The sequence below is a fragment of the Lycium barbarum genome, chromosome 11 (genome assembly GCF_019175385.1).
Source record: "Lycium barbarum isolate Lr01 chromosome 11, ASM1917538v2, whole genome shotgun sequence".
NCBI classification, from domain to species: Eukaryota; Viridiplantae; Streptophyta; class Magnoliopsida; order Solanales; family Solanaceae; genus Lycium; species Lycium barbarum.
This window is the reverse complement of record NC_083347.1, coordinates 16,835,376-16,907,464: the sequence shown is the minus strand read 5'-3', so window position 1 is coordinate 16,907,464 and position 72,089 is coordinate 16,835,376. Positions and strand designations below refer to the sequence as shown.

Here is a 72,089-nt window from a genome sequence, read left to right as displayed (position 1 = left end):
TTTTGTTTTGAATATCTCAAGTGAAGTAATGTTTTGCTCATAATAGTCCAACTTTTTCTGAAATTCATGTCAAACACAATTTAACTTCTTTACAGCATCAACTTATCTCCAAACATTAATTTTTCAAATTTTCAACCAATTGTTGTCCAAACAAAATCATTTGAAATAGATATCTAATATCGACATTGTAATTAACAATAATAAAAAATAAAATTTTCCTAATTTGTTGGGTAGTACGGAAAAAAGGGAACCGACTCAATGATGACAACAGTTAACTCCAAATTCTCCTAAACTTCGCATTTGTTTCCCATTTTTCCATCTCTCTCTCTCCTTTTTTTTTTTTTTTTTTTTTTTTTTTTTTGGCTTTGTGATTTTGATAGCTATGAGCAAAATATTACTCCCAATAATTCACCAATCTTGGAAAGGAAATAAGAGAACTTTTTAAAATTTGAACCTTTCAGTATCATACAATAACAAAAAAATAAAAAAGAACTCATGAAATTATGCATAAAATTGTCAAGAAATGAATTATTCAAAAAATTTGTGCCTAAGGACTAAGAACTTAGTTTTCAAGACTAAAATATTGTCAATTCAAAATCAAACTACCTCACTCTCCCTTCGAATTGTAACACATAATACTTGCATAATTCTTCAAGAGAACCTTTAAAGTTATTTATCAAATTGGTAAATGTATTCTACCTTGAATTGTACTTCCTCTTGCAAACCAAAATAGTAGTGATCAGTTGATAATCTTATCAATATGCTATTGTTAAACAGAATTCATATTTTCACCACTACTTGCATATACACCGTTATTGAATAGGTTGTTTTAAAAAAATTAGGCAATGAATTTTAAATAAATTATATCTTGAAGATAGTAATTTCCCCTCATTATGCAAATGGTTTACTGAAATTTGATAGACACATAAACAAGACGCAGCCTCTTGTTTATAAATGTGGTGCGCTTCACACCCATAAACAAGACTCTACTGGACACGGCTCGTAGACACACCCTAGGACGGAACTGTTCTGATACCACTTTTGTCACGACCCAGCTAGGGGCCATGACGGGTACCCGGAGCTACCCCACCGAGCACCACTTATCATGCTAACTATCATTCTCAACCTGTACACACATAATCCCCAAAATAACACTTCCTATGAACTGATCATAAAATATCTCCCAAAGCATGCATATACGCACAAGCCCTCACAACTACAAAAATGATATACAGAATATACACTGAGAGGTAACATGACATCTACTACCCACATATATATATCTACGAGCCTCTAACTGGAGTACTGAACACAAGGACGGGACAAGACCCCGTCATAACCAAATATATACAAAAAAGAATATATCAAAAGGTGGCACCTCCGTAGTAATAGGGTGCTCCCGTAAGCTACTGACAAGACTCCTAAGAATCCGGTCCGTCTCATTGTCTACCTGTGGGCATGAACACAGCGTCCATAAAAGAAAGGACGTCAGTACGAGCGATGTACTGAGTATGTAAGGCATGTATACCAACATAATGAAAAAAAACATAGGAAATATAAGATAAAGGGAAAACCTGTGACATATGGCCTCTTCAGGAGGAATCATGCATATTAACTTTCCTTTAGCATCTATCGTACATGCACTTATATATATATATATATATCATAAATCAACATATATATATATATACATACATATGTCCATATATAGCCACGGAACGTGCGACACGATCTATTTATCCACAAATCCCGCGTCCGGGATGGTATTATCATATCAGATACCAACTGATCAGGTGGTTATGCGTCTATAGCGCTCTGGCCCTTTTCCCCTTTATCCCCTGTATTCATGCTCACATATCCATATACATCATAGAAATATAATCAATTAGCAAATGATCATGCGTCTATAGCGCCTTCCCTTTCCCCGTATCTCATATATATATATACATATATGTACTCATATGTCCCTTTATATATATATATGTACACATATCCTGTACTATAGAAACATGTATGAGTATTCTAGCAAGAGTTATAACTTTATCGGAGTGACATAAGGTCGGTAGCCTCCGATTCCATTATGGAGTAGTCTAGATCATCATGTCTCGCCTTGAAGGAACTATCATCATAAGGTGAGACTTGCAACAAAGAACATCGTCGAGGAATCGTGTAAGACTCATTAGCTTCACAACAATATCATATCAAAAGCTTTAGGTTCTTGAGAAATGAAATCATCACTATTGTCATCATTATCATAAAACATGTCTATCTCTTTCTCATAAGAACTATCAAGAATCTTTATCTTTCAACATTTTGGAATACAAGAAGACCATGGAAACATATATAGGAAAACATTCTATAGGAGTCATGCCTTTGAAAGAAAGGGACTAGCCTTACATACCTTTACGACTCTCCAACTTTATCAATTAAACGCTTTTCTCCAAGGTTCACGATTCTACCTTCAAGAGAATTCGTACTAAGATTAGATAAATTGGAACATACTTAGGCTTAAGCTAAAGCTAACGAAAATTGGGCAGCGTTTTCTTTTGTTTCTACAACTTCCTCCATATAATCAACAACTCCCAAATACCATTATCGACACCCATGACATCATAATCAATAACTTTTTCAAGTTAAACATTGCTCACTTCTCAAAATCCCCTTCCAAAGTCATCCATAACCATAATTATGACACAACATCATACTCAATCACATATAATGCTTTTACAATATCTCTAATACCATTCTTAGCAAGATTATATTCATAGCATCTCAGGAACCATGATTCAAATCAAGTTACCCTTCAAGAATTTCACTAGTTCTATATTTATACTTCCTACTTTACTTTTTTTCCATAATCCAAGTCTTTCAACCATTCAATATTCTTAATAACATGAAATGAACATAAAACTCACCTTTGTTTGTGTAGGAACAATCTTTGGATGAAGATACTTCACTTGGGGAAAATCCAACTTCAATTCCAAAGAGATTCTTGGCTGCTAACAACCCTAATGGGCACCCATATACTGGATTTCCTTTGGTTATTGGTGTTTGATCTTTGATATACCTTGGATTTATATTGATCTAGTGTGGAGAAAGTTATAGAGGCGTGGAGAGGGTTTTTGGGAGTGTTTGGGGTCTGTTGTTGAAGAAAAATGGGAAAAAACGAAGTGGGCCAAATATATGTAACTTGAAACTTTTTCCACCGACAGCAACTTACGGTGGACATACGGTTCGTATGTCATATTTACGGTCTGTATGTCCGACTTACGGTTCATATGTCTGACCGTCTGTTGGCCAAAATTCTGCACAACTCTCTGATGTTGTTTTACGCCTCTCAGACATGACAAACGGTTTGTATGTCATATTTACGGTTCGTATGTTGGGCCATATCACTGCCCAGCCAACAAACTTTCACGAAAAGTACTTTCTTCGATTATCTTAGCCTCGAAACCTTTAGGGTACTTGCTTAATGAGTGTCAAAAGTCTTTCTTTAGCCTGATAGGGGTATCATAGCCTCTCTGGACTTACATTAGTTTGTTTACGACGTAATCGACGCGAAAATTTTCAAGGTGTAACATTTCTCCCCCCTTAAGAACATTTGTCCCTGAATGTTAAACTCTTGAGGATTCTACAGAAATTTTTCCAGAGTTTTCCCTGTAATATCGCATTACCATCTTGTCACAGCAGCCTAAAATATATCGCCTCACAGGGCTACAACAACAAATACGATATTGGCCACACACGACCAAGAAATTATCAAAATAAAGCATTGCATACCTGGGAACAACAGTGGCTCTGTCTGAACCTTCTCTGGGAGTGGGATAATGTGGGTACCTGGACTTCGCATCTTCCTCTACTTCTCAGGTCATCTCTTTTACTTTTGCATTCTTTCATAATACCTTCATCAAGCTAACACTTCTAATACTTAATTCACCACCTCGAAGTTATTGAGAGGGCAGTAGAAATTTCTCATACGATAACTGTTCTATAGTTCGAATTTCATTACTTGGTACAACTATGGAGGGCTTTATCGGGATAACCTATATTCTTCAAGTCTCTCTGAATGCGTTGATCCTCAGGCGCTAGTAGGGAACTGAATATCTTAACCGGAGAATTTCATAGATATTTTATATGATCCTTTACTCTGGTCCATCTTACTCCATTTACTTGTAGCACGACCTTAATTCCTTTTACATCTTAACTATTCTATGTCCGAAATTCTCATATCATCTATAAGCTTCCTCTTCTAGGTAATCTTACACATTTATTCTTTTTCACAGTAGGTTGACACTATCAAGTACCCGCATGCTTTCAAATAATCCATTTCCATTTCAATATTTTTCTATTGTTAACTCTGCATCCCTTCTTTAGCAAAGACATTACAAAATTTCGACTCAAGCATTTGCTTTTAAGGCTCTCCCTGTACAATGCTTCCCCAACCGGTATGCGACATTGGAGCTCCGCATTCATCCAACTAGCTCGCGGCGGTTGTTTCACCTGACTTCTTATCTTAGCCCATTATTTACTTCTTCACTTAATATTAATCTTAGCATCATTTCCGGTATACCTCCATTACGAAATCATTTGTATGAACCCTTTGTTGTATGGGAATACCGTCTCACCCTTATTCATCTTACGTCTGAACAGAAGCCATTGTTGACACCCAATTTTGTCCCGCATCTCCTCCGAAATACCTATTTATACTTCTGGTATTTCGAGAAAAGAAAAAATTAGTCTTTTATTAATACCCACATTTTATTTATTCTTCTGCAGTTTATTATTATCATTATTATTATTATTGTTATTATTATTCTTAAATTATCATTTTTTATTAATTGTCCTTTATTATTATTATTATTCTTGTTATTTCCATTATTATTATTATTATTATTATTATTATTATTATTATTATTATTATTAATTACTAGTCATTATTATCAGCGTTATTTTATTCGCTACTATTATTTAGTATTATTGAAATTTGCAACTTTCGCACACACATCGCATTTATTTAGCACATTTAAATGATAACGTTTGTTATTAAATATTATTGCACGGTCATTTGCGACATCATATAATTTTTACCCGGGTCTTTTTATAATTACATATTTCCGTAGGTGATATTCTGGCACCCTTAGTACATCGTTAATCAAAATGTGTCTCTTATTCAAATTTAGAAGCCAAATTATTTCTTGCACTCAGTCCGTATTTTGACTTACCGGACCCCAAATCAAAGTCCGATTAATTCCTAATATTTTTGGACTAGACCATATTTTTTATCTCAATTTTTAGATCAGTCCATATTTAGTTTACCAGTCCATTCTTTTAAATACCCAGTCTAAAATTTGACCCGGTCCAATTCATTTTTTCAGCAAAATGAGGGAAACCCTACCCTTCATCTCCTCATTTCACACTGCCGCACCCCTTCCTTCCTCTCTCCTTCCCGCTTCTCTCTTCCCCACTCAACGCCGACTCACCCCACCACCGCCGCTCCTCTTCCCTTTTCCCCACCACGCCGTTCCTTTTCCCCCTTTCCTCCGCCTCACCTCCTCGTCCCCACCTCGCCGACGACTCCAACACCGCCGCCTACCCTACACCGCTACCCCACTCCACGCTCCTCCTCTACCCTACCTCTCTTTCTTTTCTCCTTTTTATCATCACCGCCGCTACCCCACTCTCCACTCACCGCTACTCTTCCTCCGCTCCACTACGCTCCTCCATTTTTTCCATAAAAAGGGGAATCGAGAACAGAGTTAGGGGGGATTTTTTTCGGTATCTTGAAGGATTTTCAGATTCTGGGAATTGTTTTCAGTATTTTTTGAGAGACTCACACCATTTTCCACACTTGATTTTTTTTTTCCCGGTGAACTTTAGCCGTGGGGGAACAATTACTCTATTTCTATTTCTTCGTTTTGAAACTTTAATTATTCTAATCGAGTTCGGGTTCGTTCGAGTTCGAGCATAGATTCGAGACGTCGATACCCACTTCACTGCACCTGCAAAAGGTCGTTAATCTTTCTTCTTTTATTTGTTTATTGGTAATTTAAGTACTCTCCTGTTTGTTTCATATATTCATGTGTTTTTATATGTTTGATAGTTAGCTGCTAGATTGGTCTGATGTGTGTTAGTGTTGATAGGTGATTGCGCCAGTTTCTGCTTAGATCAGGCTTGTATAGGTTCATATACATTCAACATATAAATTAGTTGGTTAGTTTAGCCTTAATGTGTGTTAGCATATAATTCAGTTCTGTCTTAGTTTATTCATGTTAGCGTGTAGTAGTTAAAGTTTAAGTTGGCCAATCAGATTTAGCTTGATCGCAATTATTTTGTAGAGTCCAGCACGTGTTGTGTATGTCGCAAATATCCCCTGTTCAGGCCCTGTATGCGTTTGTATGCCCCCCAAATATACATTATTTGAATTCTTCACATGTTATTCATGCAATAATTCCTTATCTCAATTCTGTAAAATGATTGAATATTGCAAGATATATCTAATCCAGACCATGTGCATCTCTGTGCGAGTGAAGTATGTGTTATTCAGTCCTGCATGTATTCTATGTCATCAGTGCACATTCTGTTTAAGGTCTGCATGTGTTGCAAGCATATCTTGTTGCATATTTTGTTTGAAATACGTATATGGGTGTGTTGCTCCTTTACTCCCTGATGCCTAGCTCAAATTTCTTTCCCTTTCACCTTTGGTTTCAGTTCTGTTCCATGAGAAATGTATAAATAGGTCAGTTCTTGGGTTTAGTTTCAATATCATACATTGGAGCGTAGGGCGAGACATTCAATCTGGTTTGGTTCACCAAAATAGGGCCTAAACTGCATTTATTAGAATTAGAATGACATTGACCCAATACTTTAAGTAAAAGACTATTTGTGTTTTACCCGAATGACTCATGCTCAAACTATGAAGCCTCCGCCATTAATGTGTTGTTAGTATCAATACTACAGATTTAGGACATGTTAATAAGGTTGAACAACATCTTAGACTCGGCTTCAGTGTCTTCAAACATATGCTAAGGACTCTGCTGAATTCTGAAAACATATTTGAGAGTCCCTGTTGATAAAATATGCTAAGTATATGCTATATGATCACTCCCTGTTCAGTTAATCTGTTTAAGTTATTTATAAGCATTGTATGAATCATATGAGTATACATCTTTAGGGTATATTCGTTTGAGCCTGTACGAATTCTGCCTCTATTATTTGCATATTTGTGTATATATAGAAGGATGATGCCTGCCTTCTGTGTCTCAACTGTTTGGGATATTATCTTTTTTTTTTCTACACATGTCGTTTGTTGTATTTTGAGAATTAGATTTAGCGAAAAATCTAGTTTCGATTTGTTGTTTGTTTGAAGCAGGCATAAGTATCTGTTTTCCATATCTAAAACTATGTGATCAGTGTCTTGACAATTTGGAAATTAAAGGACAAACTTGGGCTGACCATCCAGCCCTTTCAAGTTTTACAACAGACTGGGAAAGATGCAATCTCTACTTAACAAGAGCATCTTCAAACTAAGACCATCTGCCTGCAGTCATTTTTCGTGTAAAAAAATTCATCAGAACATGAAAGCCCTTTAAAAGAGTCTTAAATCAGTTTTAATATCTACAAATGTTCGTCCACAATCATGCTAAATTTAATAAAGTCATAGGATGTTTTCCAGGACAGCGAACATACTAACTGCACTCCATATGACTGTTTCTTAGGTAAACTCGAACCCATTTAGGCGCTGTGGGCATTACATGAGTCAGTTATATTAGAGATTGAGTTTGCCCTTGCTCTATTTATTTCTTCAGTTGCTGGAAACATGATTAAAGGCCTGGATTTATTTTTCTCTAATTGTTTTGTCGGTGTGAGCTTTATTGCCCATTTTAATTAAGTTCTATATGTCATCAGATTAGGCAAGTGAGCCTTGTCTGGACAATCATCATTTATGTGATGTTTTCCCTGTTCTTTCTTGTTCGGACGCTACCCTTTCTTTGTTCTCATGTCTGAAGTATAATCATTATAAATCCTCACCGTACTAATCATTTTCTTTCATTTTTCTTGTGCATGACCATTTCGCATACGAGTTCGAGAGACTCGTCCTTCTCCGCATTCAATGTTGGACTAAAAGCCCAACAATATATTCTTCTAGTGTCCAGCCCATTTGAAACAGTTCCTGAAAAATGTTGGGCCGAAGCCCAATAGCCACAGTGGCGGACAGCAGCAATACATAAAATCTGGGCCAAATCTCACTAGCAAAATAGACGCAGCAGTAGTCCATGAAAAAAAAAATGGATTAAACCCATTTAATTTTATTTTGTGCTTCAGCTTTATTTTATGCTTAACTTGTATTGTTTTGACTAACACTTTATCTTACTCTTGTTTATATTCAGCTTAGATGAATTATAAGAGAATTAGCATAGATAGTTTGGGGAATAACGGGTAGTTAATTTAAAGAATACCAATAGTTAATTCCTTAAGATTTCACTCTCTTTTTGTTAGATTATTCATAATATCTACAATATCTACTTTATTAGAATAATAGATTTTCAAATAACATGACTACATATTTGAGTTAGAAGAATCAAGATTCACCCTTACTACTTTAGGAATTTAAAACATTACATATTTGACACTAATGCTAACTCGTGTAAGAAATAAAAAAGGTAAACTAACTCGACGAATGACTCTTTCAATTTAGTTTCCTTCCAACACTTGAAATGCATATTCATTTGAAACAGCCTTAACACAATATATACATTACTATTAGTCTTTATATGAAACCTTTAAAATTTATTTAACATTAATTTCACAATAATTCTTTTAATTTGTGATCGGCATAATTCACTTTTTCTCCAAATACATATAAACATTATACATCTCGTTTTCTTTTAGTTTATTTGTAATTAAACTCTTTATGCAATTATCACTTTTCAACAATTATTATTTTAAATAATACATTTATCCTCTCGTTTAAAATCTTAACAACATTTATAAGTCGTATTTCGAAATAGTATTAAAAGTACTCTTTTATACAAATTATTATTATTATTATTATTATTTTTTACAAGTTCTATTTTAAATAGCATTCGTACATATTTTTCTATAACTTTAGCCATACTTACAAAATTATTTTCCTTTTTCTATAATACTATATTTACACTTAGCCTAATTAATTATAAGTCCGGTCGGTTAACCATTGTTAATGGGTCTTAAAGGATGCCTAATACCTTCCCTTTAGACTAACTGAACCCTTACCTAGAATCTTAAGTTTCGCAGACCTTAAACAGAGTTCACTTTAGAAAATAACTTTAATAAACTTTAGGTGTCCTAATTCACCATAAAATAATTAGGTGGCGACTCCTTAACAAACCAACAAAAAACAGGAATCTCCAATACGTCATACTTCTAACTTTAACTCTACGAGGTTAAAATGGGGTGTGACAGCTTGGCGACTCTGCTGGGGACACTTAGGTTCTAACCATAACGGACTTAGTTCAAATAGGCTTTGTGTGCTTATTTTAATTACTTTATTTATTTGTTAACTGTTTTTACATGCTATTAATTGTGTGTTTGATACAAACTGTTTGTTTGATATAAACTGTTTATGTGTTACTTGTTTTGATAAAACTGTCATTCCGTTCATACTTCTTCCACTCCTGGAAAATTCACACAAATTCACACACTTAAAACGGCTTCGCGGTTCGCGCCCGTTCACTATCAAATTACCTTTTAGTTGGATCGATCTTGTGGATTTAGTCGATCAGCGGTGCAGTCGACGGCCACGGACTTTCCACTCCCAAGTTGTCCGCTTGGGGGAACCTTGTGTCATAGGAAGCCAACTCTTAGTCAGCCTAAGATAGAGCTAAACCAACACCTTTTATTAAGAGCATACATTTTATGACCTAGGAGGTTTAATACCCTCGGTGTATTAAACCCATTAGACGACTTTACCCAAACGTCCAAGCGGGTTCACGACCCCGAGTGACACCAATCATACTTTATGTGCACGTTTGAAGGATAACTGTCCCTAAATATTGACTATTTGCTCTAATTAATTAAACTTTAGGAAGGAGAGAGTTACTAACATTTCTATGACAGGTATGCATCGGAATACAATAAATGACGAAGATCAAGGGCATCACCAATGGAGCTAGAAGTTAGACATAGGAATTTTATTCACTTTATTTAGATTAGGAAACACTTTATGTTGTATTCATTTGACATGTAATAAATATTACATTATCTTGTACTTTATTTGAGAAATAGAATCTGCTTAATTAATCAAAGCAACGAGATGACATATTATGGCACACTTTACCCTTCAAACAAACGTTAGGCCTACCTCTGGCACAAAGAGGCCACATCACATGCATGTTAGGACACGTTATTGCTTGATATGCTTGTTTGACAACTTGTTTGACTCTATTTGATGAATTATTTGCTACATGACTTACTTGACTTTACGTGATAATGACTTTACCCAGATATGTTCATGAGACTAACATCGTTTATACTTTATGTTTCTTTTATCTTATTCCCAAAAAGAGAGTTGATTCGTGTTGACACTCGATGGCTGACCATCCTTACGTCACGAGATCAAAGACATCATCGTTACCTGAACGTAGTTGGGTTGTCCATGGAAATGAAATTACTATGTCTGATCCGGCCATATCCATTCCAACTGGTGTAGAAAACATCGTGATCTCAAGCGATCCGCCCGAGATTTCCGAACACGGAACTGCTATTCAACGGGATGAACATATCGCCCGCCTGACTCAAGAAATTGAGAATCTACGTGGAGAACTAAATCGGGTTAGGGACTTGACCAATTTATCCATCACACTCCAAAATTCACCTTCTGAACCTAGCAATACTGCACCAGAACCACCTCGTTTCCCATCACTCGAATCCCCAGTTCCTGAGCATTTTCCTCCCCAAAACAATGCACCTACTAACAACAACTTGCCTCCGATCACCCCCGCAAATCCACCAAATCCAACATCCGTCTATACTCCCCCACAAAGTCAACCAACCACTTACACTAGCTATACTCCTCCACAAAATCAACCACCCACCTACACTACCTATGCCACTCATAATCCACCACCCGTCAACCCACCAAGTCAATCGCTAGTTCATACTCCCTATGTTCCTTTACCCACCAACACTAATCCACTACCCACGACCACTCCTCTAAACCCACCAAATCAACCACCTATAAACACCAATTATAACACACCACCTCTTGTCCAAAACACCCCCATCGTCCAGACTTATCCAACCCAGCATATGCACGGGGCACACTTTGTCACCCCAAATGCACAATATGTTCCTCCGGTATATGCCACAGAAACACAAACCTTTACCAACCCAGTAACGGTCAGGTTCCAACCCGAGGTAGATCAATACGAAGAAATGGAAAGGGATGCAAAGGCAGGGGCAGATAACATACTGCTAAAAGAAATCCACAGTCTCAAAGAAGCAATGAGGAACCTTCAAGTTGCTAGAGGAACTAAGAGTGTAGAATATGAGGATCTCTGTGTCCAACCTGACGTCGATTTACCCGTAGGCTACAAACCGCCAAGATTTGATACATTCAATGGAACAGGCGACCCTCATACACACTTAAGGGCTTATTGTGACAAACTGGTTGGAGTGGGCAGAGACCAGAGCATAAGGATGAAGCTCTTCATAAGAAGCTTGTCTGGCGAAGCACTTACTTGGTATACACAACAGGATGTCCGTAAATGGCGTGGTTGGAGTGACATGGCGCAAGACTTTATGGACAGGTTCAGTTTTAACACCGATATCACACCAGATAGAGTTTACATGACTAAGTTAACCAGGAAGTCAACTGAGACGTTTCGCGAATATGCGTTACGTTGGAGGTCAGAAGCAGCCAGGGTTCAACCTCCGATGAATGATAGGGAAATGACTGCTACCTTCATTGAATGCCAGGCTGGCATATTTTACGAGAAAATGATAGGTATGATGGGACAAAAATTCACAGAAGTTGTTCGAATGGGAGAAGCACTGGAAGAAGGAATCAAATCGGGGAAAATTCAGGATCTTATTGCTTTACAAGCAATGAACAAAGCTATACAATCTGGTTCTATCAACGGGATTAAAAAGAAGAAGGAAGATGTCGCTGCAGTCAGGAACGCTCAAGGACATGAGCCGAGCCAAGCCATTCCATACTTTAACCACCCACAACAAACTTTCCACCCTTACCACTACCCTGAACCCTACCAAGCTCCACTACCTCCTTACCCCGTTTACAACACCCAAGCAAACTACTACCAACCCCGAGCGCCTCCGCATCAAAACCCACGCCCGTATCAACCCAACCAAGCTCCAACTTACCAAAATCGACCACATACTATACCTAGAGCCCGTCCAAACCCTGACACCAAAAACACCCGTAATTACACTCAGATCGCTGAACCCTTGGCTCAATTGTTCGAAAGAATGAAAGCAGCAGGCATAATACAACCGATTGAAGGAAAAATTCCCGAGCCTATCCCAAAATGGTTTGATGGTTCCAAAAGCTGTGCATACCACTCTGGAGTTGTTGGGCACGCCACTGAAGATTGCTATGGGCTTAAAAACAAAATCGAAGCCCTGATTAAGGAAGGAGTAATTCAGCTCGCTGAAGCTAAGCCCAATGTGGTTAACAATCCTTTGCCTGCTGACGGAAATGCCAAGATTTAGAGGAGTCCAGTGCAGAAAGAGTCAGATCAACAACTTTGTCGCTCTCGTGGGAACAATCCAATACAACTACTCGCAACACCAAGGCACTGACAATATGGGGCGCCGAACCAGGAAAGACTCTGAAGAATTGGACTTGTACTCCGTCCTCGATCCGTCGGGAGCCTTGGTAGCATGAACATGTAGTGAACTTGTTTTCTTTTATTGATGCTTGAACCGTAAATTTTGTTTGTTTTGCTTCACCTTGTGGAAGCTTGAATTGCAAAACTATGAATGCATTTCTGATTTTTCTTAATCATCTATTTTCTACTTTATTTATCAAAACTGTCAACTCTACGATTGTGACATGAAATGTACGAATAGACAACACACATTCCGAGAGAGTAACAAAGAAACTAGGGGGACAAGACAAGATTCCACTCACAAGAATTGAAATAGCCGATAGGTGATAACATAAGCCTAAAAGCTAGCAATTCAAGAAGAAATCAAAGTACGACATTAGGTTAGACAACCTAGTTTGCAACCTTTCCTTTACGTGCGAACTACGCTTGACCTGATTCCTCAGTGGATACGTAGGCAGCCCATATAGGGACTCGGTCATACTAGGTTAGAATTTTTCCCATTTGCATGCGTGCGAACTACGCTTGACCTGATTCCTCGGTGGATACGTAGGCAGCCCACATAGGGACTCGGTCATACTAGGTTAGAATTTTTCCCATTGGCATGCATACGAACTACGCTGACCTGATTCTTTTGGTGGGATACGTAGGCAGCCCACAAAGGGTTCGTTTGCTTTACAACAAAAAAAAAAAAAAAAAAAAAAAACCAAAAAATATCTTATCCGTACGAACTACGTTCTGACCTGATTCCCTTGGGGGATACGTAGGCAACCCACATAGGGTTCGGTTGCGCTATAACAGAAAATCCAAAGTCCTTACACAAAGAAAACCACACAGAGCTTGATTCCCTCGGCGGGATTCGTAGACTATTAACATATAGATCCGTCACACCTAGATAAAATCCAACAAATCTTTTACCATTTATATAGCAGAACTACGCCGACCTGATTCCCTTGGTGGGATACGTAGGCAATCCACATCGGGTTCGGTCCTTTTATTAGAAAACTTCAGACCATTTTTTGTTATGAACCTACGAACTACGTTCTGACCTGATTCCTTGGCGGATACGTAGGCAACCTATTTAAGGTTCGGTCACACCACAACATAAATTTAGCACACCCTTCTGAACCCAAAACTGGGGCATATTTTGGAAAAGATATAGACGAAAGAACGGTTGGACATCGACAAGATTAAGGCTATCAGACAGGAAGTATTATAGACCAATTACTTTAGAAGCGTCACAATCTAAAGTTGGCAGAATATTTTACAACTTACATATGTATACGTTTACATATATATCTTTCCTTACATACATACATTTACATATACATATTTCACAACCTATATACATATAGTCACATTTCCTTATACATATACCTACATATCTACCTTTCAAATCAAATACTTTCTTGCAATTGATTCACTATTGTTCACCTACCGAGGCTTGAACGGAGATCATAAGATCCAAACAAACAAGACGAATGGAGCGCCAACCACGTCAAGCTTCGAGTCAACACGAATCAACTTCCCCCCTCCCAAACTAAGAATTTTTCTTTGAGTGCAGGAATTAAAAGACCGCGAGATCAACAGTCAAGTCTATCACGACCGAAAAGCATCATCTGGCTCAATATGGCCTCGCCTCAAAAGCCAAACGACTTTATTTCTAAACTCTATCTTTAATTTTATTTTATCAGAACAACTTTATGACTTCATTAACGAATATACCTGTTTTGTAGGTTAAAGACGAATCAAATCAGGATTACGCGTCATTGATTCAGCCTGTTGCGATAGCGTCGACTTCATCAGCCAAACGACTATGCTATCACTTTACTACATACTTTATTACCTTCTTTATCTGTTTTAACCATTTTGCCTGAACTTTACAGGAATCAACATTAAGTCTCCGAAGACAACCGGAGGGATTTATCATCAAATCTCCGAAGACAACCGGAGACATCATTCGGCTATACAGCCTCACATACACAAGCCGGACGGCTACACTATGACTTTACCCTCTATTTTATCCTGAACTTTACAGGAATTAGCATCAAGTCCCCGAAAACAACCGGAGACACAACATCAAGTCCCCGAAAACAACCGGAGACACAGCATCAAGTCCCCGAAGACAACCGGAGACACATCATCAAGTCCCCGAAGACAACCGGAGACATCACATGGCTATACGGCCTCATACGCATAAGCCAGACGGCTACACTTTGACTTTACTCCCTACTTTGTCATTCACTTTACCAACTTTAACAACTTTACCCTGAACTTTACAGGAATTATCATTGAGCCTCCGAAGACAACCGGAGACATCGTCCACTTTACAACTTTATCCTGGACTTTACGGGAGTCATCATCAAATCTCTGAAGACAACCGGAGAGATACCATCAAGTCCCCGAAGACAACCGGAGACATTATTCGGCTATACAGCCTCATATGAATTATCATTGAGCCTCCGAAGACAACCGGAGACATCATACACTTTACGACTTTACCCCGGACTGTACAAGAGTCTGCATTAAATCTCCGAAGACAACCGGAGACATCGCATGGCTACACGGCCTCACCTGCATAAAGCCAAATGGCTATACACTTATTTTTACTCCCTACTTCATTCCTTTATTTCATCATCTACCTTACCACTTTAATAAATTTACCTTAAAATTCGCAGATATCATTTATCATCGAGTCCCGGAAGACAGCCGGAGACCTTATCACTATCATCTTCCAATGCAACGGGAGATATTATTACATCCCTAGCATGCGCATCACACATTCATTCAAGTCCCTGAAGACAACCAGAGAGAACATTGGCCACACGGCTTCATTTTTCATTCCCCCAATCATATTTACGATCATTTACACTCTTTATAGTTTTACATTTTTAACTTTATTACTAATTTTGACATGAATTTCAGTTTTGGCAGAAAATACAACCGGCAGCGACACAGCACAACGTGGAACTTTATCTTACGCAGTGAACTGGGGCAAATTTGCTAAAGAGGAATACCAAACTCACAAGCAAAGGTCACGAATCTACTCTCGAACTCAATCCGCCTACGTCCACAAACATGTGATACGTAGGTTAATTTCTCTTTCACATCCTCCGCTAAACTCTACTAAATCTACTCTTCTCACAATCTCATATTCCTTTCTACACCCAGTGTCCCCATAACTCGACACTGGGGCATCTTTGAAGAATTTACATCGTGCCCATTTGAGTCCTACTTAAAAATGTGTTGCGCACCACATTTATAATTAGGAGGCTATAAACACGCGTTCCATTCTTGAACGTCTCGTCACTTGTCTACAACCCCCTGCGAGATTGTGAATCCACAAAAACTTTCGAACTACACGTGGCCTGATTCTCGTGCAACCCGAGATATGTTGGCAACTCGAAACTGAGATTCGGCCATAATTTTCCATAATTCCTTCGACCCTCATAATATTTTCAATCAATTTTTCCTAAATCATACTTTCTTACAAACTCATACTCGTCGGTCCAAACAAAATCGGCTACTACGTCAACTTCTTCGCCCGAAGATTCTTACATCACCTCCGGTCGAAGAGGGGCATCTGTTGACACCCAATTTTGTCCCGCATCTCCTCCGAAATACCTATTTATACTTCTGGTATTTCGAGAAAAGAAAAAATTAGTCTTTTATTAATACCCACATTTTATTTATTCTTCTGCAGTTTATTATTATCATTATTATTATTATTGTTATTATTATTCTTAAATTATCATTTTTTATTAATTGTCCTTTATTATTATTATTATTCTTGTTATTTCCATTATTATTATTATTATTATTATTATTATTATTATTATTATTATTATTATTATTATTATTATTATTATTAATTACTAGTCATTATTATCAGCGTTATTTTATTCGCTACTATTATTTAGTATTATTGAAATTTGCAACTTTCGCACACACATCGCATTTATTTAGCACATTTAAATGATAACGTTTGTTATTAAATATTATTGCACGGTCATTTGCGACATCATATAATTTTTACCCGGGTCTTTTTATAATTACATATTTCCGTAGGTGATATTCTGGCACCCTTAGTACATCGTTAATCAAAATGTGTCTCTTATTCAAATTTAGAAGCCAAATTATTTCTTGCACTCAGTCCGTATTTTGACTTACCGGACCCCAAATCAAAGTCCGATTAATTCCTAATATTTTTGGACTAGACCATATTTTTTATCTCAATTTTTAGATCAGTCCATATTTAGTTTACCAGTCCATTCTTTTAAATACCCAGTCTAAAATTTGACCCGGTCCACAAATGGACCGGGTCCAATTCATTTTTTCAGCAAAATGAGGGAAACCCTACCCTTCATCTCCTCATTTCACACTGCCGCACCCCTTCCTTCCTCTCTCCTTCCCGCTTCTCTCTTCCCCACTCAACGCCGACTCACCCCACCACCGCCGCTCCTCTTCCCTTTTCCCCACCACGCCGTTCCTTTTCCCCCTTTCCTCCGCCTCACCTCCTCGTCCCCACCTCGCCGACGACTCCAACACCGCCGCCTACCCTACACCGCTACCCCACTCCACGCTCCTCCTCTACCCTACCTCTCTTTCTTTTCTCCTTTTTATCATCACCGCCGCTACCCCACTCTCCACTCACCGCTACTCTTCCTCCGCTCCACTACGCTCCTCCATTTTTTCCATAAAAAGGGGAATCGAGAACAGAGTTAGGGGGGATTTTTTTCGGTATCTTGAAGGATTTTCAGATTCTGGGAATTGTTTTCAGTATTTTTTGAGAGACTCACACCATTTTCCACACTTGATTTTTTTTTTCCCGGTGAACTTTAGCCGTGGGGGAACAATTACTCTATTTCTATTTCTTCGTTTTGAAACTTTAATTATTCTAATCGAGTTCGGGTTCGTTCGAGTTCGAGCATAGATTCGAGACGTCGATACCCACTTCACTACACCTGCAAAAGGTCGGTAATCTTTCTTCTTTTATTTGTTTATTGGTAATTTAAGTACTCTCCTGTTTGTTTCATATATTCATGTGTTTTTATATGTTTGATAGTTAGCTGCTAGATTGGTCTGATGTGTGTTAGTGTTGATAGGTGATTGCGCCAGTTTCTGCTTAGATCAGGCTTGTATAGGTTCATATACATTCAACATATAAATTAGTTGGTTAGTTTAGCCTTAATGTGTGTTAGCATATAATTCAGTTCTGTCTTAGTTTATTCATGTTAGCGTGTAGTAGTTAAAGTTTAAGTTGGCCAATCAGATTTAGCTTGATCGCAATTATTTTGTAGAGTCCAGCACGTGTTGTGTATGTCGCAAATATCCCCTGTTCAGGCCCTGTATGCGTTTGTATGCCCCCCAAATATACATTATTTGAATTCTTCACATGTTATTCATGCAATAATTCCTTATCTCAATTCTGTAAAATGATTGAATATTGCAAGATATATCTAATCCAGACCATGTGCATCTCTGTGCGAGTGAAGTATGTGTTATTCAGTCCTGCATGTATTCTATGTCATCAGTGCACATTCTGTTTAAGGTCTGCATGTGTTGCAAGCATATCTTGTTGCATATTTTGTTTGAAATACGTATATGGGTGTGTTGCTCCTTTACTCCCTGATGCCTAGCTCAAATTTCTTTCCCTTTCACCTTTGGTTTCAGTTCTGTTCCATGAGAAATGTATAAATAGGTCAGTTCTTGGGTTTAGTTTCAATATCATACATTGGAGCGTAGGGCGAGACATTCAATCTGGTTTGGTTCACCAAAATAGGGCCTAAACTGCATTTATTAGAATTAGAATGACATTGACCCAATACTTTAAGTAAAAGACTATTTGTGTTTTACCCGAATGACTCATGCTCAAACTATGAAGCCTCCGCCATTAATGTGTTGTTAGTATCAATACTACAGATTTAGGACATGTTAATAAGGTTGAACAACATCTTAGACTCGGCTTCAGTGTCTTCAAACATATGCTAAGGACTCTGCTGAATTCTGAAAACATATTTGAGAGTCCCTGTTGATAAAATATGCTAAGTATATGCTATATGATCACTCCCTGTTCAGTTAATCTGTTTAAGTTATTTATAAGCATTGTATGAATCATATGAGTATACATCTTTAGGGTATATTCGTTTGAGCCTGTACGAATTCTGCCTCTATTATTTGCATATTTGTGTATATATAGAAGGATGATGCCTGCCTTCTGTGTCTCAACTGTTTGGGATATTATCTTTTTTTTTTTTTCTACACATGTCGTTTGTTGTATTTTGAGAATTAGATTTAGCGAAAAATCTAGTTTCGATTTGTTGTTTGTTTGAAGCAGGCATAAGTATCTGTTTTCCATATCTAAAACTATGTGATCAGTGTCTTGACAATTTGGAAATTAAAGGACAAACTTGGGCTGACCATCCAGCCCTTTCAAGTTTTACAACAGACTGGGAAAGATGCAATCTCTACTTAACAAGAGCATCTTCAAACTAAGACCATCTGCCTGCAGTCATTTTTCGTGTAAAAAAATTCATCAGAACATGAAAGCCCTTTAAAAGAGTCTTAAATCAGTTTTAATATCTACAAATGTTCGTCCACAATCATGCTAAATTTAATAAAGTCATAGGATGTTTTCCAGGACAGCGAACATACTAACTGCACTCCATATGACTGTTTCTTGGGTAAACTCGAACCCATTTAGGCGCTGTGGGCATTACATGAGTCAGTTATATTAGAGATTGAGTTTGCCCTTGCTCTATTTATTTCTTCAGTTGCTGGAAACATGATTAAAGGCCTGGATTTATTTTTCTCTAATTGTTTTGTCGGTGTGAGCTTTATTGCCCATTTTAATTAAGTTCTATATGTCATCAGATTAGGCAAGTGAGCCTTGTCTGGACAATCATCATTTATGTGATGTTTTCCCTGTTCTTTCTTGTTCGGACGCTACCCTTTCTTTGTTCTCATGTCTGAAGTATAATCATTATAAATCCTCACCGTACTAATCATTTTCTTTCATTTTTCTTGTGCATGACCATTTCGCATACGAGTTCGAGAGACTCGTCCTTCTCCGCATTCAATGTTGGACTAAAAGCCCAACAATATATTCTTCTAGTGTCCAGCCCATTTGAAACAGTTCCTGAAAAATGTTGGGCCGAAGCCCAATAGCCACAGTGGCGGACAGCAGCAATACATAAAATCTGGGCCAAATCTCACTAGCAAAATAGACGCAGCAGTAGTCCATGAAAAAAAAAATGGATTAAACCCATTTAATTTTATTTTGTGCTTCAGCTTTATTTTATGCTTAACTTGTATTGTTTTGACTAACACTTTATCTTACTCTTGTTTATATTCAGCTTAGATGAATTATAAGAGAATTAGCATAGATAGTTTGGGGAATAACGGGTAGTTAATTTAAAGAATACCAATAGTTAATTCCTTAAGATTTCACTCTCTTTTTGTTAGATTATTCATAATATCTACAATATCTACTTTATTAGAATAATAGATTTTCAAATAACATGACTACATATTTGAGTTAGAAGAATCAAGATTCACCCTTACTACTTTAGGAATTTAAAACATTACATATTTGACACTAATGCTAACTCGTGTAAGAAATAAAAAAGGTAAACTAACTCGACGAATGACTCTTTCAATTTAGTTTCCTTCCAACACTTGAAATGCATATTCATTTGAAACAGCCTTAACACAATATATACATTACTATTAGTCTTTATATGAAACCTTTAAAATTTATTTAACATTAATTTCACAATAATTCTTTTAATTTGTGATCGGCATAATTCACTTTTTCTCCAAATACATATAAACATTATACATCTCGTTTTCTTTTAGTTTATTTGTAATTAAACTCTTTATGCAATTATCACTTTTCAACAATTATTATTTTAAATAATACATTTATCCTCTCGTTTAAAATCTTAACAACATTTATAAGTCGTATTTCGAAATAGTATTAAAAGTACTCTTTTATACAAATTATTATTATTATTATTATTATTTTTTACAAGTTCTATTTTAAATAGCATTCGTACATATTTTTCTATAACTTTAGCCATACTTACAAAATTATTTTCCTTTTTCTATAATACTATATTTACACTTAGCCTAATTAATTATAAGTCCGGTCGGTTAACCATTGTTAATGGGTCTTAAAGGATGCCTAATACCTTCCCTTTAGACTAACTGAACCCTTACCTAGAATCTTAAGTTTCGCAGACCTTAAACAGAGTTCACTTTAGAAAATAACTTTAATAAACTTTAGGTGTCCTAATTCACCATAAAATAATTAGGTGGCGACTCCTTAACAAACCAACAAAAAACAGGAATCTCCAATACGTCATACTTCTAACTTTAACTCTACGAGGTTAAAATGGGGTGTGACAGCTTGGCGACTCTGCTGGGGACACTTAGGTTCTAACCATAACGGACTTAGTTCAAATAGGCTTTGTGTGCTTATTTTAATTACTTTATTTATTTGTTAACTGTTTTTACATGCTATTAATTGTGTGTTTGATACAAACTGTTTGTTTGATATAAACTGTTTATGTGTTACTTGTTTTGATAAAACTGTCATTCCGTTCATACTTCTTCCACTCCTGGAAAATTCACACAAATTCACACACTTAAAACGGCTTCGCGGTTCGCGCCCGTTCACTATCAAATTACCTTTTAGTTGGATCGATCTTGTGGATTTAGTCGATCAGCGGTGCAGTCGACGGCCACGGACTTTCCACTCCCAAGTTGTCCGCTTGGGGGAACCTTGTGTCATAGGAAGCCAACTCTTAGTCAGCCTAAGATAGAGCTAAACCAACACCTTTTATTAAGAGCATACATTTTATGACCTAGGAGGTTTAATACCCTCGGTGTATTAAACCCATTAGACGACTTTACCCAAACGTCCAAGCGGGTTCACGACCCCGAGTGACACCAATCATACTTTATGTGCACGTTTGAAGGATAACTGTCCCTAAATATTGACTATTTGCTCTAATTAATTAAACTTTAGGAAGGAGAGAATTACTAACATTTCTATGACAGGTATGCATCGGAATACAATAAATGACGAAGATCAAGGGCATCACCAATGGAGCTAGAAGTTAGACATAGGAATTTTATTCACTTTATTTAGATTAGGAAACACTTTATGTTGTATTCATTTGACATGTAATAAATATTACATTATCTTGTACTTTATTTGAGAAATAGAATCTGCTTAATTAATCAAAGCAACGGGATGACATATTATGGCACACTTTACCCTTCAAACAAACGTTAGGCCTACCTCTGGCACAAAGAGGCCACATCACATGCATGTTAGGACACGTTATTGCTTGATATGCTTGTTTGACAACTTGTTTGACTCTATTTGATGAATTATTTGCTACATGACTTACTTGACTTTACGTGATAATGACTTTACCCAGATATGTTCATGAGACTAACATCGTTTATACTTTATGTTTCTTTTATCTTATTCCCAAAAAGAGAGTTGATTCGTGTTGACACTCGATGGCTGACCATCCTTACGTCACGAGATCAAAGACATCATCGTTACCTGAACGTAGTTGGGTTGTCCATGGAAATGAAATTACTATGTCTGATCCGGCCACATCCATTCCAACTGGTGTAGAAAACATCGTGATCTCAAGCGATCCGCCCGAGATTTCCGAACACGGAACTGCTATTCAACGGGATGAACATATCGCCCGCCTGACTCAAGAAATTGAGAATCTACGTGGAGAACTAAATCGGGTTAGGGACTTGACCAATTTATCCATCACACTCCAAAATTCACCTTCTGAACCTAGCAATACTGCACCAGAACCACCTCGTTTCCCATCACTCGAATCCCCAGTTCCTGAGCATTTTCCTCCCCAAAACAATGCACCTACTAACAACAACTTGCCTCCGATCACCCCCGCAAATCCACCAAATCCAACATCCGTCTATACTCCCCCACAAAGTCAACCAACCACTTACACTAGCTATACTCCTCCACAAAATCAACCACCCACCTACACTACCTATGCCACTCATAATCCACCACCCGTCAACCCACCAAGTCAATCGCTAGTTCATACTCCCTATGTTCCTTTACCCACCAACACTAATCCACTACCCACGACCACTCCTCTAAACCCACCAAATCAACCACCTATAAACACCAATTATAACACACCACCTCTTGTCCAAAACACCCCCATCGTCCAGACTTATCCAACCCAGCATATGCACGGGGCACACTTTGTCACCCCAAATGCACAATATGTTCCTCCGGTATATGCCACAGAAACACAAACCTTTACCAACCCAGTAACGGTCAGGTTCCAACCCGAGGTAGATCAATACGAAGAAATGGAAAGGGATGCAAAGGCAGGGGCAGATAACATACTGCTAAAAGAAATCCACAGTCTCAAAGAAGCAATGAGGAACCTTCAAGTTGCTAGAGGAACTAAGAGTGTAGAATATGAGGATCTCTGTGTCCAACCTGACGTCGATTTACCCGTAGGCTACAAACCGCCAAGATTTGATACATTCAATGGAACAGGCGACCCTCATACACACTTAAGGGCTTATTGTGACAAACTGGTTGGAGTGGGCAGAGACCAGAGCATAAGGATGAAGCTCTTCATAAGAAGCTTGTCTGGCGAAGCACTTACTTGGTATACACAACAGGATGTCCGTAAATGGCGTGGTTGGAGTGACATGGCGCAAGACTTTATGGACAGGTTCAGTTTTAACACCGATATCACACCAGATAGAGTTTACATGACTAAGTTAACCAGGAAGTCAACTGAGACGTTTCGCGAATATGCGTTACGTTGGAGGTCAGAAGCAGCCAGGGTTCAACCTCCGATGAATGATAGGGAAATGACTGCTACCTTCATTGAATGCCAGGCTGGCATATTTTACGAGAAAATGATAGGTATGATGGGACAAAAATTCACAGAAGTTGTTCGAATGGGAGAAGCACTGGAAGAAGGAATCAAATCGGGGAAAATTCAGGATCTTATTGCTTTACAAGCAATGAACAAAGCTATACAATCTGGTTCTATCAACGGGATTAAAAAGAAGAAGGAAGATGTCGCTGCAGTCAGGAACGCTCAAGGACATGAGCCGAGCCAAGCCATTCCATACTTTAACCACCCACAACAAACTTTCCACCCTTACCACTACCCTGAACCCTACCAAGCTCCACTACCTCCTTACCCCGTTTACAACACCCAAGCAAACTACTACCAACCCCGAGCGCCTCCGCATCAAAACCCACGCCCGTATCAACCCAACCAAGCTCCAACTTACCAAAATCGACCACATACTATACCTAGAGCCCGTCCAAACCCTGACACCAAAAACACCCGTAATTACACTCAGATCGCTGAACCCTTGGCTCAATTGTTCGAAAGAATGAAAGCAGCAGGCATAATACAACCGATTGAAGGAAAAATTCCCGAGCCTATCCCAAAATGGTTTGATGGTTCCAAAAGCTGTGCATACCACTCTGGAGTTGTTGGGCACGCCACTGAAGATTGCTATGGGCTTAAAAACAAAATCGAAGCCCTGATTAAGGAAGGAGTAATTCAGCTCGCTGAAGCTAAGCCCAATGTGGTTAACAATCCTTTGCCTGCTGACGGAAATGCCAAGATTTAGAGGAGTCCAGTGCAGAAAGAGTCAGATCAACAACTTTGTCGCTCTCGTGGGAACAATCCAATACAACTACTCGCAACACCAAGGCACTGACAATATGGGGCGCCGAACCAGGAAAGACTCTGAAGAATTGGACTTGTACTCCGTCCTCGATCCGTCGGGAGCCTTGGTAGCATGAACATGTAGTGAACTTGTTTTCTTTTATTGATGCTTGAACCGTAAATTTTGTTTGTTTTGCTTCACCTTGTGGAAGCTTGAATTGCAAAACTATGAATGCATTTCTGATTTTTCTTAATCATCTATTTTCTACTTTATTTATCAAAACTGTCAACTCTACGATTGTGACATGAAATGTACGAATAGACAACACACATTCCGAGAGAGTAACAAAGAAACTAGGGGGACAAGACAAGATTCCACTCACAAGAATTGAAATAGCCGATAGGTGATAACATAAGCCTAAAAGCTAGCAATTCAAGAAGAAATCAAAGTACGACATTAGGTTAGACAACCTAGTTTGCAACCTTTCCTTTACGTGCGAACTACGCTTGACCTGATTCCTCAGTGGATACGTAGGCAGCCCATATAGGGACTCGGTCATACTAGGTTAGAATTTTTCCCATTTGCATGCGTGCGAACTACGCTTGACCTGATTCCTCGGTGGATACGTAGGCAGCCCACATAGGGACTCGGTCATACTAGGTTAGAATTTTTCCCATTGGCATGCATACGAACTACGCTGACCTGATTCTTTTGGTGGGATACGTAGGCAGCCCACAAAGGGTTCGTTTGCTTTACAACAAAAAAAAAAAAAAAAAAAAAAACCAAAAAATATCTTATCCGTACGAACTACGTTCTGACCTGATTCCCTTGGGGGATACGTAGGCAACCCACATAGGGTTCGGTTGCGCTATAACAGAAAATCCAAAGTCCTTACACAAAGAAAACCACACAGAGCTTGATTCCCTCGGCGGGATTCGTAGACTATTAACATATAGATCCGTCACACCTAGATAAAATCCAACAAATCTTTTACCATTTATATAGCAGAACTACGCCGACCTGATTCCCTTGGTGGGATACGTAGGCAATCCACATCGGGTTCGGTCCTTTTATTAGAAAACTTCAGACCATTTTTTGTTATGAACCTACGAACTACGTTCTGACCTGATTCCTTGGCGGATACGTAGGCAACCTATTTAAGGTTCGGTCACACCACAACATAAATTTAGCACACCCTTCTGAACCCAAAACTGGGGCATATTTTGGAAAAGATATAGACGAAAGAACGGTTGGACATCGACAAGATTAAGGCTATCAGACAGGAAGTATTATAGACCAATTACTTTAGAAGCGTCACAATCTAAAGTTGGCAGAATATTTTACAACTTACATATGTATACGTTTACATATATATCTTTCCTTACATACATACATTTACATATACATATTTCACAACCTATATACATATAGTCACATTTCCTTATACATATACCTACATATCTACCTTTCAAATCAAATACTTTCTTGCAATTGATTCACTATTGTTCACCTACCGAGGCTTGAACGGAGATCATAAGATCCAAACAAACAAGACGAATGGAGCGCCAACCACGTCAAGCTTCGAGTCAACACGAATCAACTTCCCCCCTCCCAAACTAAGAATTTTTCTTTGAGTGCAGGAATTAAAAGACCGCGAGATCAACAGTCAAGTCTATCACGACCGAAAAGCATCATCTGGCTCAATATGGCCTCGCCTCAAAAGCCAAACGACTTTATTTCTAAACTCTATCTTTAATTTTATTTTATCAGAACAACTTTATGACTTCATTAACGAATATACCTGTTTTGTAGGTTAAAGACGAATCAAATCAGGATTACGCGTCATTGATTCAGCCTGTTGCGATAGCGTCGACTTCATCAGCCAAACGACTATGCTATCACTTTACTACATACTTTATTACCTTCTTTATCTGTTTTAACCATTTTGCCTGAACTTTACAGGAATCAACATTAAGTCTCCGAAGACAACCGGAGGGATTTATCATTAAATCTCCGAAGACAACCGGAGACATCATTCGGCTATACAGCCTCACATACATAAGCCGGACGGCTACACTATGACTTTACCCTCTATTTTATCCTGAACTTTACAGGAATTAGCATCAAGTCCCCGAAAACAACCGGAGACACAACATCAAGTCCCCGAAAACAACCGGAGACACAGCATCAAGTCCCCGAAGACAACCGGAGACACATCATCAAGTCCCCGAAGACAACCGGAGACATCACATGGCTATACGGCCTCATACGCATAAGCCAGACGGCTACACTTTGACTTTACTCCCTACTTTGTCATTCACTTTACCAACTTTAACAACTTTACCCTGAACTTTACAGGAATTATCATTGAGCCTCCGAAGACAACCGGAGACATCGTCCACTTTACAACTTTATCCTGGACTTTACGGGAGTCATCATCAAATCTCTGAAGACAACCGGAGAGATACCATCAAGTCCCCGAAGACAACCGGAGACATTATTCGGCTATACAGCCTCATATGAATTATCATTGAGCCTCCGAAGACAACCGGAGACATCATACACTTTACGACTTTACCCCGGACTGTACAAGAGTCTGCATTAAATCTCCGAAGACAACCGGAGACATCGCATGGCTACACGGCCTCACCTGCATAAAGCCAAACGGCTATACACTTATTTTTACTCCCTACTTCATTCCTTTATTTCATCATCTACCTTACCACTTTAATAAATTTACCTTAAAATTCGCAGATATCATTTATCATCGAGTCCCGGAAGACAGCCGGAGACCTTATCACTATCATCTTCCAATGCAACGGGAGATATTATTACATCCCTAGCATGCGCATCACACATTCATTCAAGTCCCTGAAGACAACCAGAGAGAACATTGGCCACACGGCTTCATTTTTCATTCCCCCAATCATATTTACGATCATTTACACTCTTTATAGTTTTACATTTTTAACTTTATTACTAATTTTGACATGAATTTCAGTTTTGGCAGAAAATACAACCGGCAGCGACACAGCACAACGTGGAACTTTATCTTACGCAGTGAACTGGGGCAAATTTGCTAAAGAGGAATACCAAACTCACAAGCAAAGGTCACGAATCTACTCTCGAACTCAATCCGCCTACGTCCACAAACATGTGATACGTAGGTTAATTTCTCTTTCACATCCTCCGCTAAACTCTACTAAATCTACTCTTCTCACAATCTCATATTCCTTTCTACACCCAGTGTCCCCATAACTCGACACTGGGGCATCTTTGAAGAATTTACATCGTGCCCATTTGAGTCCTACTTAAAAATGTGTTGCGCACCACATTTATAATTAGGAGGCTATAAACACGCGTTCCATTCTTGAACGTCTCGTCACTTGTCTACAACCCCCTGCGAGATTGTGAATCCACAAAAACTTTCGAACTACACGTGGCCTGATTCTCGTGCAACCCGAGATATGTAGGCAACTCGAAACTGAGATTCGGCCATAATTTTCCATAATTCCTTCGGCCCTCATAATATTTTCAATCAATTTTTCCTAAATCATACTTTCTTACAAACTCATACTCGTCGGTCCAAACAAAATCGGCTACTACGTCAACTTCTTCGCCCGAAGATTCTTACATCACCTCCGGTCGAAGAGGGGCATCTGTTGACACCCAATTTTGTCCCGCATCTCCTCCGAAATACCTATTTATACTTCTGGTATTTCGAGAAAAGAAAAAATTAGTCTTTTATTAATACCCACATTTTATTTATTCTTCTGCAGTTTATTATTATCATTATTATTATTATTGTTATTATTATTCTTAAATTATCATTTTTTATTAATTGTCCTTTATTATTATTATTATTCTTGTTATTTCCATTATTATTATTATTATTATTATTATTATTATTATTATTATTATTATTATTATTATTATTATTATTAATTACTAGTCATTATTATCAGCGTTATTTTATTCGCTACTATTATTTAGTATTATTGAAATTTGCAACTTTCGCACACACATCGCATTTATTTAGCACATTTAAATGATAACGTTTGTTATTAAATATTATTGCACGGTCATTTGCGACATCATATAATTTTTACCCGGGTCTTTTTATAATTACATATTTCCGTAGGTGATATTCTGGCACCCTTAGTACATCGTTAATCAAAATGTGTCTCTTATTCAAATTTAGAAGCCAAATTATTTCTTGCACTCAGTCCGTATTTTGACTTACCGGACCCCAAATCAAAGTCCGATTAATTCCTAATATTTTTGGACTAGACCATATTTTTTATCTCAATTTTTAGATCAGTCCATATTTAGTTTACCAGTCCATTCTTTTAAATACCCAGTCTAAAATTTGACCCGGTCCACAAATGGACCGGGTCCAATTCATTTTTTCAGCAAAATGAGGGAAACCCTACCCTTCATCTCCTCATTTCACACTGCCGCACCCCTTCCTTCCTCTCTCCTTCCCGCTTCTCTCTTCCCCACTCAACGCCGACTCACCCCACCACCGCCGCTCCTCTTCCCTTTTCCCCACCACGCCGTTCCTTTTCCCCCTTTCCTCCGCCTCACCTCCTCGTCCCCACCTCGCCGACGACTCCAACACCGCCGCCTACCCTACACCGCTACCCCACTCCACGCTCCTCCTCTACCCTACCTCTCTTTCTTTTCTCCTTTTTATCATCACCGCCGCTACCCCACTCTCCACTCACCGCTACTCTTCCTCCGCTCCACTACGCTCCTCCATTTTTTCCATAAAAAGGGGAATCGAGAACAGAGTTAGGGGGGATTTTTTTCGGTATCTTGAAGGATTTTCAGATTCTGGGAATTGTTTTCAGTATTTTTTGAGAGACTCACACCATTTTCCACACTTGATTTTTTTTTTCCCGGTGAACTTTAGCCGTGGGGGAACAATTACTCTATTTCTATTTCTTCGTTTTGAAACTTTAATTATTCTAATCGAGTTCGGGTTCGTTCGAGTTCGAGCATAGATTCGAGACGTCGATACCCACTTCACTACACCTGCAAAAGGTCGGTAATCTTTCTTCTTTTATTTGTTTATTGGTAATTTAAGTACTCTCCTGTTTGTTTCATATATTCATGTGTTTTTATATGTTTGATAGTTAGCTGCTAGATTGGTCTGATGTGTGTTAGTGTTGATAGGTGATTGCGCCAGTTTCTGCTTAGATCAGGCTTGTATAGGTTCATATACATTCAACATATAAATTAGTTGGTTAGTTTAGCCTTAATGTGTGTTAGCATATAATTCAGTTCTGTCTTAGTTTATTCATGTTAGCGTGTAGTAGTTAAAGTTTAAGTTGGCCAATCAGATTTAGCTTGATCGCAATTATTTTGTAGAGTCCAGCACGTGTTGTGTATGTCGCAAATATCCCCTGTTCAGGCCCTGTATGCGTTTGTATGCCCCCCAAATATACATTATTTGAATTCTTCACATGTTATTCATGCAATAATTCCTTATCTCAATTCTGTAAAATGATTGAATATTGCAAGATATATCTAATCCAGACCATGTGCATCTCTGTGCGAGTGAAGTATGTGTTATTCAGTCCTGCATGTATTCTATGTCATCAGTGCACATTCTGTTTAAGGTCTGCATGTGTTGCAAGCATATCTTGTTGCATATTTTGTTTGAAATACGTATATGGGTGTGTTGCTCCTTTACTCCCTGATGCCTAGCTCAAATTTCTTTCCCTTTCACCTTTGGTTTCAGTTCTGTTCCATGAGAAATGTATAAATAGGTCAGTTCTTGGGTTTAGTTTCAATATCATACATTGGAGCGTAGGGCGAGACATTCAATCTGGTTTGGTTCACCAAAATAGGGCCTAAACTGCATTTATTAGAATTAGAATGACATTGACCCAATACTTTAAGTAAAAGACTATTTGTGTTTTACCCGAATGACTCATGCTCAAACTATGAAGCCTCCGCCATTAATGTGTTGTTAGTATCAATACTACAGATTTAGGACATGTTAATAAGGTTGAACAACATCTTAGACTCGGCTTCAGTGTCTTCAAACATATGCTAAGGACTCTGCTGAATTCTGAAAACATATTTGAGAGTCCCTGTTGATAAAATATGCTAAGTATATGCTATATGATCACTCCCTGTTCAGTTAATCTGTTTAAGTTATTTATAAGCATTGTATGAATCATATGAGTATACATCTTTAGGGTATATTCGTTTGAGCCTGTACGAATTCTGCCTCTATTATTTGCATATTTGTGTATATATAGAAGGATGATGCCTGCCTTCTGTGTCTCAACTGTTTGGGATATTATCTTTTTTTTTTTTTCTACACATGTCGTTTGTTGTATTTTGAGAATTAGATTTAGCGAAAAATCTAGTTTCGATTTGTTGTTTGTTTGAAGCAGGCATAAGTATCTGTTTTCCATATCTAAAACTATGTGATCAGTGTCTTGACAATTTGGAAATTAAAGGACAAACTTGGGCTGACCATCCAGCCCTTTCAAGTTTTACAACAGACTGGGAAAGATGCAATCTCTACTTAACAAGAGCATCTTCAAACTAAGACCATCTGCCTGCAGTCATTTTTCGTGTAAAAAAATTCATCAGAACATGAAAGCCCTTTAAAAGAGTCTTAAATCAGTTTTAATATCTACAAATGTTCGTCCACAATCATGCTAAATTTAATAAAGTCATAGGATGTTTTCCAGGACAGCGAACATACTAACTGCACTCCATATGACTGTTTCTTGGGTAAACTCGAACCCATTTAGGCGCTGTGGGCATTACATGAGTCAGTTATATTAGAGATTGAGTTTGCCCTTGCTCTATTTATTTCTTCAGTTGCTGGAAACATGATTAAAGGCCTGGATTTATTTTTCTCTAATTGTTTTGTCGGTGTGAGCTTTATTGCCCATTTTAATTAAGTTCTATATGTCATCAGATTAGGCAAGTGAGCCTTGTCTGGACAATCATCATTTATGTGATGTTTTCCCTGTTCTTTCTTGTTCGGACGCTACCCTTTCTTTGTTCTCATGTCTGAAGTATAATCATTATAAATCCTCACCGTACTAATCATTTTCTTTCATTTTTCTTGTGCATGACCATTTCGCATACGAGTTCGAGAGACTCGTCCTTCTCCGCATTCAATGTTGGACTAAAAGCCCAACAATATATTCTTCTAGTGTCCAGCCCATTTGAAACAGTTCCTGAAAAATGTTGGGCCGAAGCCCAATAGCCACAGTGGCGGACAGCAGCAATACATAAAATCTGGGCCAAATCTCACTAGCAAAATAGACGCAGCAGTAGTCCATGAAAAAAAAAATGGATTAAACCCATTTAATTTTATTTTGTGCTTCAGCTTTATTTTATGCTTAACTTGTATTGTTTTGACTAACACTTTATCTTACTCTTGTTTATATTCAGCTTAGATGAATTATAAGAGAATTAGCATAGATAGTTTGGGGAATAACGGGTAGTTAATTTAAAGAATACCAATAGTTAATTCCTTAAGATTTCACTCTCTTTTTGTTAGATTATTCATAATATCTACAATATCTACTTTATTAGAATAATAGATTTTCAAATAACATGACTACATATTTGAGTTAGAAGAATCAAGATTCACCCTTACTACTTTAGGAATTTAAAACATTACATATTTGACACTAATGCTAACTCGTGTAAGAAATAAAAAAGGTAAACTAACTCGACGAATGACTCTTTCAATTTAGTTTCCTTCCAACACTTGAAATGCATATTCATTTGAAACAGCCTTAACACAATATATACATTACTATTAGTCTTTATATGAAACCTTTAAAATTTATTTAACATTAATTTCACAATAATTCTTTTAATTTGTGATCGGCATAATTCACTTTTTCTCCAAATACATATAAACATTATACATCTCGTTTTCTTTTAGTTTATTTGTAATTAAACTCTTTATGCAATTATCACTTTTCAACAATTATTATTTTAAATAATACATTTATCCTCTCGTTTAAAATCTTAACAACATTTATAAGTCGTATTTCGAAATAGTATTAAAAGTACTCTTTTATACAAATTATTATTATTATTATTATTATTTTTTACAAGTTCTATTTTAAATAGCATTCGTACATATTTTTCTATAACTTTAGCCATACTTACAAAATTATTTTCCTTTTTCTATAATACTATATTTACACTTAGCCTAATTAATTATAAGTCCGGTCGGTTAACCATTGTTAATGGGTCTTAAAGGATGCCTAATACCTTCCCTTTAGACTAACTGAACCCTTACCTAGAATCTTAAGTTTCGCAGACCTTAAACAGAGTTCACTTTAGAAAATAACTTTAATAAACTTTAGGTGTCCTAATTCACCATAAAATAATTAGGTGGCGACTCCTTAACAAACCAACAAAAAAACAGGAATCTCCAATACGTCATACTTCTAACTTTAACTCTACGAGGTTAAAATGGGGTGTGACAGCCATAATACTCACATGAGGTATTTTTTTTTTTTAGAGTTAATACTGCTCTTCCGTTTTTATGCCTATCCTTTAACTCTACCTCATAATCCACCTTATTGTTGTACGATTGCCATGTTGGATCCTCCGTCCGTCTTACATTCTATGGCCTATATCTTGTATTATCTCATCGTTACGCCACCGATGGCCACGCTGCCTCGGAAAGTCGAAGACTACTTCTTTGATTGTCTCTTTTGATTACCATTTAACTGCCACAACTAACTAACCATAATGGATTGTCTTTACCCCAGTGGTTCTTTCATTTATTCTGTCAAGACCCATAGATCGTCTTGTATGTTCACCACTTCCATCAATGTATCTCATAACCACCCTATACTCCTATACTAAATCGTCCACAAACTCGCCCTCTCTTGGCTCACCTTTCCTCAATAGTCACTCCCTACTACCTTTACCGTGTCACTCACCGGGGGTGCAATTCCATTTGTTACTGTCTGAAGATACATATGAAGTCAGTCCATTGATCGTTCACAATCAAACCTTGTTTCTTCTTCCGTCTTACCTCTCATCCCGTTCCTTAGATGATTCCATCCACAGGACAATTGTTCTAAGCATATTTCAGAGTACCATTGACTACCCCTCCTCTTCTCAGATCAGTTCACACTGCTATAGGAGCATTGTCCCTTGCCATCTCAACATTTTAATAACAGGGTAACGCTTGGCCCCTTTAAAATTCTTTATATGGATGTTGCGTAAACTCGCTCCTCACCCATAAGATATTTTGCTCAACAAATGGTTCTATAGTCATAAAATAATTAGCCACACCATTCCCACGGTAAGATCCAAAATCTCAATCACTCCATGACACTTATTACCATTCCTACTTAATGTTAGGATATCCACAGAGTTTGATCTTCTTCCACCCTCTGTTTATCGGGCTCCATTTACTAGTAGACCTTTCTTCTATTTGCCTCACTTATGCCCTTCCTTCTCAGTTTCCAGCATGTCTATCTTTCTTGTCTTTCTCCCTACTATACACACATCACACATACTGGCATTCGTCATTTATAGTTCTTTTATTTCATTGATCAACCTTATTTTGGTTTCGCTTCCCTTCATATCAGTAATAACAAACTTCTACCATGTAACCATTCGAGTAAATTCTTGGAGAAATAACCCGAACTATAATACAGAACACAACTGTTGTCACAAGGTTAACCAATTTCCAGGCAAGGAGCTTTTGTGAACACATCTCTGTTGATCTCTTTCTTCGAGGTATCACCGAGGTCGACAAGGCTGGCTCATAGTGACATGGAAGTTTTCTCCCACTATAACCATCAGGTGAAATCTATCTTAACAATCTGAATCGGTGTTACATGCATAGGCCTATACGTATATACATATCAAGTTTATTTCATATCTTCATCCTTTATAACCCTAAAAAGGCTAGTCAACTTCTTCTAACCTGCAAACTTCTTCTAGAATGCTTGTCTCTTTACTTCTTCCTAGCATATAACCTCGTTTTCCTTTCTCACGTTTCTTATCCTATCCTGGGAAATTCATCATTCCTTTCAGCTTAATGCATACTTGCTACATTCACCCCATAATTAACTACTAACTTCATCATTAATCCTTCACTACTAGACCCCACTTTTTTTTCCTCGGCATAATTTTACCTAGAATTTTCCACTATTTCTCTTAAATTTTCCAAAAAATTCAGCAGAGTTTCCTCTGTAAACGTAACTATCACAAACCTGCACACAGCCCAGAAAACACATCTCATGCCTTAGAAGGCCACATATCAAAGCGCATATAATACACAACCTAACCACATAGAGTCGATCACTATAAAAGAATACAAAGTCATGAAAATAAACCTTGTCTCATAAATTGTACCTAAATATTCCCTCTAGAATTCATCTTTTCCTTCTAAACATTTCATCAATCAACTCCTTTTACAGGGGTTACGTACTCATAAAACATACTCGGGTAACTATCACTGGGTCATCAACAGGTATAAACACTTCAAAACGCTTGATTGATTCTGGTTTTATTTTCCTCAATACGATTGGCAACATTAAGAAATATATATACAAAAAGTAGACCCTGGATCAATCAATATGTATGCATCAATAAGGAATACTGGTAATATACATGGGACAACATCAGGGGAAGACTCAAAATCCCATGGTCTTGCTAATACATAGAGGCGATGCCGAAGACCACTAGAACTGGATGTTCCCCTTCTACCTCTGCCACGGCCTCCTAGTGTCTGTGAGCTTTGCCTCGGAGGGCATACCAATGATGAAGAGCCAACAGCTATTCCCGTGGGCCGAACCCTACCTCTGCCACCTCGAAATGGACACTCATGCAGAAAATGGCCTGGCTGAGCACAGGCATAACAAACCTCCGAACCCAAGCGGCACGACCCCGTGTGTAGTCTACGACACTGAGGGCATCGTGGTACAGGTGGTCTCATCTGCCTGAATTCACCTCCATACTGGGAATCCAAAACTCCAGTGCTCTGACCTGATCCGAGATAAGTGGGTCTATCAAACCTGGGTCCAGAAAACTATAGAGGTGCACTAATTGTTGAACAAGCTGGATGCCTACAGAACTCCTGCCTTGAGGCACCTCTGAACCCACGGTCAAACCCTGAAGACCTGATCATCCTCCTATGACCCCTATCACCATGACCCAATCCCTGCCGCTGCAGCTACTAATTGAGTCAGCAAAAGGATGGCCCGTCTCATCTCCTGGCTTGAAGCATGAGGTGGAGGAACTGGGGGTACTGGAGCTGGAGTGGAGACCTTTCTTGCTCCCCATAATATTTTCCCCCAATTCTCTTAACTCATATTTTCTCAAGTTCGGCCAAGTTCGTATTTGTTGGTCGGAACAAAATTGGCTACTACGTCAACTTCTTCGCCCGAAACTCTTACATCGTCTCCGGTCGAAGAGGGGCATCTGTTGACACCCAATTTCGTCCCTCCATTATTCCAATGTATTTCCTTGGGCTTCTAAATTTATTAACGAACTAAATACTTTGTTTTCACTACCATTTTTTATTACTATTAACATTGTTACTTTCATTACTTTATCACAAATTTTAAATGGTTCGTCATCGTTTCATTTTAGGATTTGTACTCGTTAAATTAATTTTACTTTATTAAATCCTTTACTTTCTACATACTAATTATTAATTGTCTTCACATAGTATATATTGTACTAGTTATTAAATTAGAAGCCCAAAAAATAATTAAATAGAGGAGAAAGGATCAATATTTTTCAGCCAATTAATGGCCCAAACGATCAAGCCCATTACCCTTTAAAACAAATCAGGTCACCACTACAATGTCATCAGACCAGCCCATTACAGCTCACCCGATCCAGCCCGCTATTTTTTACCCGATCCGGCCCATTTCACTTATTCATCATCAACCCTAAACAAAACTAGCCGCACTCTCTCTACCTCCTCTCTCCTTTCTCTTCCCCTTTCCTCTCCCATTTGTAACAGAACCCTAATCATCTTTTGCCATTCCAGACCTTGTCCGCCCATTTTGGGCAAGGCTTTCAATTCTTTTCGTATTCTCCCAGCTAACAGCAACGTTTGTTGCTCCACACATCCCTCTCTCTCTCATCTCTTTCCTTTTTTGAACAAGGGTTTATTTGCCCTCAGCAATGGCAAATCTTTGTTGCCCCCATTTTCGTGAAAATGCTCCTCTCTCATCTTCAACGAGCTAGTCAACATAAATGGCCAAAAACCCTTCTGAAATTTCTGAAAATAAAGCAACCTCAGAGATTCGATTTTCAAAATTCAAATGGCTATTCAACTTCAAATCCCGCCCAAAAATGAGTGAAGCCCTAGTTTTTCGTCTACTATAAAATGGCCTTAAGTCCGTAGCCGAAGGGGGGGTTCTTTTTTTAGCGGCTTTGATCTTTCTAAAAACATTAGCATTTCTTTATCCCCATACTGTCGGGTACTCTTTGGAAGTATCAAGACATTTTACCCTGCTATTACTTTGAATTCGGGTGTAGATCCGAGAATCGAGCCCAGTTCGCTGCACTCGAGGAAGACCATCGCATACGAGTCCAAGGGACTCGTCCTCTTCCACATTCGGCGTTGGGCTAAAAGCCCAACATAATTTCTCTCGAGTCAGCTCCATCAGCCCCCTCCGCAGCACTATATTAAATTTGCTAGGCTGAAGCCCAACAACAAACAGATCGCAGCGATTTCATAAAATGGGCTGAGCCCATTTAAATTTTATTTGCTCTTTATTTTGTGCATTTAAGTTGTGTTGTACAACTGATACTCTACTTGGTTTGTTTCCTTAGCTAGAATGAACTTTAGTGGAATTAGTGGGTTAGTTTTAGCATGATGGGTAGTTAATTTAAAAGAGAAACTAACAATTAGGTCATAGGTCTCATTTCTCTTTTTATGTTAAAATTATTTATAGTATCTATAATATTTATTTTTTATTAGAATAATTGATTTTCAAAATAGCATGACTACATATTTTGAGCAAAAAGAATCATGATTCACTCTTACTATCTTAGAAATTTAAAAAACGTCACTAATACGCAAATCTTCAAGTCTTTAATTAATAGTGAACAAGTTGCTATAGGTTTGGAGTTGGTCCAAATGTTTTCACTAAAATATTTATCTCACTAAGTGCCTGAATCAACCAAAGAAAGTCTACTTATAAAATTATTTTTTGCATTAACCATCTATCTATCTTATCTAGTCATTTAATATATATATATACTGTTAAAATCAATTAACACTTAGTTATTAAGTTGTTTCAAATATTTATAAAACGTTGTACAATCCCGTACTTCCTTTGGTTTATTTATAACTAAGGTCTTTTTATGCAAACTATTATCCTTTCTACAAGTTTTATTTAAAACAACATGTTTATATTTCTACTATAACCTTATCAACACTTACAAGATATTTTCTTAAATATGTAAAATATTATATTTGCATTTTTAGCCTTAATTAATTAACATAAGTCAGATCGGTTAACTGTCTTTTAACGGATCTTAAAGGGTGCTTAATACCTTCCCTTTAGATTAATAGAACCCTTACCTAGAATCTTTTGGTTTCGTAGACTTTAAAATAAAATCAACTTTAGATAATTACTTTAATTAACCTTAGGTATCCTAATTCACCATAAGTAATTAGGTGGCGACTCCTTAAACTTTCATTAGCCCCGGAACTACCGGGATGTTGTAAACTATTTTGACTCCGGTTAAAATAGGGTATAACAATAACAACATAATGAAAAAAAATATACGAAATATCAGATAAAGGGAAAACCTATGACATATGGCCTCTTCAGGTGGAATCATGCATATTAACTTTCCTTTAGCATCTACCGTACATGCATATATATATATATATATCATACATTAACATATATATACATACATTAACATATATATACATACATATGTCCATATATAGCCGCGGAACGTGCGGCACGATCCATTTATTCACAAATCCCGCGTCCGGGATGGTATAATCATATCAGATACCAACTGATCAGGTGGTTATGCGTCTATAGCGCTCTGGCCCTTTTCCCCTTTATCCCCTGTATTCATGCTCACATATCCATATCCATATACATCATAGAAATATAATCAATTAGCAAATGATCATGCGTCTATAGCGCCTTCCCTTTCCCCATATCTCATATATATATATATACATATATGTACTCATATGTCCCTTTATATATATATGTACACATATCCTGTACTATAGAAACACGTATAAGTATTCTAGCAAGAGTTATAACTTTATCGGAGTGACATAAGGTCGGTAGCCTCCGATTCCATTATGGAGTAGTCTAGATCATCATGTCTCGCCTTGAAGGAACTAACATCATAAGGTGAGACTAGCAACAAAGAATATCGTCGAGGAATCGTGTAAGAATCATTAGCTTCACAACAATATCATATCACAAGCTTTAGGTTCTTGAGAAATGAAATCATCACTATTGTTATCATTATCATAAAACATGTCTATCTCTTTCTCATAAGAACTATCAAGAATCTTTATCTTTCAATTTTGGAATACAAGAAGACCATGGAAACATATATAGGAAAACATTCTAGAGGAGTCATGCCTTTGAAAGAAAGATACTAGCCTTACATACCTTTACGACTCTCCAACTTTATCAATTAAACGCTTTTCTCCAAGGTTCACGATTCTACCTTCAAGAGAATTCATACTAAGATTAGATAAATTGGAACATACTTAGGCTTAAGCTAAAGCTAACGAAAATTGGGCAGCATTTCCTTTGTTTCTACAACTTCCTCCATATAATCAACAACTCCCAAATACCATTATCGACACCCATGACATCATAATCAATAACTTTTTCAAGTTAAACATTGCTCACTTCTCAAAATCCCCTTCCAAAGTCATCCATAACCATAATTATGACACAACATCATACTCATTCACATATAATGCTTTTACAATATCTCTAATACCATTCTTAGCAGGATTATATTCATAGCATCTCAGGAACCATGATTCAAATCAAGTTACCTTTCAAGAATTTCACTAGTTCTATATTTGCACTTCCTACTCTACTTTCTTCCATAATCCAAGTCTTTAAACCATTCAATACTCTTAATAACATGAAATGGACATAAAACTCACCTTTGTTTGTGTAGGAACAATCTTTGGATGAAGATACTTCACTTGGAGAAAACCCAACTTCAATTCCAAAGATTCTTGGCTGCTAACAACCCTAATGGGCACCCATATACTTGATTTCCATTGGTTATTGGTGTTTGATCTTTGATATACCTTGGATTCATATTGATCTAGTATGGAGAAGGTTCTAGAGGTGTGGAGAGGGTTTTTGGGAGTGTTTGGGGTCTGTTGGTGAAGAAAAATGTGGAAAAAACGAAGTGGGCCAAATATATGTAACTTGAAACTTTTTCCACCGACAACAACTTACGGTGGACATACGGTTCGTATGTCATATTTACTGTCCGTATGTCCGACTTACGGTCCGTATGTCTGACTGTCTGTTGGCCAAAATTCTGCACAACTCTCTGATGTTGTTTTACGCCTCTCAGACATGACAGACGGGGTCCGTATGTCATATTTACGGTCCGTATGTTGGGCTGTATCTTTGCCCAGTCAACAAACTTTCACGAAAAGTACTTTCTTCGATTACCTTAGCCTCAAAACCTTTAGGATACATGCTTAATGAGTGTCAAAAGTCTTTCTTTAGCCTGATACGGGTATCATAGCCTCTCTGGACTTACATTAGTTTGTTTACGACGTAATCGACGCGAAAATTTTCAAGGTGTAACATCAAGCTAATTCCATTTTAGTTTTGGCAAGAACATGTAACCCTTAAATATTGTAAACCGATTTTTTTCTGTAAAGCTATTTATTGTTTATTGTTAAGTACACAAACAAAATTAACTACTCAGAAAATATGTCATCTTTTTTCAAATGACAAAAATTAAATTGTTTTATATGTTTAATCTATTTAAAAAATACTATAGGATTTGTCTCCAACATATCAATAAAGAATAAATCACTATCAAAAGTGAAATCCAGCCTCTACAATTGATTGATCTACTTTTTCTTCCTTTTGGAAAGGCACAGGACTATACGATCCTATTTTTATGTAAGAGCCTATGATTATACATTGTATTGTTTAATTGTGGTTTTGTTAATTAATGATTATCACATAATCCATTGCTAAATTTCAGTCCAGTACCTATAAACGCCTGCTTGCGTTTTATAATTACAAAAATTCTTCTACGGTAAATATTACTCCATCCGTTTGTAAATGTTTGTCTGGTTTTGATTTAGGACGGAGTTTAAGAAAGTATAAAAGACTTTGGAATCTTATAATTGTTAACTAAAGATATGTAGAATATATCAAAATGTCCTTTAATCTTGTGGTCTTAATATGCCATGTGAAACGTTGGAAATAAAGAGTTGTAAAAAAGGAAAGAAACATTCTTTTTCAAGCGGATTAAAAAGGAAAGTTAGACAAACATTATGAAACAGAGAGAGTATGACAAAGATATAATGCACTATTAATGAAGGTGCTTGATCATGTCGTCATTAAATCATGAGAGTTGGATTATTTTCTAAAGTTTGTAACTTTTCCATTACTTTTTTGTTTATTTTCATTCCTAAATATATTTAACACACTGATAAGTTTGCCCTCTATTCCTTCATGTGAAGAAATAAAAAAAAGAAGAAGGAAAATCATACCCGCATCTCTTTTTTAATCCAAATAGCCTAAGAACAAAACTAAATCAGAAGTTTATTATTATGGTAGTAATCTATGGATACTAAATTAAACCAACATATATATGCAAGGAGGAAGAACCTAGAAACATAATTTAGCAGATTTTAAATAATATAATTAAGTTCTTCCACTTGTCACACACAAAAAGCGATAATAATAATTAAAAAAAAAAGCTATGACCTGCCGAATAAACATATTCAGTGCTTGCATTTCTAAAACAACATTGGGGCAACATAACCATTCATATAATGTATCCGCACATTAATTCTTCTAGTGTGCTGTTGTTACTAAACTAAAAGCTTTTATGGATGATTTTGTAGAAAAGTATTGAAAATGAGAAGTGACAATTTGTTTCCTTTGTTCTGAGAAGTTAAGATTTGGAAGTGACGATGTATTTCTTTAGTTTGGGAAGTGATGATTTGTTTCTTTTGGCTTTGTAAATAGAATGGTTGTGACTATTCATGAAGGGGTTTAAAGTGTTTTTTTTTTTTTTTTTTTTTGCAGTTGTTCATTTTTATAAAGAAAAATTATAAGTAAAATATTTAAGTTATTAGAAGGGTATTTTGGTAATTTAACTTTTAAATTTTTGAGTTCATACTTTTAATATATATATATATATATATGCGCTAACTAGTTAAATGGAGTCTAGGATAAATGTCATCCAAGAAATAGTTTACACTAATTCAATAAATATATTATTACTAAATTATAGTAATCAATAAGTATGATTAAGAGCCTGTTTGGATTGACTTATAAGTTGCTTATAAGCTGTTTTCAGCTTTTTTGAGTGTTTGACTGACCAGCTTAAAGCCATTTTGTGATTAAAATAAGCCAAAAAAAAAATAATTGGGCCCGTTTGGCTTAGCTTATCTAAAGCAGCTTATAAGCTGAACACAACTTATAAGCCAAAAAAAAATAGGGCAATTCGCAGAATTGCCCTTCTTTTGGGGTGGTCTTTAAATTTTGCCCCTCATATTTGCGGTCTTTAAATTTTGCCCCTCATATTTGTGGTCTTTAAGTTTTGCTCTTAGCTTAGATACCTGAGGTTCTGGGTTCGAACCCCCGCTCAGGTATAAAATAAAAAAATAATTTCGCAAGGCAGGGCTGGAGGGAGTGTATGCCGGATCCGGCATAAAGTCCTTAAGGAAAAACTAAAGTTATGCCGGAGGGGGCATAACTTTTACTCAAGACATAGTTTAGTTATGCCTTATAGGGTAAAACTTTTCCTTAAGGAACTATGCCTTATGAGGCAGACTTTTAATTAAGGCATAACCAAAAGTATGTCTCATAAGGCAGAACGTTTTCTTAAGACAAACTTTTAGTTATGCCTTAAGGAAAAGTTCCGCCTTATGGGGCATACTTTTAGATATATTTTATGGGGCATACTTTTAGTCAAGGCATAACTAAAAATATGCCTCATAAGGCGAAACTTTTCCTTAAGGCATAATTAAAAGTTTGCCTTGAAAAGTTAAAAAAAAAAAATATATGTCTCAAGGCAAAGTCTGCCCCCTCCGGCATAACTTTAGTTTTTCCTTAAGGATTGTATGCCGGATCCGGCATACACTCCCCCAGCCCTGCCTTGCGAAATTATTTTTTTATTTTATGCCTGAGCGGGATTCGAACCCAGAACCTCAGGTATCCAAGCGAAGGGCAAAATTTAAAGAACACAAATATGAGGGGCAAAATTTAAAGACCACCCCAAAAGAAGGGCAATCCGTGCAAAAAAATGAAAAAAATAAGTTAGGCTGCCCAACTTAATCTTATAAGCTGTTTTTTTTTAAGTGCAGCCAAACGGGCTCTAAATATCACGTGTCAGTAAGTTATTACGTTGCAAATACCAGCATCATTAGAAATGACAAAGAAAGAGCAGGCAAATGGATTAGGAGTGATGTGATGTGAGGTAACTTAGAGGAGTGAATTTCCGAGTTCTGACTGTTGAGTCTCAAAAAAAAAACGCTCTCATTTGTCTCAAGTCCAACTACCTTTTTTTTTTTCTTTTTCCGTTGGCGCCTTGGAAACAAAGCAAAACTTTGAACAGAAGAGGCATAAAATCGTGACTATAAAAGAACAAAAAGGGGAGTGGGGAAATGTCATAATGGAGACAACCAACTTACCTGCAAAAAGGAAAGCACCCTAACAACTTCCTCAAGAGGGCAGGTAGACTCATAAAAGTCATTAATTATAATGTTCATTTCAGTATATATCTTAAAGGCCATGTGAATGTGATATTATAAATTTCAACGAATCAGTCAATCAACTCCCACACGGCGCCATCACGCGTCTTAAAGTTCCCCTTTTATAGATCCCGAATTTCGCACAAAAGTCCTTTACTGTTGAAATACGTTTGTTTCTGATTCTACAGAATATCTACATACGTAGCTTTATCCATATACTTTCCTTTCTCAGGTAATTCTTCTGTTTTGCTTTATTCCTTTTACTGTTTTAATCATTAAAGCAACCTTTAATATATTCGAATTTGATTGAGTTCCTTGTTGATCGTCGTTTCCTATCTGAATTGCCTATAGAAATGTAATTATGAAAGTCAAAGTGAATGTTAGGCAACTGATTATGTTTTGAATGTACAAGTTTGACTAGTCGATATGAGGAATCAGTGTTTTATGCAGGATAAATATTTGTTAAAAATCCTCTTACGGCTTTTGAACAGAGTAATTTTCCATAATTCTGTGTTTTTGGAGTCTTTACTTGCCAAAACACATCACTTTTTTGCGAGTTTTCTACCTGATAAACTATCAGGTGTTTGTGTTTACTACCTGAACTATCAGCAACTATTTATCAAAACACACCTCGAAGCTGAGTAGGCCAAGTGTTTTGAATACAATCGCCAAAAGGCGCGTGACAACTTAATTTGCGCAGAAAATTTCGTCCACATGGAAGTTGACTCATTAAGTTCGAGGAGTGTTTTGATAAATAGTTGTTGATAGTTCAGGCAGGAAAAACAAACACTTCACAGTTTTCAGTACGAAATTCACAAAAAAGTGATACTCTAGTTGTGTTTCTGACCATTATCTCTTAAAGTTAATGGCAAGTACTGTCATCTATTGTCCTTCATTTTCACCTTATATGTGTTTGTGTGTACTTTTTTTCTTTTTGTGTTTTGCTTATTTTTGAGTAATTTATTTGTTAATGGGGCTGCAGTTAGAGTTAATGGCGGATTCTGAGTCCGAGCAAAGTGCCAACATCCATAGAGACTTCTATATTCCTACATATATACTTGCACCGGATGCTTCAAGCAACAGTATACGTCTACCTGATGTACCTGCATGCCCTGTGCTAGTGTTCATCAACTCTAAAAGTGGAGGTCAACTTGGAGGACAACTTCTTCGTACATTTCGACATCTTCTTAACAAATATCAGGTAACTTAAGCTGTTTTCCTTGATTCACATAAGGCAAAAGAAATAAATGCACAAGATAACTCCGTGTCCCATATTAATTGTCATGTTTCGCTTCGTGAGAGTTAATTTGACTAATCTTTGGAGCTAAATTGGATCAGATTAAGTCAATATCTTAAAATCACAATTTAGATTTTTAAAAATTACACGAAAAGTACTATAAGTTACAATTATTTGTCTCATATCAATATGGTGAAAAAATATATCTTAAAATGCTAGTCAAAGTTAATCTAGTTTGACTCTCAAAAAATGAAACATGACAAGTATTATGGGACGGAGGGAGTTTTTTCTTGCGTCTCATTTTCTCCAATCCTGAGGTTAAACAAAGTAACTGTTTTGCGAACACGCACTTATAGTTTCTCTTCTATATAATTCTTTTATTGTATAACTTTTCAGGTTTTTGATTTGGGAGGAGAAGCTCCTGATAGTGTTTTACGTAGACTGTATTTGAATATAGAAATGCTCAAGAGTAATGGTGATCAATTTGCTGCCGATATTGAAGAGAGAATGAGAATAATCGTGAGTCGAATTCTTTGAGTTGGTTCGTGATTTTAACAGGTTTTCTCATAACTTCGCCAGAGGGCCAGATGATTATTTTCCAGCACAAAGTACTGACGTTGAATTATATATTAGGTTGCAGGTGGAGATGGCACGGCTGGCTGGCTTTTAGGAGTTGTATCTGATCTCAAACTATCTCAGCCACCTCCAATTGCGACAGTGCCTTTGGGAACTGGAAATAACCTTCCATTTGCTTTTGGCTGGGTATGGATCTGTGGCAGAAACTGTTGACTCACTAGATTTGTGCAGGATATATTTTCCTGTAAATTGAAGCTCTCAGTATGCTGGAGCAAAAGCTCTCAGTTTGCCTGCCTGGTGTCTTGCTATGCGATTTGTTTCCTAGTTTTGCTTATACTATGTCAAAATTATCTATAAACAACATGGAATCTGTGCGTACAAAAAAAAAAAAAAAAAAAAAAAACCTACTCATAAACATGTTCATTTATTAGTTAGGAGCTAGAGTAAAAGTCTTTTGTTTTCTATAATACATTAGTTAGTGTGCCTTCAGGTGAGAAAGATACTTTATGTGATGTGCAGTTTTGGTGATTGACAGGGAAAGAAGAATCCGGGGACCGACCTTAACTCCGTCATCTCATTTTTGAAGCAAGTAATGAATGCAAAGGAAATGAAGATGGACAGGTTATTTTGTTAGTTCATATGTGATATTGTGGCCTGTCTGAGATATTGTCAATTTACTTTTGATCCCTTGACGATCAAGTTTCATTTCTTTGTTCAAACTTCTTGTCAGTGGTACAAGCTGAATGTATCGTCTATCTTAAATTGAAGATCTTGTTTTTACATTAAAGATGAGAGCTTGTAATGTATAGTTAATCTAAGTGCAGACACTAGAGGTCTCATTACACTATAAACTATTACTCCCTTTTGTCCCAATTTATGTGGCACCATATCCTTTTTGGTCTGTCCCAAAAAGAATGTCACCTTTCTTCTATATTAAGAAACAATTTAACTTTATGAGATTTCCAGCCACACATTTATATAAGGCTTGTTTTGGACCACACATTTCAAAAGTCTTCATTTCTTTCTTAACTCCGTGCCAAGTCAAATGGTGCCACATAAATTGGGACGGAGGGAGTATCTTTTTTCTGAATCAAAAGTAGAGAAATAAAACATAACAACAAATGCGAAAAATGGGCCCAATGTAACTATATCTTTTTCTGTAATACTATGTGGATCTTCCTAAAAGATCTATCTTTTCAAGAAAATTGGACAATATTTTTCTGGTCTCTAGCTAAGTCAAGGAGTATTATAGTTTGGTTGATATAGTTATGAAAGCTTTAGTTTACAGTTAAAGAGAGCAGCATAACATGCTCTTAAGGTGCAATCTCTCCGTTTTACTGGTTTTAATAATCTAAACTCTGCAGTGAAGAAAAGATTGCAAAAGATTGCTATATACATCAACTTTTTGTGCTTAGCATGCAATATTGGTAAAGGAAACAGATTTTTACATATTCTATTTCTTGTGATAATTGACCTATCTTAACATGAAAACAAATTTTTGTGTCGATTTAAATGCCTTTTTCATTGTACACAACCATACTAAACTCTTCCAAAACAATTGGAAGTTCAAGTTTTGCGAAATTTTCTATTTGTTGTTATATTCTATACTCTTGTTATGGTATATATATTGCGATTGCACATGCTCATTCTCAACCAACCGATATTAAAGAATTTGCTTTATGCAGTTGGCACATTCTTATGAGAATGAGAGCACCAAAAGGTGGTCCTTGTGAGCCTATTGCACCGCTGGAATTGCCTCATTCTTTGCATGCCTTTCACCGGGTTTCTCCATCTAGCAAACTGAATGTGGTAAAACATCCTTATCTATTAGTGCTTTTGTGTGTAAAGAAATTTTGTCTTCTCTATCATGAATAGCACACACTTTCATATAGTTTAGCTCCATCTTTTGTATCTGCATAAGATCTTGGCCGCTTGTATTAATTTTTTTCTAGTTTTTTGTTGTGTTATATGTCTTTGCTGATAGTATATTAAACCTGGTTCTGCTTCTGTAAGTCTTGCTCCATAATAAATTTAGGTATCACCTTTAAGTCTTCTGCTAATGAAATTGGCTGTTAATAACATCCAACAGAGGCACCTTATATGGGAGGACATGAATAGGATTCCAAAATACTATGACATAATCTTTGCTAATAATTTATTAATTATTTTTATGATACTCTTGGCTTTCAACAATAGCATTGACTTTAAAGAATATTCTACAGCATGAGTTTTCTTGCTCTGAAGGAAAGATAAACCAAAACATCACTGTAATTGTAAAAAAATTGCTTGTATAGTGTCACAGAAACAGTGAACAATCATTGGAGTTGATATAATACTTGCCTTTCAGCCCTTTTCACATATATAAAGATAAATGAGCCTTCAAATTGGCAAAACTGACATGGTTGGATAGAGATACCATTATTGTTAATTACTTGGAGTACATATTCTAATTGCAAAAAGTTGTTCAAGCCTAATCTTCTATGAGAAAAGAGAACTGCAGGATTCACCATTCTGATTTGAGTGCTATTTGAAAGAGTAAAACATATGTAAAAGAATCAGTATATCTTTTACAAGTATCAGCTTCTGCATTCAGTACATTTACTACTTTACAGAGGAGTTTCCTTGTGTATTTACTTGTAGTTAGTTGGGTAATCATATGAAGCCCAGATTGGGGCATATTCGGGTAAAATTCCCATTTTGGCACTTCCAATATCAAAATGTATTCACATTTGATTAAGAATGAAGAGTGAACATATGGATATGTCTATCAATATGCATGTGTACATATGACTATCAGTGTGCATGCGTAATTTCTGGCTTTTGCAAGTTACAATTTTCTTAGCTTGGTCTGTTTCAAAGTGAATAACTGCTCTCCTCTTTTAACCACACAGGAAGGTTTCCATACATTCCGTGGAGGTTTCTGGAATTACTTCAGCATGGGTAAGTTCATGTTCTTCTGATTAGGAATTAAATTCTGTATAGCCATTTACTTCTTCATGTCAGGCTAGTTTAATAATATCAAATAGAATAGGGTAGGATGTGATAATCAATACCTACAAGAAATGATTACAAATAATGTAAGCATCCAAACATCCAAGGCAATAAGTTAATAGTTCAAGATTTTTATAAACTCCTCTGAATTTTTTTGTATACCTGATTATGTATCTCCAACACCCTCCTATTTTTTTTTCTTTTTATATTGTCAAAAAAAAAAAACACCCTCATACGCGTGTAACCAAATTCAACGGTTCACACGTGGACCTAAAATTGGACTTACAAGTGTGAGGACGGGCTTATCAAATGTTAGCTTTCATACGTATATGGATGGTTTGCTTCCATTGTTATGTACTAAGCTACGTCTGCAACCGAGAGATTGTAGATCTTTAGAAACAACTTACCTTTCATATAATTTTAGTTGTACCTCGTCTTTTTTAGGAATTTTGACTCCCCCCCAACCCCCTTCTAACACCTTCAGTACCATATTATGACATCTATGAACTAGTGCATTTACATGACACTTACATGAGGTCCAAGAAAGTAAAATGTAGGATTTAGAACCTCTAGATTTGGAAAACATCTAGTTTGCCTTAAAGATGAATTTGGAACGAAATGAGCCTGTAGAATGGAACCAATAGAGGATTCATTTAGCCCACCCCATCTAGTTTGGAATCGAGGCGCAAATGATTGATATAAGATCCTTCTACAGAGTTCGGTCTCTTATTTTCCCCTCGTGCATGCCAATTCTTGGTTTGACTCTTAGTTCTGACTTAATTGGCCAACTAAAGTGTTTAAGATAACCATACTTTTCTTATATTAATTCCTGTATTAAATTTTAGTCAAGTAATTTCATTCTAGAGATTGTTCCACTCATCCATTTCTTTCATAGTTTAAATTCTAAATAAAAGGAGGTCCTCTAAATTATTTCAACTTGATAGAAGGTTGGGTGCAATTGACTCCATAGATATTTACTAGAAGAAAAATTTAATTTGTCGTAAAAAGCCTGCATTAGTAATTGATTTTCGTGAATGACAATAATACGACCGCTAGGAACATACAATTCCCAGACATAATTACATAAACAAAATGTCCATGCGTTTAGTTTTAACCTGCAGAGACTATGATCTGATGTTATTTTTTTGCTTGTGCTGTGAGTCATCTAGTACTACATCTAATGCGAATTCTCTGTTAACAGGGATGGATGCACAAGTATCTTATGCATTTCACTCAGAGCGAAAAATGAACCCTGACAAATTTAAAAACCAACTTGTCAATCAGGTAGTAAAGTGAATGACAAAAATTAAGATGATACAGCTTCTCTTTGGTTTATTTATCTGAATCTTTGCATATCAATTTGAAGTTAGTTGTCCTAGTCTTTTGCTCTTGGACCCTTTTTTCGTTCTATCTAGAAGAAAAGAAAATTACTCTCAATTTATTGACTTCTGTGGCAAAACAGATAAGTTGAAGATGTAGGGTTGGTTCTTGACAGCAGGGATCAAGATTTTCGGTGTTCCATATTATCTTGTGAGTGCATAATAGGCTCTGTTCCTTCACACAAAGGCCAAAAGTAAAATGGCTTCCAGTGTTAACTTTGTGTTGGTATCAGCAGCTTATGGAAACTTGACTAATGGAACTCTGGCTTTACATCCCCTGCTGTTGAGACAGATGAGACATATGATAGATCAAAGAAAACTTCATACATGTGCAACTTTTATCTTGATTTATGTGCCGTAGACCCTCCTATAGCACCTAGTTTATCCTATCCTTGTGCAAACCAAGTAATCGACGTGCTATCTATGTAAATACTATGCAAAACGTGTTATTCCCTCCCTGTTTTCTCAGATAAGCTTCTAATGCTTCTTATTGTCTTTAATTAGTTTATCCACATCTCCTCGAACTAACAGGTTCATTCCTGAAGCCTTAAGCACTTCTAAAATTGTCTACTAGGCTAATGTTTCAATAAATACATAAGTATGGGTTGGTTCTGAAGTCATATTGCTAAGAATATGGGTGACACTTCTAAAATTGTCTACTAGGCTAATGTTTCAATAAATACATAAGTATGGGTTGGTTCTGAAGTCATATTGCTAAGAATATGGGTGACTGGAAGAAGAAAAGGTTAAGAAACTAATTAAGGTCCATCCTATTTGGTTTCATTTTTCCTTTTCTTAAATACGTTGACTGAGGGAACTGGGAAGTAGGTGATATATGCTTATGGTTTCTCTATCCTATAGCTCAAATGAAGTAATTTTGCCTCTTGACATTCTATAAATGATTCGAATTTCCTGAAATATGCCTAATGCTAATTTTTGTTGCTCCACAGAGTTCATATTTAAAGCTAGGATGTACACAAGGATGGTTTTTTGCCCCCCTCGTTCATCCTTCTTCGAGGTTAGTTTGCAGTGTAGTTTTTATGCACAAACTTTTTGTATCTGTTCCATCAGTGTATGGTACTTTGTTCTTATGTGCTGACATTAAATAGCCATGTAAATTTGCTTTGATCTTCTTGCCGGAAACATGAAAATGTGAACTTGATGATTGCTCTTGGTAACTCAGTGAGATACTCCCTTTTTTGTAGTTTGTCAATATAATATTTAGCCAATACGTTAGCAATTTCTACACTAAATTTACGCAAGTTGATTGTTCCAACATACATGAAAATGTGAGAAAACATGAACTCTTGGATTATTACCCTTGCCCGGTAATAAACCATGTCAATTACTATTTACTTGGGATGGAAAATATAACTACAAATTCTGCAGCTGTCATTAGTATCCAAGTCCAACCTGTGTTTTTCCCGTTTATAATTTGTGCCAAGTATTGAATTAAATTTGAACAAAACATTGAGAAAAATAAGAATTTTTCCTGCCATAAGATGGTTCAAGTTCATTACTTCTGGATTGAATATTTGATGATGATCTCTTATGATGGTACAACTTAGGAGAATTTACTGATCTCCGTTGGCTGCTAATTTGTTTACTGCAGGAACATAGCTCAACTGACCAAGGTTAAAATAATGAAAAAGCAGGGTGAATGGCAAGACCTGCACATCCATCCCAGGTATTATTAGTTACTTGTATAGGAACCTTCGATGACAACTTGACAATTTACTTTTCTGTATCATTTTTCAAATAGAATGTTTTGGCTGTTTTCCTGTAACCTATTGCTGGTTTGCATTACTGAGCTATCTATCTGTATGCTTGATGAAGTTGGTTCCTGAAGAACTACTACCTATGAGTTGTAACTATTCTTTTCGTCGTCCAATTGTACATGCAGTGTCAGGTCAATCGTATGCCTCAACTTGCCTAGCTTTTCCGGTGGACTAAATCCTTGGGGAACACCAAATAGCAACAAACGTCGATATGTATGTATCGGAACAAGCTTCTTCCCGAATCCGCCCATTTTTCCTGTTTCCTTAATTGTGTAGCTATACTGACATGCATATATTTCTTTAATGGACAGAGGGACTTGACTCCTCCTTTTGTAGACGATGGCCTTCTTGAGGTTGTTGGATTCAGAGATGCTTGGCACGGATTGGTCCTTCTTGCTCCAAAAGGACACGGGACACGTCTTGCTCAGGTTAGGAACAAATTGTGGTTATTACAAATATTTGCGTGTATATGTATGCAGTATGTCGACCAATGACAAGTTCTGTTTCTACTAGTGATTGTCTTAGTATTGCAAGAAGGATAAAAACGTTGAGCCGATAGAGTTGCCCAGAAAACAAAATTAAAAAATTGAACAAATAGAACATAAGACCCATAACTTTTTTTGGAATAAAGTAAAATATAGTTGCATCATTTGTCTAAATTATTGCTGATGGCCCTGAGAAAATAAATATCCACCATGACCTGTAATGTTTATTCGGCAGAGAGGTCATCTTTGTTAGATCTTTTCTGAGAAAACAGAGTTTATGTGTACTTATAATCTCACCTACTATTTATGCTGAAACTTTAGCTGCTTATTTCCACTACGATTTCACTATTCGTAGGCACATCGAATCCGGTTTGAGTTTCACAAAGCTTCAGCTGAGCATACGTTTATGAGGATTGATGGGGAACCATGGAAGCAGCCCCTACCAGAAAATGATGACACTGTTGTGGTAGAAATTTCTCATCTGGGCCAAGTTAAGATGCTTGCTACCCAATACTGCAGAGCCAAAAGCATACATGATACCTCAAGTCAATTCAATCATGAGGCTGATGAGGATGAGAGCGATGATGAAAATTCTGTCGATGAAGAAAGACGAAAATTTGGGGCAGCAGACACTTTCAAATTTCCAGATGAGGTTGATGTTTCTAGTCTCAGTTAGTTTCATAATTCCTAGTAGTTCTCCTATTACCTCTATATTCCATTTGCTGTATAGTAGACAAAACGAGGCTCCATGTCAAATTTAATGAAATAGATATTTTAGAAGTTTTGCGTAGAAATTTCCTGACTAATTGTGGTGTAAAGGAGCGAGTTCAATGACTTGGTGTATCATAAAGGAGGCGCTTGATTTCATCATTATAGCTTTTTTATAGGCCAAATTTTATTTAACCGAATATTATATGGCTTTTAAACTTGCATTCTCTACCAACAGTGATCAGATCAGGAATATCATTCCTTTTTGTTTGGACAGAAGTGAAATCTGAATGGAGAATACTGAGAATAGAGATCACTCCAATTTAAATGACAGGAGGATCCGAGGAAATGTTAAAAAATTGGAAGAGGGTGATCTGGTTTAGACTTAAAGCACTGTACTGGTTCCGATCTTTAAGTATGACCACATTTTAGTGCAAGTTCAGTCAAGGGAAATTTCTATATTACTGGAATCAGGACAGTCTGAAAATGTATGTTTTGAAGTAGCCGTTTGTAACATTTCAAGATTTAAGAAGATTGCGGATAAATTTAGCAACTAACAAGTTTAACTCCTAATGCACAATCTAAGATTTTGCTTAGCTTGATGAACAATGTGCCTTTAGAAAACACAAATGAAAATTTAAAATCCTCAATCAAATTACTAACGAAGTGCTTTGAAGTATACTTGAAGGCCCTAATCTTCGAGGATAGGGTGGGAGATCCTACTGTTTTTTTACGTTCACGAACTTTCTGTAAGTATGAGTACTTACCACTCACTTGTAGAGCTCTCTCTATCTATCAGTACTCTGGTAAGAATAAAGATAGTTGTAAAGCAATGTTTACAGCTTGAAACAAAAGCAGAACCAACGAAAATGAGAGCAGAGCAAATCTTTGATTTTTGTCACTACTGAGAGGCTTTATCTAATAATTTAGAGATAATTGCAACAATACAGCTAATCTGTTTAACCAGAAAATAATGAACATTGCTGTATATCTCAATTACTGTAGTAAAAAAACATTCAACTTAACTTTGATTTTCTAATATAACTTGCCTGAGTTTTGGAGACTGAGCTCTATAATACATGGACTGTTCAAAGCGAACAAGTCAATGAGGTCCAAGCAGGAGGACAAAATGACATTTGCCTTACCTCCCAGCATATTGGTAGTCTCCCAAACATTTACTCACAGTCTCATTGGCCTTCTGACTTTCCCTTTCTCCTCTCTTTTTCTTCTCCCTAAATAACACACACATGATAAAATTGAGATAAAATGGTAAAAGCATTTTCACCAGACAAGTTCTTGATTGACTATTTGCACTATACTAAAATACATGTGAAGAATGTAAAAGATGGAGAGGGAAAAAACAGGCCAAAAACAAGTGTTTTTTTCCTTGGGGGGGGGGGGGGGGGGGGGGGTCAAGGTGTGATTATAAGTAGGGAAAAAAAAAGAGAATTAGTCGTGGATTTCAACAGATTATGATGAACAAAACCTTGTTAGCTTATCTAAGAAGCATGCTAGAGAAAAAAGCAGCTGAATAGTTTTTAGGGAACAGTTAAGAGAAAGGATACCGAAGAGTGTCAAAACCAAGAAAGAACTCTAACCTTTCCACGTATTCCTTCAACAACTCTTTAGCCTGAACCAGCTTGGAGAGCAAATTGCGATAAACGTCAAGGTCCCGGTCCACACTTTTCTTATTTACATTGAGTGCCGCACAAAGCTGCCATGCCAATTCCACAAGTTACAATGATATTCTCATCCAAGTGTGTTCGAATATACATGAGCATAAACATCTAAAAAGGGGGATGGCCTATACATGAACATACAGGGAACCTGCTACACTAGTTACTCCGATAATAAGCAAGTCCATTGTCATTTCATTAATACAATTATCCAAACAAGTGATCTTTTTAATGGCAAATAACGTCAAGTTTATCTCAAGTTTAAATGGTTTTGTTCTTTTTGCTTACTAGCACAAATCTCTTGAAAACTACCCTAACTACCAAAGAGCTCATATGAAGAGTACAACAAGGAACTCTAACTAAAGGAGAGTCTTCATATTAGCCTACTTGTCGTACATCATTTTCATGAAGAGGTAAAAAAACAGTTATGTTATAATCAGCAAAGTACAGGGCAATTTAATTCTCTCTATACATAGAGGGTTAACTGAAACCTTTTACTTTCTAGTGCAGGTTAAGAGACAAAATAAGTCTCGCGGGAGGAAGCCTAGCCTATGGGCGCTATTAAGGAACTTGCTTGCTTTTCGTCCAGAGAGACATTGAATTTCATCTTAATGGAGTATAATGTTGTATATGAGAAAAATGATTTTGAAATTTTCTTTGTTCCCTTTTTGTCCTCTTTTGTGATGGATGTAACTCTGTACGAATATCATCATCTAACAATCACAAACTTGTTGATTCGTCAGTGCAATCAAGGAATGCTAGCTTTGATAGATGATTTATAGTGACAGAGATAGTAGCACTCCTGAAGGCTGGAGATCCACATACCTAAGTGAAAGACTAACTAAAGCCTGATATTTCTGGTACAATCACAGGGGTATCATGGACTAGTTAAATCCATTCAGGAAACGTGCACCAAAACCAACACAAAGAGTTCCTAATTTACAGTGTTGGCCATTAGTCCATGAACTTTTCCTTGTTCTATGACGACTGCCATCAATTCTCTCTCTCACAGATTTCCTGAGAACTCATACCTTTGACCAGATTAACACTTGCGCATAAACAAGTTTTATGGAAAAATGATTTCAATGCTCTTTCAAGTAATATTTATACAGTTCCTGATGGTTAATTGTAGTTTTAGTCCATACAATACACAGGTCTAAGTTTTACCATATTTCATAAAACAACCACGTAAGATTTTACACACTTATTCTTAAGAATCTGTTGCTTCACATCTACTTCTAGCGTGATCCTTAGCACTCCTGGATGTTCATTTTTTTTTCAATAAGTGAATGTCAAGAAGAAAGAGAAACAGTTAAATGGGCAAGGTAACCAAAAGGATTATTGATGTGACTCAGTTAACAAAATGTCAAAAGTAAGAATGAATTCTCTCTTAGGCGCACAGCGTGCCATTGGTAATGATTCTACTACAGTGCCACAAATTCTCTTTCATCATAAACCAAAATAAGTCAAGTCTACCAACTCCCTCTAAATTGCAACACTGAGATCTTGGTTGAGCTTGAATGCCTTTCGGTATAATCCCTTTAAAATCAATTTAGTTCATCACTAAAGTGTTCATGTCAAATTGCCCAATCCATAACCAACTATATTGAGCAAAACCTCAAACTTCAAGTGATCCACATGCTGAAGGCCAGTCTTCTGCTCTTTTAAGAAACTCAACTTTGATTTTGAAAAAGTCAAAAAAACAGAGAGTTTTAAGGTGGGCATCAAACAGTGGGAATTGGCTTTAGACTTCGTCCCCCCCCCCCCCCCCCAAAAAAAAAAAAAAGAAGTTTGCCACTGAACTTTCACAGAAGGGCGCAAAGAGATGACTATGAGTTTGAAGGCTTTAGCAGCAAACTGTCTTGTTGGGAAATGCTGTTGGTAATGGCTGGGATTACCAGAAGCAAATAGTAACTAAGAATATCTCTACTGGTCCTTTTGCTACTAACAGACATTAATATCAAATCAATTAAGACTCATGAGAAGAGAGGAGGAGTTTGAATTAGTGGCCTGGTCATGTCTAACTTTAGGCAATGTAGAATGTCTAGCCAGGAAGGGGAATGTGAGGGGACATGATCCTACTTTCTGAAATTTCTCTCCAATTCTCTGACTGGTTTTCGATCCTTCCCTTTGCTCTGTTCGATATCAGCCAGAATGATACTGTAGTTTTTCTAAGCCTGGCGTTAATAAAGTATAGAGGCTGGCAACCAAATATGACCAAAAAGACAAGGATAGAACTATATCTAGATTCTTGCCATGAAGGGAATCAATTACTTTATCCAAAAAAAGACTATCTAGATTCTAGCCCCAACTCTTGAGAAGCTCTAAGCGAAAATATGTGTCATCAGTGTTCTGACGTGAACCAGGTTTCCTGATTTTTAGAGTTCTATCCAAGATGAGAAGTTGACTTAAAAACTGATATGTTTTTGTTTTATTTAGTTTCTTTCTTTTTCATTTTTCCAATCCACCCAGTAGTTAGCTATGCAAAGCCAAAATGAAATTATATGTTTCTCACCCGGATATGGGCTAAGTTCTGATCATGTAACCTTATTTCTGACACTAAATACCATTATGCATTGATCATAACTATTTCCAGAGTGTTACAGCTTCACACAGAAACCAGAGTGCTTATGGTGTTTCTAGATGATTTAAGTAATCCAAGTAAAAACAGAGATGAGCAGGAAGTTCATGTAAAATACAAAACATAAGAATATTATGATATATACCTTTTCTAAGATGGTAGGATCGGTTACATTTGCCAACTCAAGTAGGCGAAAGAGACCAACCGCAAATAATCGACTGTAGCAGAAACTGTCCTTGGTTCCAGCTCTCTGTGCAATATCTTTGAAAATATTTTCAACTTCTCCATCTTTGGATGAAAAGTCGACTAGCGTACTGGCATTTTGAGTACGAGCCCATTCTTCTAATTTTTGTGCATCAGCTCTATAAACATGCTGGGAAAATTAGAAATCTCTAGAAAGGAAAGAATTAAAGGCCATACATCATTAAAAAAAAAGTTTTAGAGCAAGTACATGCTTGATAAATCTACTCAACGTTAGACAAAAGATTATGACAACTACAACAATAACAGCAACAACATCTATGCCTCAACCCCAAACTCTTGGCACTCGGCTATATGAATCATCAATATCCATTTCGCTCACATGCACACATTTCAGTTACCACTCAAGACTATAACAAATGTGACTAAAGAAAATAAGAAAATCCACCAAACGTTCTTACCTTCTTACGTTGGATGGTCATGATAATTAAAACGTAATGCACAGGAAAAATCTAAATGAAAAATGAATATCTTCTCACATTATTAAGTTTCAAATAAATGGAGCATAGTTTCAGCATTTTCTTGGTTGGTTCATTTTAGCATAATATAGCCACAGGTAAATTGGGGAAAAAACAGTTTGTTTTCAATAAAAAAGGTACCAAACATAAAAACTCTTGCTCTCATTTTAGGATGTAGAGTGGATATTTTGCCTACAACTTATCTAGGCATGCCTCTTGGCAGCAAACACAAAGCAGGGGAAATTTGGGATGGAATAGTAGAGAAAACAGAAAAGAAATTGGCAAAGTGGAAGGCACAATACTTATCTCTAGGCGGAAGACTTATTCTTATCAATTTTGTTCTAGATTCTCTTCCCACATATGTAATGTCATTATTTCCTTTACCCTCCAATGTTCAGAAGAAATTAGATAGACTTAGAAGGGAGTTCTTACAGCATGGCTACAGAGAGGGCAAAGGTTATAATCTGGTTAAATGGCAGACAGCAATGAGAGGTAAAGAAAGGGGTGGATTGGGCATTAGAAACTTGAAAGCACAGAATAATTGTCTGTTGATGAAGTGGCTATGGAGGTACAACAGTGAGGAGAATGCATTATGGAAAGAGGTGATCAAGTGCAAGTTTGGTGAACTCAATCCTTGGTGTACTAGAGTGAGCACTGGCACTTATGGTGTTGGAGCATGAAAAACAATCAGAGCTTTATGGCCCAAGATGGAAAGTAATATGCAGATGACTGTAGGAGATGGAAAAAGAGTAAAATTCTGGAAAGATTCTTGGAAGGAGCAAGTTCCATTGAGGGAAATATTTCCAGACTTGTTTATTCTATGCAATAATCCAGAGAGCACAATAGATGAGATGTGGAGTGCTTAAATTTCAGAAGACTGTTGAATGATTGGGAGGTGGAAAGGGTGGCCGACCTGTTAAGCAAAATTGGTGATTTCAATGGCACCAACAATGAACCAGACACCCTGAGATGGAAGCATAATAGTGATGGGAAATTCTCAGTAAAAAGGGCTTACAAAAGGGAGTGTAATCAACAGAATAGAGAGCAGCCAAAGCTTTGGAGAAACTTATGGAAGTGCCCAGTTCCAAACAAGGTGAAATGCTTCACATGGTTGGTGGCAAGGAGGGCTTGTATAACTCATGAAGTTCTAAAGAGAAAAGGTGCCATCATAGTTTCCAGATGTTTCTTGTGCAAGGAAACACATGAAACCAACAAGCATCTATTTCTACATTGCAAATTCACTGCACAACTGTGGTCCTAGTTTCTCAACATAACAGAGACACAATGGACTATGCCTGAACACACTGCAGAATTGCTTAGCTGTTGGATGAAGAGGGGAGGCAGCAAGAGTCAAAAGAAATGGTGGAGGATAATCCCACACTGCATATGGTGGACAGTTTGGAGGGAAAGGAATGATAGGTGTTTTGAAAATAGATCCAATTCCCTTCAGAAAGTCAAATGGAATTGTATAGTATCTTTCTACTTTTGGTGTAAAGAAATAGGATTAGAAGATATAAATCAGTTTGTAGATTTATTAAAATCTCTGTAAATATTTCTATTTCTTTTTTTTATGTTCCTGCTGTAACACCTTTGAAGGTCTCCAGCATGTCCTAAATGCTGATGATTACACAATTACCAGTTTCAAAAAAAAAAAAAAAATATAGCCACCTCATCTGACCATCTGCCTTTTTTACAAAAATTCTAAAGCTCGAGTTTTTGTGGTTGACTTTAATATAATAAAATCAGATAGTTTCCATTTGAATGGAAAATTAGTGCCTTTACCTCTGGTCAGTAAAGATTATGGTCCTTGGATTTTTTCTGCTCCGGGCATTATTATTACTGTTGTTGTCTCTTCAAGGTGTTAGAGACATAATCTGCTTAGTTCATAGGCTACATGGTTTAATTCTTAAAAATTTACTAGGATTGAACATCTTCTCTGTTCCAAAGGCAAAGACTTGCAGTTAGACTAGATAAGGCTTCTTTAATGAAATAGGAGATGCTTGCTTCTAGGTCACGGCCCTAAACTTTCATGGAGTACATGGAGCAAACTCTAGAACAATATTTTACTTCTCTTAACAGAATAACAAAAGCAAGAAGATAGAGACTGAATTTTGGCCACTACGAGGAAGATGACGGGCTCTTCCTGGAATTCTATTTCTTGTACATAAAGACATGTCATGCTTCAACTCTTTCCTTAAATCTTTTTTTTTTGATAAGTTAAAACTCATTAGTTAGCAAAGTTTCAATGTTAGCAGCCTAGCACTTATAATTAATAATTCGTGTGCCCTAAAATAGAAAAGGAGTAAAAGCAACAAAAAGTGGCAAGAGATGGATCAAACATGCCTGTATTGCATAGGATCCTCCTTTAGTGCCTCTATATATGCTTTGAAGATGGCATCACGATCCTCGTCACTTGGGTAGCCCTCCATAAGTTGATCATATACAGTAACAAAACCTAGCGCAAAGATGGGATCATATTGGTAGGATTTCTTGTACCTTGTCAAATGCTGTTGCACGATTAGCTCTTGTAACACTGTGTTGTAGACAGTTGGAATTGGACGCTTGTAAGCGGTCAAGAAATTCATTTTAGTGTCAGCAACAGTTGGCAAATCTGGAAACAATTCAACACGCTGCATCATTACCATATAAAATAAACACTTGAAAAATCACTAAGATAGAACAGAATAAGTAACCAGAAAGAAATTAGACTAAATAAAATGTAAATACAGAAAATACAAATAGTTCCAAAAATGCAAACAGATGAACTAAACCAGAGAAGGCTTCATTTTCTCTGTTAGTTCAATATACCATGTTTTTTCCTTTGACATGTTAATTCAATCTTCATTAGCAAGAAATAGTACTCCCTCCTCTCCATTTTAGATGATGTTATTTGGATGAACATGGAGTCTAATAAATCCAAAAATGGAGTCTAATATATTTACATGAGTCTAATATATTTACATGACTAATATATATATTTGAAAATTCTTTTAGAAAAGGTAAGGTCATTTTATTTACACTGCATTACTTCATCACGAAAGGTATATTAAATCATCTCCTTAGCTAATTAGGGAGCAAATGAAATCTAACTGTATTGGTAATAATTGAATTAAAGGCTAAAAATTAGTCTTATCGAGAAATCGTCACACAAAAGTTTAGAATAGGAATAGTTTAACTAATTTAAATTCATGTAAAACATTTTGGAACTTTTAGTGTTATATAAAGCAAAATGCAGTGAGTACATAACAGTAAATCATTCTCAATACTTCAAATCACATATAAGTAATTCCAACAATCATCTGCATTTCACTATAACTAGATCCAACTTCAACCATTATGCATTTCATATCAAAAGCTGAAAGATAAAGACTAAACGTAGTCATATTAGCAAGAACTTAGTTAAGCAATTGTAACATTATACATACACCTGCACACAATCATGCAATTAGCTATAGACACTTGCTGGGCAACTAAACTAAAACAGAAACATAGATGAAAAAAGCTACCATATGTTTTACTTTTTGGCTTAACACATAGACAACCCCTTATACTTGCCAACAAATTCCATTTAAACGCTCGAATAAAGTCTTGTTTCAATTAAGTATCTGAACACATAATAAAGTGTTCCTATTAGACACTTTCGGTTCAAATTTCTCAAGTGTCTATTAAAACCACATAAAATATATCATCTCCTTTAAGTATACACATTAGCCTCAATTGGAAGTTTTAATGGCTTATTGAGGCAAATGAATATAATTAAAGAGGTGACATCTTTTAAGTGTTTAACTTATCTATCACGCTAGAGAACACGCACACAGTGTTATAAAAGGCAATTTCAGGATTCGCCCTGGGGTTGTGGGGGGTGTGGGGGGGGGGGGGGGGGGGGGGGAGCACTAGCAAAACGCCTCGGGGCTCACGTGCGGGCTTAGTTCCTGTGAAGCTTAAGCCCTAAACACGCCTAACGCCCAACGCTCGCCTAACAATTCTTACACAAATTATATGTTAAATTCCTTAATAAAATCGTTGACCTTCATAATTCTTTAAGCAATTGTAACACTACACATACTACACCTCCACACAATCATGCAATAAGCTATGGACACTCAACATAACTAAATTAACAGAAAAATAAATGAAAATAGCTAGTTCTATATAATTTACTTTGAGATAATGACCAAAAACACACCTGAATGATCACTTTTTTGCGAGTTTCCTACCTGAACATCATGTGCTTGTGTTTCCTACCTGAACTATCACCAACTATTTATCAAAACACACCTCAAAGCTGACTAGACAAAATTAATTTTGAGGCGTGTTTTGATAAATAGTCGGTGATAGTTCAGGTAGAAAACGCAAACACCTGATGATAGTTGAGGTAGGAAACTCGCAAGTAACTAAACTAAAAACAGCTAGTAATTTTTGTTTTCTAATTAAAATTCGAAGCAATGAGTAACTTACCTGAGGCTGAACTGGACATGCAATGAACAACAAAACGAGAGGTTGAAGATTTGGAAGATCGAACATTGACTGAATCAAATGAGAAATTGGAACGAAACCTACATGTATCAATAACGCGAGATGAAGATACACACGATTTCCTTTCAGTCGATTGAGCAATCGCTGAGAAAGATAGTGAAGTAACCGCTGCCATTACTACAAATCAAAAGGGTGAAGAAGATAAGAAAAAGGAAGTGCAAATAGTGTGTTGGTTGTTGCTTTAGAGAATGGAGTTGTTCTTGTTGTTGTTTTCCATTTCAATGTGGAAAATGGAGAATGGAAAGAAAAATGGAGGGTGAGGTTTGGATGTGAGGGCTTATCCTTTGTTTTTAAGGATTTTTTTTTTTCATTTTTAATGTTTATGGGATTAGGCGAATGAGATTACTACATGTGGACTAAGATTGGTACTGATTGGATCCATTTGTACGGGTACCTTTTTTTTTGTGGTCATGAACGATTGTAACATGTAACCTATGTCAGTTGAGCAGTACAAGTAAACACGCTTTCAAGTGAGCACCAGTTACATTACTTCCCAATAATAATAATATTTAAAAAAAAAAAAAAAAGTCTTCCAAAATTAGATACATACATGCTTATTGAGTTTTTAGCGAAGAGATCTCCCCCTGGAACTCCTTTAATTGGGATTCTATGTTCAAAGACAGCTCTGTCATTGCAACGGTAGTGATGCAAAGCAACTGAATTTCATGCTTTCAAGCTTAATGCGTTCATTCCCTCTAGGGTCGTTGAACTAGTTGATTGGAATTCCTTCTCACGCTTATTTAATGCCAAAGCTCAAAGTCGTTTGATCATTTTAAGGAGTGAGGGAGCAAAAGAGAGTAATGGCATCGTACCCTATACAATAATCATACTCATACCATACAGTATTCATATACTAAATCATACACTTTGCAGAGAAAATATAAGATTTTAACCTCCTGGACTCAATATACTTGACTTCATATAGTATTCATACACTAATCATACAAATTGCAGAGAGAAAAAATAAGATTTTATTATAGCCAACAAAAATCAAAAACATAATGTTGATAGTCAAATTTCAATATTATCAGTGTTAAAATTGTACTCAGTAATAAGTTTCTTGAGAAAAACACATCACAACATTGTCGACTGTTAATTCCCTTGTGGAATATTGCTACAAGTCTTCTTATTGTGACCTTCTATACCACATCCACTGCACGTTACTGTTGATTTCTTGAATTTTCCCTCGTAGAATGGTTTCATTCTTTTGGTAGTTGGTCTTCCTGGTAGTCTTTTGTAATTTGGTGGCAACACAATCTCTTCTTTTACATTAATTGGTATATCCCATGTACTTTCGCATGGGAAAGGCTCAACTGGAATTGCATATGCATTCCGGAAATTCTTATTACTGTAGTACGTCGAAGTACAATCCTCTCCATGTTGGTGCCTATGCACTATAGCAGCCATAGCATGCGTACAAGGTATCTCATCTAGTTGAAATCTTTCACAACTACACGTCCTAGCTTGAAGGCACACTCTGAATTTCTTAGCACCATCAGTGAGTGTATGTAGGAATTCAGTGGAAGCTCGTACCTGCAATTAAAATTATATTCGTACAGGTAATTCAGATATTACACTGTAAAAATATAACATATATACACATATTATACATATGACAGAAAAAAAGAGGAGATAAGTCAACAGAAGAAAATCTTACGGTCATACGGCATGCTAATACCTGATTATCCTTGATATTTTCTTGTTACTTTTTATTAATATTTGTGAATGTATTCTTTGCTTCCTCGTTGTGTTTCACATTCCATATTTCAACCAATTGCCTCATGAAATCCAGTAATTTTGCCACTGCAGTTCCCGAGCTCTCACTACTAAAAAACCAGCGTTTAGTGACGGAATATTAGCGACAGACCATATTCTGTTGCTAATTAACGACGGATTAACTACAGATTTCTCATTTTATCGCGAGAAAAGCAACTAAAATTTTATTTCATTATATAGTGACGGATTAGCAACGAAAACTGAGTTTCGTCACTAATAATTAGCGCGAATTTTTGGCGCCTTAAATTTCACTACAGATTTAGCAACAGAAGAGGCGCGACAAATTTTATTTTTAATTAGCGACGGATTCAGTAACGAAAAATCCGTCGCTAGGCCTTTAATTTTTCTCAAAAAAAATATATATTTGCAGCAACGGAAAATTTTGTCGCAATATTAATCATTAAAAGAAATCAATGTATTATTTAGCGACGGAATATAAAATCCGTCGCTATTCCGTCGTTAAATGTTAAAAAAAAAAAAAAGATATCTCCTAGCTAGGGTACACATTATTTCATTTCAGTTCAAACACACCCAACACAGATATAGAGAGAGAGTGTGCAAAATTGCTAACATAGAGAGAGAGAGCACAACATAGATCAAAATAATGTGAATCTAGGGTTTTTCTTGTGTTTTTCTCTTCTTCTACTGCAACTTTTATCTAAAGGAAAGGTATGTTTTGATTTTTCTACATTTTATGGGCAGTTTCTTTCTTCTAGGGTTTCTTTGTGTTTTCTGACATTAAATCTAAAACGAAATTAAGATATCTGTGTTTTCTTGCTTATGATCTAAAGGAAAGAGTGTCTTTAAGTGTTTTTTTGGCTAAAATCGAAGTTGGGTGTCTTGAAAACTGTTGGGTTTATAATTTATGAAACAGAGGAAACTACGGAGGATAAGGAAAAGTTCGAAGAAGGAACAGATAGTGACTAATGCTTAGTAACATGTGTTGTTGTATCTTTATTGTATTTTGCTTAAGATTTGGGTGTAAAAGTTTCTGATGGATGGTTGAGTGTTTTGATTTGCACCACAGTTTTTCTTTATTGTTTTCTTTAACCTATTTTACCACTTTCATCATTACTTACTGAATCTTGTAGTGTACTATGCGACTATGTTGTTTGATATATGCCTTCTTATTTATTGGCTACTTATTTGGGGTTACGTGCTTAAGTTCGTAGCCAAAATACTTGCTTGGGATAAAGTAACATGTAACTAAAACCATTAAATCCTCTATTAGACTTTTATATTCCATTATATTTTTAGTTCACCTTTGATAGAATCCTCCTGATTTTATTTATATTACAGATACGTAGTGGACAGCTGGTCAGAATTCATTGACGTGCTACTCATTGAAGGTTCTGCATTTTAGCTGCTGTTGTTGAGGTATTGTTGCTTGCTATTGAAGTTCTTCTCACTTAAGTTTATTCATCTCCTCTCTCTCTGTACAGTAACTTGACTATTGATTTGTATAAAATGATAAATAGCAGTTGTTGATGACAAAGAACTGCTACATTTTTTCTACAACTGATGAGTAAGAATGGCCAAAATTGAATTTGATGAAAACTACTGCTTGTGTTGTCATGTATTCTGCATTTTCTGAAGTTCTTTAGTAGTAGCTAATTGCAGAGGCTATCAGATTACCAAGGTTCAAAGCATATTACCAAATCTGTCGTCAAATGAAAGCATATGTTGCCTTTCTTCCAAATTTCTTTGTTTGATTAAACTGTCGCAGAAAGTACTTGAGTGAAATATGATGACATGTCACATTATCATGCCTCCTAGATGCCCTTTAGTTCTTGAAGGCTGCACTCTATAATACATTAGTATTAGATCTTGTGTGATTATATAACTAGTTTCTGAAATGAAAAGTTTCTCCAGAAATAATTTAGTGAACTGATTATAAGATATATATGGAAGAAGAAGAAGCGGGAGTGGGATAACTTCAGCTAAATGATTAGTTTGTATGCCAGTTGTGAAAACTATAAAAAATGCTTTAGGTTGTTGCTCTAGTAGACATGTTGCTACTATTTTTTTTTTGTTTTAATAATGGTAGTGACTGGGCAAGCTTGTCCACACTTTGACTTTTCAATGTTACCTCCGACCAGCATATCTACTGAGTCGCTATCAACGAAGATTTAGGTAGAGGGGATACATCTAGAGTTAAATGAACTACTGTCAATATTTGGAAAGTTAGTATTGTACGATTTTCAGCATGTCTCCTGAAAGTTTATTTTTTCTTTATCTTGGGAGTCTTCCTGTTTGGAGTCTTATTGCTTAAACTGGTTTTGTGTAAAGAGGTAGGACTGACAAATATATGTTGCTTCCCATTTGCTCCTGTTTGTGATCATGTGTCTTTCATCCACCTTTCCTTTGCTTGTTCATTCATGGTTGGTATCTCAGAATCTGCCCATTTGATTTGTTGATTGTAGCCTGTTTCTTGTGTAATGATTGAATCCTCTTATCATAAACTTATCCCTTTCTTTTCTTTTTGTTCCTTTAGAAAAGATTCTGATTAGACTAAGCATTTGAAAGGTCATTACTAAGGGCCAAAATTGTTTTAAGGCTGTTTTGACTAAGTGCCCATACAACTTGCCTGTTTGAAGTCTCTTTTCTTTAACAAAGGTCTTCAGATTTCATTCATTTGTTAACAGTAATCCTGATCAGTTAACATGTCTATTACATGCTTGGGTGATAAAAGAGAGGTAAGTTTTAAGAACTACCAAGTTTAAATGTATGCTCTAAGTCATAAACTCTATCAAGCCTTTATTTACCTGAAATAAGTAATACGGTCTAAAGTCTTGGTTGCTTGTGATGTCTTTCCCAGGCCTTTTGCACCTTTTGATCTGGGGTCCTAGTTATTTGCCTAGGTGGTTGGTGTCACTCCTTGCTTATCTTGGGTATCAGGCCCTTATGAGAATGCCTTGTCTGCTTTGTTACTTATTTGGTTATGTGTGCCCTTAGGGTTAGCTTGGATAAGACTTATGTCATTATTTGAATCTATGATTATGATCTGTTTTCATTCGATAAGAGCATATGTAGGAAATGCCACTTCCAGCTAATACAAGAACAATTCAAGAATAACTGCAGTTAAGTAAAATCACCTACAGAGTTGCAACTGCAAAGGCATCCAAAAACACTTGATGGACCAATACAAACAAGATTTTGGTTCTTTCCCTATTCTTTTCCCTTGTTACAGTAGATGATGGATAATTTCAACAGCTTGTAATATCAACATATGAAACTTCGCTCAGTAGCTACACTTAATCTTATTTATCCAACACTAAAGCATGACTAGTTCTGTGTGACAGTCCTAATCTCTATGTTGTATGCAAGCTGGAAATACATATGAATTGTACTTGTATTTACATTTTGATCAGTACATATATGATAATAAAGATGTCGAATTCATCAGAATTGACTCTTTAGGTTTGTATCAAAGGTTGTTCTCTATGCTCTCATCCTCTAATGTGTTTGTGGTCCCATCAAAGACAATTTTAGCTGTATCATCCATCCTAGCAGGAAAAAAATATCCAAATACTATGCTAGTCTTAATTTACTCATGAATGTTGGAGGAGGTTTTTGATTTTCTTATTCTGGTCCATTGTCACCTGTTCTAGCTTACTTTATAGGAATAGGTAGATTACCTATTATTTCCAAGTCTACTTTAATAGGTTGACGTTGTTGATTTTAGTTCTTACCTTGGATCTAGTTAGTTGGTTAAATGTTCAACAGGTCTATTTCCTTTCCTTCTTTGATGATATATAATTCTGGAGACAGTTGGTTTCACCCCTAACAAACCATGTACAACCAGTTTGACATTGTTTCATGGGTTTGATTCCAACTATAAGTTATTCGTATGTTTCATGGGTTTAAAAGGCTCTTTACTAGCAGCCTACTTGCATTTTACTGGTTACTTTTTTACTGATGGTTGCTTTAATTTCCTCATGTCCACATTTTTTTGTAGATATGGCTCGAGGCAGAGGTCGAGGTAGCGGAGGTCGTGTAGGAAAGTCCTCATTAAGATGTGATTCTACTGGTCGTGCAAACATGCCTACCATTCCCATTCCCACCACAGTTATCCCTCAACAAGGTGGTACGAGTTTCATAGGTGGGCCAAATCCTATAAACCAAGTTCAAACTTTAGGCTTGCCACCGGTTCAAGCCTCAGGTCTGTTTATTGATCCTCGTGACTTTTTCTTTCTTCTTGGCTGTGGTGACAAAAGTGTTCCTGCAAGATGGGTATGGAAGGGGTAGTTTTTCTAGTTAATTTTTTTTTTAATAAAGTCCACTAGGTCTGTAGTGTTCCATGTGCTCAATGAGTTGTAGTTCCTAGCTGCTGTAAACAGTAGTGTTGTGCTAGCATCTGATGCATCTCTCCCTTCTGTACTGTAGCATTTTTAGGCTGCCGCCTGCAACAGTAAAACTAGAACTGCAGCTCTTCAGCAGCACTGCATATTGCTTAAAACCATCTTGTTGCATCTGTTTCTCTTTTGTAGATTGCAGACTGCTGCACTAATTCTGCAGTCTGAGCCACCAAGTCTGCTGCTGTTTTCCACCTTGCTAAGCCCAACCTCCAGACCTGCACACCCTTCACAACCTCCAGACCTGCATACCCTTTCACAACCTCCAGACCTTGTGCTCTCCCAAAGGCCAAAGCCTCTGTTCCTTTCTCCCAATACCTTGTGCTCTCCCAACTGCATCCCATCACAGTGTGACTGCTCTTTTTCACTACTGCTGCATAGAAATATCCATGATGCTGCTTCATGTTCCTTCATGTGTTCTTATTGGCCTTTCTTGCTCCAAACCAGCTTGTTCCCAACTGTCTCTATGAGTTCCCTTGAAGCCATATTTGCACCATCTCATTTCCCATGCGTGGATCAGTGATACAAAGAGTTGAGCATGATGGTGTACTATCACTAAACACACCAGGTCTGAGCCACATTTGCACCTCAGCATGTCTGCTTAGCCTCCTAGTGTACTTGATCAGTACATCTGAATTGCCCTAGGATTCTTCAAATTACACCAGGTCATGTCCAAACTGTGAAACATCATCATGGATTGGCATTAGTGAGCCAACTCGATTTTGAAAGACTGAATTCCCCCCTGGTTGTAAACAGCAGTGTTGATACTGTGTAATCTAACCAGATTCATGATCATCCTGGCCACCTTAATTTGTTCATGCTAACCAAAACTTCAACCTTCTCTGTTTTTTTTTTTTTTTTTTTTGTGTGTGTGTGTGTTCCCCTCCTGGTGCATAAGGTTCTTCTGCCCAAGAACAGTGCATGCTTTGTGCAAAGTTTCCTGAAAACACTCCTTGGGCTTAGGCTTTTTTTTTTCTCTGTGTGTGTTCCCCTCCTGGTGCACACCAGCAGCAACAAATGCTGCATTTGGCATAGCATTATGGTTTTCTATTGAGCTTTTTTTCTTTCCCATAATCCCTACTACTTACTAGTCATATTTGTAGACTTGCAAACAGCTTGTATAAAAACCTCTTTACTAGCAGCCTACTTGCATTTTACTGGTTACTTTTTTTTACTGATGGTTGCTTTAATTTCCTCACGTCCACATTTTTTTGTAGATATCGCTCGAGGAAAAGGTCGCTTGCTTCCTTTATTTATTGAGAAGGCACGCGGAGTGATTTCTTCACCATCACATCATCAAAATACTCCTATCGACAAACCATCAGTTGTGACACCCATAGTGCCTCCTCCTACTACTGCTAACGTTGATGATGTTGATCCTTTAGTTTCTGATGATGATCATAGTCCTTCACCCATGCATTAGTTTTTTATGTTATCTGCTTTTTGCTGGAAAGAACAAAATTATGCACTAACAATACTTGATGGATGTGTGGGTTCTTTTGGTAGTTGATAGCTTGGTGTTGTCGGTGTTTTGGACTAAACGATTAGGATTCCACTATCTATTTTGAATCTTTTTTATAAATATTATTTTATGTGAATGTTAGTTATTTTTAAGGGTATTTATTAATTTGTATTTAGTATGTTACAACAGGTGCATTTAAAAAAAATGGAAGAAAAATATTTGTGACAGATTTTGGTCGTTGCTAGAGGGAAAACAGTAGGCTACAGACTGCGATAATCATTGTATTGTCGCTAAATGCAGGCACAAATAATTCAAATATTTTGCGACGGATTAGCGACAATGGTTTTCGTCGCTAATTTACTAAAACGACGAAATGAAATAACAAAATTAGTCACGGAATTCATAACAATAGCAACGAAATATTCCGTTGCTATAATGTGGAACGGATCTCATACGTCGCTACTCTTTCGCTATATTTGCTACGGATTTTATTTTTCCGTCGCTAATAGGTTAGCAACGCGCAAAATCGTAATAGACGACATTCCGTCGCTAATCCGTCGCAACACATGTTTAGCAACAAATATATGTTGATTAGCGACGGAATATGTCCGTCACTAAACGCTGTTTTTTTTTGTAGTGTCTCACAGTAGCATTGTTTATTGATTTAGCTATGTTTGAAGTCAGTGTCCATGTTCTTTTTACTGTTGCATGTATCAGAGACCATCCATGGTGACCAGTTTCTAGCAAATATCTACTAAGCTTCTTATCTATTTTGGCTACCCTCACCATGTATTGATTAAACTCTTGATGGGTGTATGTTTTAGCCATTGCAAAGTATAATTTCCTTATCTACTCTTCATTATTATGGCATTTCTTAAGTAAATTATTCCACAAATGCCAAATACATGCATAATGAGGCGGTCCGGGGTACACTGCTGCACTCACATTCCATATACTATCATGCCTATCTGATACAAAACACATATTCTCCCTCTCACCATAAGCATACTTGAACCGCTCAAAGAACCATGTCTAAGATGAATCATTTTCAGAATCAACTATGGCATATGCAAATGGCAGTATACTACCTGTTTCCATACATAAAGTATCAGTTATTAACTTTTAACCCCCTGCATTCAATGTACTTACATTCATACATTATTCATACACTAATAATATATTTTGCAGACAAAAAAGTATAAAGTTTTATTATAGCCAACAAAAACTAACCTCCTGGACTCAATATATTTGATTTCATAAAGTATTCATACATTAATACAATCAGTTTTTAGCTTTAAAAAAAGAAGAAGATAAAAACACTAACCTCCTGGATCCAATGTACAGGCTAATAGCATTGTCCATTTATAAGTTGATTTAAGATGGGTGCCATCAACCACCACTATAGGCCTGCAGTACTCTCATCCTCTTATACAAGCTTCCAATGCTACAAAGGAATACAAGAAACGGTCTTCCTCTGTTTTCTTCAAACTTACAACTGATCCCGGATATGTTTTCTCTAATATGTATAAGTAGGCTGGAATTTTACTGTATGAGTTGGTCGGGTCACCTCGCAACATGACCATTGCCTTTTCCTTTGCTCTATAAGTTTGCATGTAGGTCATGGTTAAACCATGTTGTTTCTTCATGTCCCTAGCTATATCCTTTGGTGTGTATATTGTTTTTGGATCTTCATACTTATCCATTATCATAGCGCCAATGACATTGGAAGTTGCTTGACGTTGTGAATAAATTCTATCCTTTAACAAGCATGTGTGGACATCACAAAAATCTCTAATCTTGAAAAGCGCCGAATTATTTAGACTTGAGGACTTTAAAAACCATTAACAGTTATCATCGGGGCATACAAGATGATAGCTGTTGATGAACAATAAATACACATCACATCAGAATATTGAACAAATACAGTTTTATACACATATCGTACAATATTTATACACCCAGAAACAGTAATGTTTGTTCATACCTTTGTGAACCAGACCGTTTCACCCGAAATTGAAAGTGTTTCATAAACGCATATTGCTTCATAACTTCAGAGAGTGTTTCTTTATCCTTGTAAACCTGTTGGTTCGCAACAATTTCATGTCGAGGCTCGCTTATTATTTTACTTGCAAAACTATCCAGTAACTCAATATCTCCACTGGAAGCCACATCAATCAGTTCAATCATATTCCCCATGTACGAAGATTGAATATCCAAACCACTTTTTATTGAACTGAAACTACTTTCGGCATTATTGAACTCGATATCCCAAACCCTTTTAACTAACCTAGTACTACTTTCAGCATGATGAAACTCGATTGCATCGACTTCTCTATCCTCAAATG

At 36.7% G+C, this 72,089-nt stretch overlaps 3 protein-coding genes across 7 annotated transcripts; 1 reads left to right on the top strand and 2 right to left on the bottom strand.

Annotated features, from left to right (window-relative positions):
• The first annotated feature begins 43,313 nt into the window (after positions 1 to 43,313).
• Positions 43,314 to 54,930, top strand: LOC132616843 (diacylglycerol kinase 1-like). 5 transcript variants are annotated; one of them, XM_060331572.1, is made up of 14 exons: positions 43,360 to 43,468; positions 43,674 to 43,717; positions 44,468 to 44,686; positions 45,119 to 45,241; positions 45,356 to 45,484; positions 45,834 to 45,919; positions 46,984 to 47,107; positions 48,190 to 48,238; positions 49,491 to 49,573; positions 50,619 to 50,686; positions 51,281 to 51,355; positions 51,572 to 51,659; positions 51,758 to 51,874; positions 52,287 to 52,798. In XM_060331572.1, exons 3-14 carry the CDS (start codon positions 44,477 to 44,479, stop codon positions 52,605 to 52,607), a joined length of 1,473 nt encoding a protein of 490 aa, XP_060187555.1. In that variant the 5' UTR covers positions 43,360 to 43,468; positions 43,674 to 43,717; positions 44,468 to 44,476; the 3' UTR covers positions 52,608 to 52,798. The 5 variants fall into 5 exon arrangements, with proteins under 5 accessions (XP_060187556.1, XP_060187555.1, XP_060187554.1 ...); XM_060331574.1 differs by lacking the exons at positions 43,360 to 43,468; positions 43,674 to 43,717 and adding exons at positions 43,777 to 43,977; positions 54,826 to 54,930 and having other exon boundaries at positions 52,287 to 52,583; XM_060331573.1 differs by lacking the exon at positions 43,674 to 43,717 and having other exon boundaries at positions 43,314 to 43,468.
• Positions 53,510 to 62,424, bottom strand: LOC132616845 (protein THYLAKOID FORMATION1, chloroplastic). The gene is made up of 5 exons (XM_060331575.1): positions 62,074 to 62,424; positions 59,959 to 60,226; positions 57,042 to 57,258; positions 54,238 to 54,353; positions 53,510 to 53,871 (listed from the first exon to the last, which is right to left on the bottom strand). The coding sequence occupies exons 1-5, from the start codon at positions 62,264 to 62,266 to the stop codon at positions 53,781 to 53,783; spliced, it is 885 nt and encodes a 294-aa protein (XP_060187558.1). The 5' UTR covers positions 62,267 to 62,424; the 3' UTR covers positions 53,510 to 53,780.
• Positions 62,425 to 63,243: 819 nt separating this feature from the next.
• Positions 63,244 to 63,814, bottom strand: LOC132619492 (uncharacterized). The gene is made up of 2 exons (XM_060334385.1): positions 63,809 to 63,814; positions 63,244 to 63,684 (listed from the first exon to the last, which is right to left on the bottom strand). Exons 1-2 carry the CDS (start codon positions 63,812 to 63,814, stop codon positions 63,244 to 63,246), a joined length of 447 nt encoding a protein of 148 aa, XP_060190368.1.
• Positions 63,815 to 72,089: the final 8,275 nt, after the last annotated feature.

Bases quoted from the DNA above. Each gene is read 5' to 3' on its own strand.
- LOC132616843 (XM_060331574.1), top strand. From the start codon at position 43,912: ATGAGGAATCAGTGTTTTATGCAGGATAAATATTTGTTAAAAATCCTC. The intron at 49,574-50,618 runs GTAGTAAAGTGA...GTTGCTCCACAG, and splicing joins AAAACCAACTTGTCAATCAG to AGTTCATATTTAAAGCTAGG. The intron at 51,660-51,757 runs GTATGTATCGGA...TTTAATGGACAG, and splicing joins ATAGCAACAAACGTCGATAT to AGGGACTTGACTCCTCCTTT.
- LOC132616845 (XM_060331575.1), bottom strand. From the start codon at position 62,266: ATGGCAGCGGTTACTTCACTATCTTTCTCAGCGATTGCTCAATCGACT. The intron at 60,227-62,073 runs GTAAGTTACTCA...AATTGTTTCCAG, and splicing joins CATGTCCAGTTCAGCCTCAG to ATTTGCCAACTGTTGCTGAC. The intron at 53,872-54,237 runs GTTAGAGTTCTT...TGTGTTATTTAG, and splicing joins TTGAAGGAATACGTGGAAAG to GGAGAAGAAAAAGAGAGGAG.